At 45.0% G+C, this 72089-nt stretch overlaps 2 protein-coding genes across 2 annotated transcripts; both read right to left on the bottom strand.

The window, feature by feature from the left end:
- Window positions 1-25119: 25119 nt before the first annotated feature.
- Window positions 25120-37230, bottom strand: LOC121047090. Its single transcript, XM_040502028.1, has 6 exons — window positions 37133-37230; window positions 36282-36424; window positions 32717-32846; window positions 29583-29731; window positions 26584-26719; window positions 25120-25261 (listed from the first exon to the last, which is right to left on the bottom strand). Exons 1-6 carry the CDS (start codon window positions 37228-37230, stop codon window positions 25120-25122), a joined length of 798 nt encoding a protein of 265 aa, XP_040357962.1.
- Window positions 37231-42522: 5292 nt separating this feature from the next.
- On the bottom strand, window positions 42523-45967 carry LOC121833736. The gene is made up of 3 exons (XM_042287265.1): window positions 45802-45967; window positions 45007-45148; window positions 42523-42751 (listed from the first exon to the last, which is right to left on the bottom strand). The coding sequence occupies exons 1-3, from the start codon at window positions 45965-45967 to the stop codon at window positions 42532-42534; spliced, it is 528 nt and encodes a 175-aa protein (XP_042143199.1). The 3' UTR covers window positions 42523-42531.
- Window positions 45968-72089: the final 26122 nt, after the last annotated feature.

Raw genomic sequence — 72089 nt, 5'->3', positions numbered from 1 at the left:
TTAATCGGTAATAATAATTCTACGATATCAATTAGAAACATGATTAACATAAACGAAGACCATTCTATCAGTCATTTTTAGATCTACTTGGAGCTCGTGGGAAACTCCGAGGCGTACCAAAGTTCCCCCTCGTGCAGCAGGCGCAAAAGTGGCAGTGGCGGAACGAGGACGATAATCTAATCATCCGCGTTCCGCCACTGCTACCTCTGCGAGATTATTAGCGTGATCTCGCACATCGTGTAAAGAAAATATGTATATTGTGGACTATAGACAGGCACCGCTGTTTATAAACAAGCCCGCGTTTGCCCACACCAGGTGTGGGCAGTGCGCGTGACAGAAACCGAATTCGCGTGAAGTGAAGCGTCTGCGCATGCTCAGTGCCGTCGACAGCGCCACCGCAGCTGCATGACGTCAGGGCCGCGTGCTGGTCTTAGAGGACAACTCTTGTAACAAAATGCGCATATCTTATTTCTCAAAGTGACAATTATAGCTATAATAAAATTATAAACGGCTATTGAACTTTCACACAAAACTTCTAAAGCTAAATAATATATTGGTGTTAGAAACGAGATGTTAAGAATTATTTTTCGGGATATGCAAGAAAATCAATGGTACAAAAAAAAAAAAAAACGAATAATGCGCGTTGTTTTTTATTCATAGTAAAAAACAAATTTAACGATTTATTCTACAACAACCGTGACTGCAGTGTCAAAAGTCCACTCTCGCAGAACTATGGAAGTATCTACGGTAGGCTACGAAGAGCCTCAAGAGTCGACCCAGCAAGCTTAGTGAAGATGTATAAAAAATACACGAAGCGGTTGAAGAACTCTTGGAGACTTCCGCATAAATATAGAGGATTAATGAAAAAATATATCGATAAATTAGGAAGATAGCTACTACATTACAACCTAAAACTATGAACATGCGAGTTATCGATATTTTTTCGATAGTGTTGCGAGGGCGTTTTCATACTTCATTGTTGACCCACTTTTTTATGGCTTACTACATTCACAGTTTCCAGATCGTTTTCTGACCACTTTCGTCGCCGCCTCGGTGGCTCCGATCTTTGCCAAAACATTCCACGGGCCGCGGATAACCAGATAACAAGCAAGCAAGATAACATGCAAGGTCAGTAACACAGTCCCCGCCGGGCAATCTGGCAGTGTACTGGGATAGGTGCCCATGTAATCCAGAATTATCACTAACAACAATTATCTTTTAATCGAAATAACAAACACAGAAGGGAAGGTTCCCATCTGTGTCTGTTCCTTCGACTAAAAGATTTTTTTTATTTTCTGCACCACAGTTTCATGTGTTAAACGACATCATTAGCTACCACCAGCTCGCCTGCGCACTTGGTCTTTTCACTGAAAAGTCTCGGGAGATGCGCAGGTTAAACTGCCTTCAACGTTTACGATGCATTCGGTATCAGTAAACAAGACGGAAGCAAGTGCGTTAGCGCCCCGTCAATGCACCTCAAAGATACCGGGTTTTATTTTCTAAACGAATACCCAGAAATATGGTATTAATAGTGTGTGTTTGTATCAATAAACCTTCATTTGAAAGTGCACTTCGTCTTGTCTACTTCCTCGTCCCTGTTTGTTCGGCGCTTTTCGTCTAGCGCGTGGGACTATTTGTACCGAAGTGACGTACGAAAACACGCTCCCCTCTTACACAGACAGCTGAAATCCTCTCCACTTAATACACCCTTATTGGTTCCCAAACGCTATGGGATTTTCGTGCCGTGTGTTTTCCGGTTTAATACGAAACGCCCATGCGGACTCTATGGTGCGCACTCGCACCTTTACCGTTCTTTCAGTCCATCTGCTCCAAAATGACACCTTAGCGATCCCAACGTCACACCTCAGCTGTCGCTGTATTTCAACCTTACGGGTTGCGTAAGTGTCTTTTCCTTTATAGTTCGTCCACGACGCCCTCATCAACTTCAACTTACCGATGATTTTTGGTAATGTTGTTTGAAGTCAGCTGTGCTACGTCATTCGCGAGGCCAGTTTACTAAAGCGCGGTGATATCCGCCTGCACAGCCAGTTCAGTTTGAAACTCAGCCAGTTCAGTTTGTATACCACTCGGCCTATCTCAGATATCCGAGTGGTATTCGTCGCTGAAAGACAAGGATAATGGGTGTAACTACTTTGGAGTTTCAACTGCTCTTTGATTCTGCTGCGTTGTACCTATCGCGACACTTCAGGAACGTACGAGTCAAGGCGCCTCTTTTCTGCCACCGTTGTAGCTATATATGCTTCAGTAGTTGTTTGGTTTATACAACATTATATTTTATTATTAAAAAAGTACTGAGGCAGGTCATCATTATTAAATCTGAGATTATTTATTAAAACTTGTTAACCTCGTTATCAACTTATTAAAACGTTAGATCAAGATCGCCCACACAAGAAAGTTAACCGACACATCAAGGTCTCGAAGACTGAGTTGCGATTGTACCTTTTGCTGTGTTTGCGTCTAAGCTGTTCACTTCGCAATTTGATCACTATGAATATTATATATATAATATATATATAAGGTATGAATATACCTCCAGGGTTAAACTTTCATGCTGCAAGCATTTTTGCCATGGTGAGGCAATTTATCAACCGCTCTAATAATGATAAAAAAAAAAAAAGAAAAGAAAGGAAGTAAAGTAATGGTCCTAGATGGCATGCAGGTAACGATGGTGTGGCCAGATGTTTTCATTATTCTGGGCTGGAGAGAGGTTGCTGTCATTGAAAGTGGCGGCTTCGCCTGGCTAATTCTGGAGGACCGTAATGGGATTTAATTAAACAACAACAAAAAATAATAATCTGAACTAAGCGATATATATAAATGATATAAATACCTATACAATTGCTTTAACGAAAAAAAAATTCAATTTTTTCGAATAAGAGACACTATTAGAAAATTAACTATACATGTTTTGGTGACTTCTGTGGCCTTAAGAAATCTACTGCAAATGTTCGCACTTTGTACGAATACGAAATGAAATTCTACAAATTTGTACTTGTACATCATGCGAGCAGCATGCCCTGGACTCAAGTGTTACAGCTAGGGTACGCCTGTATTTTGACCACAATTCAAAACTACGTCATCACAACTTCTAATGTGGAAGAATTTTCGTAACAATAACGTCTGGTGTTTTTTTTTTTTTCCAAAAATGTAAAAAGGCACCGGAAATCGAGTGCAATATCTAACTTTGTCACGCGGTATGCGCACCTGAGACTGTTCGACGAGCTGCCGAAAGGAACGTATACGAAACCAACCTTTATTCATCCAACTAGACTCTGCGAAAAATCACAGCGACAGGAATGGAAGCCTTTGTCTCCGTTGGCTGCATTGAATTGTGGGATGTCTGATGATCTGTATTTTGTTGAGCTCTTATTTTCGACTAAATAAATACGAAGTTGGATGTGTAAAGAACTCGAAAAAACTAAACAACATAAATATAACAAATTTTAACATCTGCGTTGATACTTCTTATCTGTGAATGCGAGGGAAATCTCTTTTGTTTCGGCCGCTTACAAGTAAATTTCAGCTTCAGCTAAGAATTGACCACTAGTTTAAACGAAGTGGGTGTCATCCACGTGCAACCTAAATCTCAATCAGACGCCGCATAAACCGCAAGAAACCTCTGTCTGACGGGGGTCTGTGGACTGGTGGATCTGAGGTAAGCATCCACCAACTGGAGAGTGACTGGCAATTCGCGTCAAAATCACTAAAAATAAAGAACAATCAACAGATTATCCATATACTGTATTTAATACATATTTTCACCCCTCCCCCCTTTTTCTAAAAAAAAAAAAGAAACAAATACAACAAAAAACTATAGCTACATCAAATTGTGCGGGGTGAAACACGGTCGATATATAAATAAAAAGAATCGCCACAAAACAGCTAGACCGTTCCTGCAATAGAGAATTGGGCTTGTCGGAAACGAAAAACGCTAACCTCACGTTCAAAACAACATAAAACGCAGACACACACACGCACGCACGCACGCACGCACACACACAGAAAAAGACGCAGCGAGAAGGAGAACGCTCTCGCGTAGAGAACGACAACTGGCTAAATTAAAACACCGACAACGTCGCCGGCGGATGACAGCCAAATGTGTCCGTCCTGGCTTCGCACCCCGCCGCCCCACCGGGCCGCTCCCACTGGCGGCAGCCAGGCAAAGGGGTGTCCGGTTCCCAAGCCACCCTGGCCTCCCCCGCGGCGCGGAATAAGAGCGTCCCTTACGGCAGTTCCTTCCGTCACCGGGGAGCGACGCAGTGACGAATGATGGACAGGCCGCTCTCGCGCCGGCGTCGGGCGCAGGATGGGGAAGGGAGAACCACGGGCTGGGGGCTCAGACTGATGGCGGCCGCTACGCAGGCATCGATTAGCTTGCCGTCGCGGCCTGACTGATTTACGCATCCCGCCTTTCGGCTGCGGAATTAAGCCGCCCAACTCCTGCTGCTGCTGCCGCCGCCGTCGTCGCGGCCACCACCCCCTCCCGCTGCTTCTTTCTGCCGGTTGGGAGCCGTTGACGCCGCTGGAGACGTGGAAGGAAAGAGCACGCTGGCCGAGTCTGGCGGCTGGATGGTTTCTTGCTGTCCTCGGGTTTCGGACAGTCTTGATTTGTCTGGGTGTCGAGACTTCGCGCACTCCGGCGAAGCCTGCCTATTGATGTCGGATAGGGCGAAGCACTGTTGTCTCGCGTGAATGTGCGCTTGGCTACCGATGTGGCTGACAACGCCCTGGCAAAAACCGGCGCTCTCGCAGGAGGCGCGTAAAAGTCGGTGTGTTGTGAGATACGTATCAGTTGCTCTATGAGAGTATACGGTTGTATAATCGTATACCTGACGGTTGTTGGTAGTCCCACTGGCGTCCAAACTGTTTCGGATGTGGCGGGGAGGGGGGGGGGGGGGGGGGAGGGGAGAGAAATAATTGAAAAAAAAATATAATACCATTGAAAAAAAAAGGCTGCTTTGTTTTTAGTTTTGGCGTGACTGTTTGCTTGTTTGTTCATTTAACTCAGAACAGTAAGGTTGCTGTGTAACAGGTGCTACGCCAATACCGAAAGGGTTCACAGTTCACCTCAAAAGGTAAAAAGAGAAAAACTTGAGGGGGAGGGAAAAAAGGGGAAAAGTATGGTGATGTCATGAGATAGTGTACAGATGACAGAGAGGTGCTGACGAAGTTGAAATGGAGCTTGTGGGCGAGGGTGCGGGTTCATGTTGCGGGTGATGAACGCACAGGGCTTTTTAGTGGGGTTCTCGCTGTGCCGGTCTTCTGTCCAGCTAGTAGAAGTGTCTTGGCAAGGTCTCCAGGATGGTGTCCGGAGGCTTCGCCGTGCGTTGGGACTGGGAAAGCCCTGGCGGCTTGGTAGTGACGGACGACATGCATGATGAGGACGACCTGCTCCTCTGAACCGCCGCGCGAGTCTTGGAGGTTTGGTGGCGGTTCAGGCGAGTAGGACAACGAGCCAAGATGCTTTCGGCGGGCTGTTTGATGTATGTTCTTAATAGTAAAGCCCTGGCGGTTGATGGTGCGGTCGCTCGCTTCGGTGAAGGCAGCGGTTCCAGGGGGCGGCCCAGTCGAGGTAGACGGCTGCCACCCCCGATGCATTCATGTCCAGGGCAAGAACGTAGCTCCGCGGTCACCCAGTATAGCTTCCCGTCATTGTTGTTGTCGTCGTCCTTGTCACGATATCAACATCACTAAAGCGTTATTGCCGATGCCCCCCTCCCCCCCCCCCACCACTCCCCCAGGGATGATTAAAGATTTGATTTGAACTACTGTAGCTGTTTTTGCGACTTAAAGGGACACTGACAGGGTATTTATGTTCGCCAAGATTTTTATTCGTACATGGCATATGAGAGCCCAACCACTCAGCACACAATTTGCGTCAAGAAACTTGTTTCCGCCCGAAAACCGCCGATCGAGAACTGGCTGGTTTGAGTCGCCCTAACTCTCTTCTCCGTGGTCACGTGCCGTTTTCTATGGTTTATACTCAACCACCAAAGATAAAGTCGTGGGTCATCGAAGGCAGACATTCAATACCAGAAACAGACAGATAATATAATATCCATTTTTTGTGGTTTATAAAATTCTGCAAATACGTTGACTGAAAAAAAAAAAAAAAATGCTGCACAGCCACCGGACTTTAGGTAACTTTCTACTCTATATTTCTTCTTCCTCCCCAGTCCAGTTTCGATTTCGGTTTAGAGCACTTGCGTTTTTTCTTTTCTTTTACTTTATTAAAATATAAGAAACGCTGTAGCAAAATATTGATTGGGTAGTGTTATGACACCATAATAGATCGCCTGGCAAAACATAAACAACATTTTATGGGAGGTTTCAGTGTCCCTTTAATACCATATAGAGAACAGATCCTTCGTAAGCAATGTCGATATGACGATACGACCATAATTGTGAAACCAAATCGATTGAATCGGTTGTATGAATGTCTAGACAGCGCGAATTTCTGTCCCTGTTTTTCAGGGCAAATAAAATGCTTTCAGACGGAAGACCTCTGTAACTGACGAATCGGCGCATGCTAAGCCACAGAGTTGGCACTCCGGGCTGATTCGCCATTTCTATAGAAATATTCGGTCTGAAGACCTTTGAGATACGCATGAAAGAGGGGTATACATCTACCTCTATGTATTACTTGTGTTTCCGCAGTATTAGAGTACTTTGGCCCGAACCGCACGACCGCGGACCAGGGTGCCTTCAATTTGCACCACGCAGGAGTGAATAGACGAAAGCTCGTCGATAATATCCCCATCCATTCCATAGCCGGCAAGAGTGTGAATCGAAATGATGATGCCATATCTATCCATTCCATATGATATTGCAAGATCGAGAATACATGGGGGTCTTCTTTTTCACTGGTCAGGGAAGCGCTCATCAGTTCTCCACCCACGCAAGAGCTCACTGAAGTCCCGCACTCGTACTCTCGCACATACACTGATTGCCACACGCAATCTTGATGAGGTGTGATTCATGGAAGGTTTACGCGTAGGCTTCTCAGAAACGAGTATTGACTTTAAGATGGTTTGACGGGGCGTGAGCTTCCTTGGCGACTAGAATCACCCACGCTAAGGACTCTCGACGGGCAGGCACGCTCATTCGACTGCGGAGGACGTTTCGGAGTTCAGGCATTCGCCCGAGCTTGTGAAAGCTAGCAAGAGTGGAGAAGACGACGCTTCCCTTTCCACGCCCTCGCTCATTGCCGCGGACTCACATTAGAATTGATTGCTGGCATGTTAAAGAGCTCGGGGTGGGGAAAGCCAACCATCTCGGGCTCGCGCAGGCTTTGCCCGATGCCCGGCGCGCCGAGAGAAAAAAGGCACCGTTTGATAATTAGAATGCATAATTAATCCCTTATTTACATGACGTCGTTCAGTCTCGGAATCATTGGGGAATGCGGCGATGCTTAAACAAAGAGCGCGACTGAGGCATTAAGAGGCAGAGGTGGGAAGCTAATAGACCCGAGTAAAAAGAAAAAAAAAATAGTAAGAAGGAAATGTCTCCGGCGGCATTGGCTGAAAGGAACGATGGCGTCTTTTGTCTTTATTTTTCGCTTCCCAAAATAAATTTGTGTGCCTCTGTTTATCTTTTTTTTTTTTTTTTCTTGTAGAGGATCTGCTTTTTCAGTTTCAATCAAGTTACAGCTGTCCCCATTTGGTGCTGATTTCGGGAACTTATTCAATGGGTGGCGTGAAATCAAATGGTCGTGTATTACAAGTTCTGCAATATCAAATCAAGTATCCAAATATTTTCGTGCCACTTACAGAGAACCTGATAACTTTCTCAATAAAGTCATTTCTCTCTAAGAACTTGCAGATCGTAAAATTTAATACGTATCTGGCTAATTTGCAATCATCTATTGCAGGATTCTTTGGGTCTTGTAACAGTTTTTTTCTCTCACAACGCATTTCCACGTCAACTATATAGTATAACCCTATCTAAAGGCATTTAATTTTTTTTTCTTCTTTCGAATCGTTTTGATTGTGTAGCCTGGAATAGCTAACCGCTGCAAGGTGTCCCTCTTCAGCCTCCCCACTCGGTAAGAAGAAGGAAGAACACGGCGGGGGATCGAAGGCATGCTTCCCTGCCCACTGTTCGAGAGATGAGACACTGGCAAATAAACGACAGTGCTCTCGCGCGATCCGGCGACGTCTTTTGGGGCGGCTCCAGACATACACCGATAAGCTCCGCGTCACTCAACAGCGTCGCCGCCAATTCGTCACAGCGCTCAAACAGAGATAAGAGCGACACCGCGAAGAGAGACCACTAAATCATGGCACGACTTTCCCACACAAAGCCGAGAGCCAACGCAATTTCTTCGCTCTCCTGCGAAAGGAAAAGGCGCACTGTGCCAGCAGGGCGTTCGGCGAGACTCCGCTCCGCGCGGCTACTTCGCGGGCCCCGGCCTGCCTTGCCTGTCTCTCCTCAGTGTCCGCTGAGTTATTGCGGTACACACGTTCCTCGCCGACGCGATATATAAAACATGTCTTTATCGCCACCCTGGCACTTGTTTCGAGGGGAGGGGAAGGATGACGCGGAGCGCCCAAGACGCAGGCAGTGCCGCGCAGAGTCAATGCCGCCGAGATAGCTTCAGCAGGCGACCACACGTGCCTCTTCAAAGACGAGTCGCCAAGTGCGAGCCTGAGTCCACAAAACCCGGCGCTTTATCTTGGGAGCCTCGTTGTTTGCGGGCCTCCGCCGACGCGCCGTTGTTCTTTTCGGGGCCCCGGGTTCCGAATGTTCGCCGATGGATCTCCGCGAGAGCTCCGAGCGTGGACTCAGGCGGCGCCGGCAGAGTTCGTCTGTCGAGCCGGCAACCTCGCTGCGGGACGCCCGAGCGTATAGGTCGGCATTTGTCAGCGCTGGTGCGTGTCCTCCGTTGCAAGCGAGGCGAGGTATTGGGGAACTTGAATCTCTTTCTTCGTTTACTTCGGCCGGGGAAATTGGCCATTGTCTTTCTGCCGGTCCGCGTTGCTGTCGCTGAGCCGACGACGAGCTGTGAGATCTCGCAGTTCGATTGCACTGGGTGAGAGGCGCGATGGGCCGGGCTGGTAACTTTCTCAGTGATGGGCTGTAATCGTCTCCTAAACGACAATGAACACGACTAAAGGCTGTATTTGACCGCCATCGGGCCACGTTTCATCATGCGAGTATACTATGTTCTGGGGATTCCTTCAATAGGTGACTTGGTGTCGGAAGGTGATATAAGTTTCATTTTGGGAACACATATACAGTCGCAGGCTAAGCACTCCCTTATTTTTGAATTTAGGTATTTATATTTATTTTATATGACCTACTTTTAGTACAAGCTGAGGACTTCAATAGGAGTCGTAATTACAAATACATTTTGAAAAGCAATATAAACAGCAATCGAAGCACACGCAGACACACCAGTACACAAAATAAAAACTATATAAGCAATAAGCGGCATCCAATACACAAACGAGCATGTATATTGGCCCATACAATTAGTAATGTTGTGTCTAAATAAGGATGAAAACTCAAAATCATAAAGTGAAACAACCTAATCCTGTAGTACATTCCATTCTCGCACTGTGCGTGGCAACAAGAACTTGAAACAACCTTTATAAAACGAGAATTCATGCAAGTAACGCGAGTGCTTGCTCCGAGTGATACGCGACTTACGAAATGTCACGTAAGTTGATGGGTTGAACGGTGATTTAGAAATAGTGACGAAAAGAAACTTCAAGCGCTTGTTTTTTCGTCTACACTGAAGGAAGGGAAGATGAGACAGCGTACATCTCTGTTGGTGACTCTAATCTACGATACTTCGAAAAAAGAAAACGTAAGGCTAATCGTTGCACGCGTTCGAGAGATCAAGGATAAGGTTTTTTGTGTGCGGGTTCCATACGTCAGACGCATACTTTAAAAGAGGGTACGGCGTGTGAGCATTTTATAAGCGAGCAGTTTTGTTTCAGTGGTTGCCAATTTTAAAAACCGCCGCAAAAAGGTCAGTCTTGTATTAGCCTTTTTAACGATATTTGTTACATGCATGTTCCATCGAATACCATCGGTAATACTAATGCCAAGGTATTTGTAACTGTCAACTCTTTTCAAAAGAACACCATCAAGACAATAAGAGTATATTTATGGTTTTAGCTCGTGACAATTTTTCCTATATCGAGACACTTGCCCTTTCCTGCACTATACCTAAATTGTATGTAGAGACGCGCTTAGATTTATTTGGTTAGGCGCAGTTATGACATTGGTGTACAAAATTCAATCATCTGCGAAGAGCCTAGCTTGCACCGGTATGTCCTTTATCAGATCATTTAGAAAAATCAGAAAGAGTAGCGTCCCCAGAACCGAGCCTCGTGGTACCTCAGAATGAATGGCAGAAAGGTAAGAGCGCCGACGTTAAATACTCAGAACTCATAAATTGCGCGCCATTGCGTGCAAATTGTTTGATACAAAGCAGGCCATATGGTTTGTGGAGCTTTATTGTATATATATTACGAAACCAAACATACCAGTGCGGCATTACGAGTTGGAAGTGGCTTCCAATTGTGGTCGTCTATGCAGTGGATATTACTGGGAAAATTATTATCACTGGTCCCTGATGCGTTAGGCAGAACGAGGTACAGCCTGGATAAAAAAAAAATCAGGATATGTTTTAAAGAAACCAAGAAAATCAGATTTATTTGATTTAAATCGGATTTATTGGATTTAAATCAAATTTATTTGGTTAAAATATGATTTATTTCATTTAAATAAAATTAATTTGATTTACATCACTGTAGCTAACAAACAATTATTCTTTAGCACTACATGTACTTTGTTTTAACATGGTAGGCTGATTTATCAATCCGTCCGATCATTTATAACAACGCGGAAGAAAGCATTACTGTAAACTTTAAGTGCAGCTAAATTGACCACATTTTATTGACGTAACCCTCCGCCATACTATAGATAAAACAGCTTGATTTTTAGTTAACTTAAAAGCTCTGTTTCCTTTTACTTTCGCGTTCCGTTTGGCTTGCAACAGGACGTTACGTAACTTAGGAATGCGGTGGAAGCTAGTAAGAAAGCTCAGCGTCCCAACGTTCCGATTTGCTCAGAAGAGCACTGCTCGTGTTCAACCTGATAGAAATCTTCCCCTTCTTGATGCTCCTTTGATATTAGTACAAGCTAAATTAACATAAAAACATCAAATAATAGACGAACTATAAATAAAGACTATTTTCAGGATTAGTTCTTGGGGGAGGGCTCAATATAAATCATAATAGCAAAACTGCTCTGATTTAAATCACGATTTAAATATTCTTGATTTTTATTCCTTATCTTGGGGCTGGGTGGTACAGCATTTGAGTGAGTGGGAAGAAATACCGTTTCGCCTAGCTCCAGGAGATCCCTTCATCGGCCGATTGCTTCATGTGGACCGCTTTGACAAAACGTTGCTTCTCCTTAAACATCATAAAACCGCCTGCAAATTTGATATTTTCCTCTACTAAAGTAAGCAAATCGCAACAAGGTATCTGGTTTTCCAAGATGTCGGTCTTCCTTTCGGTAACAAGGCGTCTATGACACACAAATCCGGCAGAACACTCCTTGAATTAGTACGAAGACGAGAATGAAACTCCTAAAGTCGCTATTGTCCAAGGATTCTTATTTCGCACTGCAAGTTGTAAACGCGACTCTTTTGACGCTATCAGTAGACACACATGCAAAACTGATGCTGTGACCAGAGTAAAGAGCGTGTGGTTGGCTCAGTTTACTTTACAGAAGTTGAGCAGTTTTGCTTATTTTACCCCGACCTCTTCGAAATCGACGAAACCGTGGTCCGCGAATGCGCTTCGCGGTGTGGAAGCTAAATGATTTAGACGAAACCTGGATATTTCCTCGTAGACGTTTTGATAGTTCTGGTTGAACTAAATCATAAACACACATCTAAGATAGTAATATGACAAATCCATTTGAATTGTGCGCCAAGACGAGCGGATCAGAAGTTTTCACAGTGTTAAAGATTCTACTTGTAAGATGTTTTAAATTTTTCCCCAAACAAGAAGCAGACGATTGGCTGCACCCTAAGCACACGTGTTTACAGATGTGGTGAGGTCAAATTCACTTCGACCACACACCATGTTGCGCATGTTTTACACTGACTGTGTAAAACTCGTGTCGTAAAGGGGTTGGGGGCTGCGGTAAAGAGAATTTGAAAGAAGTTCGAAGCTGAGAGGGGAAGATTCGGCAAGCGGAGCGTCTCGAACTATACTACTGCGCTCATTTCACTATCTCAGAGACAAGAGGTCACAGAAAACATCCTACGCTGCATTTTTTTGCATGGAATGAACTCTAAGAGCTGTTACCGCTATATCCCTACACGTCCTATACTCTGACACCCACTATAATTGCATGTTAGTCTGTTCTTTTTTACAAGTGGAAGACATTGTGTTAAGTCATGTACTACCATTTTATGTGCCACCACACTATGACCTAGTGGTCGTTCTGGGGCATGATTCAAATAAAGCATTATTATTATTATTATTATTATAAAATGATCATTATGCGCGCGAGAAAAAAAAAAGAAAGAAAAGAAAGAAAACACGAGTAAAAGCTCAGACGAAATGTTTTATCCTTTTAACGGGCAATACAGTTTTCAGTGCTGCGTGACACCTGTATTTACTAATTCTGGTATCAGTACCAGTGAGTATGCAGTACTAAAGACCCATGATGTAAGTTACGCCGCGTAACGGCAAGTTTGCAACAGCCCAAATAGTAGAAACAGATGTCGAGAGATGGCCCTATAGCTGGCATACAACCTACGACCGTGTCGTTTGGTTCATTTATAATACTGGTGCCGCCGTTGGTTAATCGGTTAATTACAACCAAAAAAAAAGAAAAAAAAAAGACATGGCTAAAAATTATGTTGTTTACTGATCTCTATTGTAGTAGGCTGGATCGCGGGTCGAGACTTGTCTTGCTGGGGTCGAGCGGCACTATCGGCAGTCATCGCTCGACAACAGCTAATACATGGGACCATATTAGAGAAACGGGGAAAACTGCAATTTCTTACCTTAGTCGGTTGTTCTAGACGATGAAACTTTTATCGTGTTTTCTGGGAATGAAAGTTAATATTCTGGGCGTAAATGTCAAAAGCGTTAGATTACCAGTTTTTTTTTACATAAATGTGTTGGGATTCAGGGTCGAGGGTACGACTTTGTTGGGCGTAAATTGTGATGTGGTTTAGTGAGGTAAGGATCGCAAGAGTCAATGTGGAGTGGTTTGTGATCTAGAAGAAATCAGAGCTTAGCAGACGATAAGTTCAAGGCTTTTATTGAGAACATTCGCATCTTTTCAAGCGCCAGTACAGAGTACTTCTGGTGTAAGTTTTTGCTTTGAACTGCGGTGGGGGGGGGGGGGGGGGGGGGTGGCTTCTGTGACGAATTAAAGCTTGGGGCGTTTCATTCATTTGTTGAACGTGTCATTTATTTAGCAACTGAAGCAAGCGACGCCGGCACTGTCGGTGGTGCTCCGGCACGTTTGTGTGTTCTCAAACAGCGTTCGAACGCTTGACAAATACCGATTCGATCTCCGAACGCCAGATATAATGATCGCAGTACATTATAAAAAAATCGCCTTCAAACACCGCGTAGAAGCTTCAATATACCAACTTTTGTGGGTTTCTCACATAGACTTGCGTGTATTGCCTGGTGTCAAGCAATGGCTGCCGGTGGTCCCACCGATGGGCGATCCAGCCTACTACAATAGAGATCAGTGGTGCTGACATGCAATTTATATAGACTAACGCAACCCATTGACGCAACGCCACTGCGGTGGCACTGCTGTCGGCACTGCGCATGCCCAGAAGCGTCATCTCACAGGAATTGGGGTTCCGTGCACACGCAGTCGCCTGTTGTGACAAATGCGGGCTTGTTTGTAAACAGTGTGTGGGTATACATACACCGTATCCCCCCCCCCCCCCCTTCCCCTCACTCCCCCGATTGACAATGCAGTGGACGCCCATTAGAGGAGAGCCACTAGTAATTCGAATCGAAAGGTGCTGTGTAATCCATAGCCTTCACAGTGCATGGGTAAGCCACGGCGTGCCAGCCCTGTTGTATTGTTGAAGCTAGGGATGACACTGCACTATTCGATTCGAGGCAACGTTACACACCCCTAGTGCCAACAGATTTACCTACACCCGCAAACCACCACAGTTACAGTTTGCTACATTTAGTAAACTACAATTGTGTTCTGGAATAGTAAGAAACACCCGCGTGCCATAGACGCACCTCTTCCAGCGTTGCATCAAAGCGCCAATGCGTAGAATAGCTTGTCGGCCTTTGACGGCTCATATTTTCGACACGTGACAGATAAACGAGAGCGATGAAAACACCGGCTGCTTTCATCATCGCTGGCGGTCTGGTGTTGCCATCTACCGGTAAGCAGACGAAAGAGTGTGCTCTCATTTTTTTTAGCCGTTCCCTCTTGATAGACAGCGAATTCAACTTCCACAAATGTGCGAATGTCTAATATATATATATATATGTGTGTGTGCGTGTGTGTGTGTGTGTGTGTGTGTGTGTGCGTCTGTGACGCAAATAGGGTATGCGTAAAAGATAATAATATTTTGAGTTATGTTTTATGAGTCTAACTCACCTACATGAAACGAAGAAAAACGCGAACGTTTGTTTTCCACGTAACATTTGATTCTTGTTAAAAAAAAAACGGTGACACGTTATTTATGTCACCATCACAAGACGGGAGATTATTAGAAATAACTTGCATACTTAATTTGTACTTTAACTATCATATCCAAATATGGATCTGACTCACTTGAGACACACACACACGCACAGCACACACACGCACACTCACGCACACGCACACGCACACAACAGCGCGTATATAGGATGTTAGCTTAAAATAAAATTATTTCAGTCAAATATGTTTTCCGTTATTTTGGTTGAAACATATATGATCACGTTTATGCATGCCAGCTAATATTCTAACTAGCTAAATATACCATCTACATCATATATAAGTATTAAATATAGGTAGTTCATGACCGCGAAAGTGAATTGTCTTAAAACGTGCTTGGCTGAAATGTAGATGGCTACGTCCACATTTCTTGAAACAAAACAAGTGGCACTGCCCAGTGTGCATCTATTAGTTTTTATTCGCTGTAGCTCAAAAATAAAACACGCGTCGAAACATTTTACCGCGGCATCCCTTTCTTCTGTCTGAATCCCTTACCACCAGCTGGCGCCACAATATTGTCAGTCTGTCGTTCGAAAAGTTCCGATAGTCATCAGGGTAGCGACAACTCGAACGGCTTCGCCATTTTATGCTTGCGGACAGGGGGGATCGGTGGCCGAGTGGGCTAAAGCGCACACCGAGCTCGACGCGCGTGGAGCGAAAGCTCGCGCTGCAGAACCCGGGGATCCTGGGTTCGAGCCCCACCCCTGTCCGCCTCGATCTGGATGAGCGTCGTACCGGCGTGCGGTCGTGTATCACTACTGCGTGGTGCACGTTAAAGACCCCCAGGCTAGTGGTTGTACTGCACTTGCTAAATTGCTTATCTACAGCGTGTGACTCGTCGCAACTTTAATGGCTGACCAACTACAGGCTGTATAAATGTCCCGATAACCCAAAATTTTAAGGCATAGTGCCCCCAACCCCCAAACGTTTTTTTGTATTTATTTATTGCCAGGCGATTTATTATGGTGTCAAAAGGCTACCCAATCAATTTTTGCTACGGAGTCACTTATATGTTTTAAAAAGTAAAAAAAAAAAAAAAAAAAAAAAAAAAAAAAAAACTTAACAGTTCGGAACCGAAATCAAAACATGAGCACGAGTTAATGGCCGTGACATCTCGAGTGGGGAGGAGGGAGAGATGTAGAGGAGGAGAGTTGTCGGAAATCACGTGCTACACCCGACCCAGTGTTCCTATTCTTCTTTTCCCCTTTTCTTTTTTTTTTTTTGTGCGAAGCAGGCGAAAGCGTTGCGGGCACCGTTTTACGTGCGATTGCTTTGCACTTATATTCGTTCCGCTCGCTGTTCTGCGCTTCAAGATCGGTTGTTTTGCACTTCTAAGAGTTGAAAATGAGTAGAAAATGCCCGTGATCGACTAAATTCCTATCATGGAGCTCGAAGTACAAGCCAGTCGACTGTAGATCAGAAAGTGTGATACCGATTTTCCTGAAGCAAAGCCAATCCCCAGGCTCGAAGTTGGGTAGCACCACGCATTGGCCACTTTAGCACGTAGAAAAAAAAAAATCGTACGCATGCGTACTCAACACCAAGCACGCACTTTGTGCCTGACGTTTGCGCGTTTTTCAAGCTCTTACCGATTCGTGTTGGTAAGACGAGCGATGTCTTCAGCCAGCAGAAAGGGCGACGACTCGGCGCCTTCTTGGTGCGAATCAAGTGTGCGGTCGGGCGTGTCGTACGGAATAAATCCTAATTGTTTTCATTGGTGTAAAAAAAAAAAAGAAAAAGAAAAAAAAAACAGTCTTCCGACGTTAGAGAGATTCGCCGGTACCACGAACGGCAGTCTTGAAGTAAGGGTCCCCCGCACTGCTTTGTTTAGCCGTCTAGCATGCGACTCCCGCTCGATACTACGCCATGTTGAAAAATTCTCAGTGCATGTGCTTGCGGTACGTGTGCAACTTTTTTTTTTTTAATCAACGCATTTGCAGTTTTTCAGAAGCCACAAAAAAGGGGTTTCATATTTTTTAAATCTTTAATATCGAGTTTGTGCCTTCGATGACCCACGACTTTGATTATATCTGGTTTGTGTGTCTTAACGCCACGTGACCAAGAAGAGTGTGAGCGCTTTAAGTTGGTTTAGTGCCCTTAGAAGTTTTCTTCGCTCATTTGTGTCTTATTCTCTCTCCCATTCTGCTCTTCATTAAAACCTGGCCAATGTCTTCCCGTGTCTCGAAGAGCAAATCGTCTAAGCGGTAAGACATACAGAGTGTCGTATATGAATGTACATCGCTTCGATGTCGGTATGTAACGCAACAATTTCGAACACATATCTTAAAGCAGCGGTTCTCAACCACTGATCTTTTGGGGAGCCCTTTTGGATTGGTAGAAAAGGAGGAATAAAGACCGCATCCAGCAAAAAAAAAAAAAAAAAATAAGGGGGGGGGGGGGCGGGGAATATGATTATTGTAGAAAAAATAGATAAAAAGCAACAAAAGAGCTCATTGAGTGGGAACGAAATTTGAAGCTCTGAAACGAAAAATAATCAACACTAGGCACTCGGTGCACATGGTTTGGTCTGTGTAGCTTAACGAAACAGCCCTCATATTTTACCGTTTACCCTGTACTATGGTCAATAAAGCGCTTACAACAACAACCCTCATCATTAAAAAAAAAGTTTTATTGCTTAGCTTGACTGATGGTCGAAGGCTTCGGAGACCCCAAGAAGACTTTGGGGGACCCTAAAGGGTAGGCGAACCCCCATTTGAGAACCAGTGTCTTAGAGCAGGGGTCTCCAGACCCAGGCCCGCGGGCCAGATCCGGCCCGCGGAGGCTTTCTGACCGGCCCCCGGCTGGCCATGGTGCTTATAATGTGGTCCGGCCCGCGGCCCGCTACCAGCAGGCCCGCTGCTACCAGTGCGGGCAGAAGCGCGCGTAAAGACGCGGCGGCGCGACGAGCACCGAACATACCGGAAAAAGAGAACACCGTAGAACTGAGGAGCGAATATTTCTCGCCCGACGCCGAAGCGAAAAAGGCATTTTCTATGCTCGGTTCACCCGGAAGCTGACAGTGCGGTGGAAGCTGCGTGTTCGCCGGCCCAATCAACCGCATGTCTCTTGTCGCCAGATCTCGCTCTCCAAGCGGGAATATGAAGAGAGGTTGTGATCACGTAAAAAAGACCGGGAGTTGACTGGTTCAGCGGGCATGCAGCTTTCAGTGCGCAGTCAGCTTAGGCCTGGACGGAGTATAGAAGAATCTCGAACCTTCAGAAGCGATTCTTCGAACGGTTTTCTGACCTCGATGGGAGAGTTGAGGAGATGCAGATGTTCCAGAATCCATTTAACTGCGATGTGGATGCGCTTCCGAGTCAGTTTCATATAGAAGTCATTGACTTACAGTCAAAGGACATTCTAAAGGAAAACTACAAGGTAGGAAATATGATACAGTTCTACAAATCCTTGGGCTCTGAGCAATTTCCAAACCTGAAACAATCTGCTCGCGGGTATGTATCGGTTTTTTGCACTATATACCTTTGTGAGCAGCCGTTTTCAAGGATGAAGTACGTAAAATCCAAATACAGAGCTAACTTGTCTGATGAACATTTAAGTCTCTCCTAATTATTGGCTCATCAGGCTTGCAACCGCAGTTCAGCGAAATAGTAAAGTCGAAGAATCAGCTCCACCGCTCACATTAGTCCTGCTCGTCCTGTCCGGGTAAATGTGTCAAAATTCTGATGCGTTCCGGCTCAAATACTGCTTAGTGTTTTGTGGCATATAGTCGTATGTTGTCATCATCAGGTTCACCGTGCATGTGTGATAACTATTGCATATTGTCATAACCGTTTTACCGTTCTCATTAGTTTTTTTCTTTTTTTTATCTGTGCGAAAATTCCAGAGTTCCTATGCGCTTTGATTTATGCGTGGTGAGTTTTCTGGGTCACACTTATCGTATGTCACAATTAGCTATATGCTGAATTTCGAAATAAAGTATGTATTAATCCACCTTTGATTACTTCTCGTTTTTACTCTAACTTGAGCTCCTCTATATAAAAGGTCATCTGGGTTTATTAATATCGTTTTTACTGATTTATAATATGTATTTGTTTTCCGGCCCTCGAGACTGGACAGGTCCCCAATCCGGCCCCTTGGCCAAACTTCTTGGAGACCCCTGTCTTAGAGTATTAACATTGTGCTAAAAAGTTCGGGAAAAAAGGCAGTAGAAATTGTTGTTCCGTGTAAACGTGCCCTTGTGCTGTTAACTGTTGCCGCAATTACCAGAAACCGCAAAAATGGTAGTTTAGATTGCCACGCAGGCAATCTTCGTCACAACCGAAAATGACCAACTATCGCTAGAACGGTCGTGCAAGATGCGAAATTTATTTTCTAGACGCGTTCAAAAGTCCGGGATTTAACTTGTCAGATAGTTTCCCGTTATCGACGAAAACGTAGACCAAAAAAAATTAAAACGTGATAATTCACGACGACTTTTTAAACTCCCGACTTCATCGAGAAAAGAATCATATGAGGAGAAAATCGAACCGATCCAAGGAATTACATCCGTTTAGTAGAACTGAGCGGCGAATATTTTTCTAATCCTCTAAGTCTCGAACGTATTTGTATTCACTAAGCGGTCCATAATCCTATTTAAAAAAGCAAAGCGCACATATTTTCTATTATAAAGCAAATATAGTAGTTCTTTCTTATTTTTTGTGCCTCTAAAGTTTAGGTTGCTCCGAGTACACCACGATAAAACAGAACGTATCTTGTCATGCAAAATGCCATTTATTGTTTCATCAATTCGAAAATGAATTCACCATCATTGATTCGTTTTACCCGTAATTTGGCCCTCCCTTGCAAATCAGCATTTAGAAAGCTATTGGGTCAAGTGAAAGCGACTTCCAGGACTCCAGTATTTCTTTGTGTGGAAGTTTTGTTAAGAAAATGATCCAGCATCCTTAGCCGTTGCTTTGCTCATTGAATCCTCCGCCCGAGACTCCGAGTGGTGCCTGGCTTTTCGCAACTGTGTTAAAGGCTTTTGCTGTATTCCTTCTTGCTGGACAGGCATTGAAGCAGATGCAATCTGGTACCTTCCTGCGTGTTGCACCGCAGAGGTCTCCACCTTTAAACTGGTTTCAGCCTCGTTCTTCACATCCATAGAAGCATGGTCGCTTTTTCCATCGGATCTGACCACTTCAATTCCACTCGTCTCTACTTTTAGAGATCGTTTATGAACAGGCTGCAGTGTAGGATTGGTTTCATAAACTATTTGCACACTTGCTGGGTCATCGCCCTGATTTTTAAACGTTGCTATTTCTTTGTGGAGCGTGGTGGCGTCAGCGCTACTTGCTTTCTTCTGAGCGTTTGTTTTCTGAAAAGCCGTATCAGTTAAATCTGCACCTTTAACAAATTGTATTTCATGCCTCACCTTTTCTCTGCTAGCCTTCTTTGTGTGCGTTGATTTACCTCCGGAAGGTTTGTTCCCGACCAAAAGCCGTAACATGGGGGACGATGTGGCCTGCTTTACAAATTTGTTCAGCGTCTCCGTTTCAATCCTGATCTTGTGTTGTTGCTTTCCTGTTTTGGACATCTGCTGCTGCACCTGTGTCAAGGTTGGACGACCTTTTACTTCCCCAAGAGCGACGACCTCGCCTGCTTTTTCAACGGTCTCCTGGGCCTCGTTGGGCTCATTAATTAAAACCGCGTTCGGCAACTTGAATTTCTTTATACCCCTGTGCACACTATACAATCGCTTTTTGCTGCCCGCATGCCACTTTCCGTTTCCGTCGTTCGTGACACCCGACTTCAGTTTGTGGGTGGGTGGTCTGGGAGTCGGCGATGTTTCGACTATATGCCCCAGCTGAAATGTTTGCATCGTCTCAGCTTCGTCAGAGTCCAAAGTCCCTTGGGCGAAATTTATCCCCATCGGGCTCCTATTTTTAGCACCCAAAGCGAGGAGACGGCCTGAGTGTTGCTCCGTAGAAACCCTCGGCAAGGTATTAACTAGCTGCTGTTGTTCTTTTATTATTTTTTCCGGGCGACTAATGCCGAAAAATATGGAGTATCCGATAAGGATTAGGTCAAGCCCTCGAAGTTTTTGCGGAGATCCGGGTTGAAGAAGGAGTTGCGGGTACACAACGAGTCTAGGATTGCCATAGTAGATCGATGAAACTGAAGGAGTCTGCGATGTCTGTGTCCCTATGTACATTTTTCTTAAGTCCTCCGAAAGCAAGAAATTATCGCTTTCTGCTGACGGGTCATCGTTGACACCTGTGAAGACAGTGTGCTAAAGTACCGAGGCAGGACTCCAGTCGTAAGTGTAGCTTACCAGGAAGGCAAAGAGCCGGAATATTCGATGCTTCCCGCCGTAGCTTGTTGAGTGCTCGAACCACCAGAGTTACGGGTTTCTTCTGAACACACTTGTTTTCTTTTAGCATGTCTTTGAGGCAACGCTTGTACCCGGTGGGGTCCCTGCCGGGTGAAGCATATGTTTTCCGTTAGGAAATGACAAACGATGGCCGGGGCCACATGCGAGGTGTTAAATGTCATTGATATTTAGCATTACAGTTAACTGAACGTTTGCGTGCCATTCCATAAAAAATTATATCGCAGGTAGAATTTCTGATAAAAAGAATATTGTGCTATTCGAGTGATTTTACTAAATTGTTTAAATATTATCACTATCTCACCCCAACGTGCATTATTAATGGAGATAATATTTCTATCAAGCTGTTTTGAAGATATCAACAACTTGAGATACTTTATTTTTTTACTAATAACGAAATTCCTATTCAAACCTGCCGCAACCTTGAGGTAAAATATTTATTCATCCTGAGACATCTGTCTTCGCTGCAATTTCTTGGGTTAGTTTAGCGACGTCATTAGCTACGGAGGGAATGATTCTTGCACAGAAGGGCTAGAGCAAGAACAATTCTGAATTTATGACCCTGACGCGGTTGACGCGAGCGTTTCCCTTATTGATGGATTTTTCAATGCGGAGAGTAGAAGGGGCTTCAAGATATTGACGCGCAAAGTCGTTTGAATACGTACACACAGCGACCGTTCCTGGTTCCTTCGCGAATGGTAAATCTGCAGCGGCTGCTCAGAGCGACGAGAGTTTTTTCTGCACAGTCGTTTTCCGTACAGGTTCCTAGAAATTAATTATGCAAAATCAGCATGAATTTCTCTGTACGAGCACTGTATTTGTTATTCTAACTTTTCTAGAAAATCTGGAAAAGTTTTACACAAAAAAAAAAAAAAAAATTTAGATTTTGTCATTTGGAAACAAAAATTATTTGAACACCAGTTCAGTCAGATACTTTCAATTTTGAGAACGTGGCCTGATTGTAAGGCAATAGATTAAGTAGCTCGCAAAGAAAACGGCCTACTCTACAATATGTTTCGGACAAATTGTGTTGAGAAATAGGGCGTCTATTAGCGTCGATACGTTTCGGTGGCGCCTTCATACGGTGTTCTTTTGAGACGTCGCGACCAGAATTTGCCTCGACGTGATTGGCAGGATTTGCCCCGCCATGAACCGGCGATTGGGCCGGCAGTATCATAGTATAGAAAGCTTTGATTTGACCAATCGCGAAATTCAACCACAGCAAATGCTCTTGGTCGCGCACGTCGCTAACAGACACAGATTTGACAACTTTTAAAATAATATGGCTGAAATATGGCTTAATGTTTGCGTAATTTCAAAGTTCTTTCAGCTTGGTGACAATGCAACGGAACTTCTCACCATCATTATTGCAAGGCGCCACCGAGTGGATTGCTTGGAGTACTGAAAAAAAAAGAGGACTAGAGCTGAAATACAATTTCGAGGTATTAACTAAAATGTCATTCTTCAGACGGAAGTGGTAGTATTCTGCTTGCAAGCATAATAGGCAGAGACCATCCGGGGTGCTTTTCTTCGAACCAGATATCGAGAACCTTTTAATGGTTTTGCTAACAGGATTTATGTCCTATTAGACTACAACTTAATATGTTTTGGTATGATTATTTTTATGAAACAAATTATTGTCTACCAACCCCACCCTTTTTTACTCATTAACTCACTGACTATAGTGTATTGCTACAAAACACCTCGATAGTATTTTATATTCCTCTAGTATACTGTCATTGTATGCTACCAAAGAATGATATCTGGAGCAGCCCAAGTGCGGAGCGATTGAGCATCTATCACGTTGAAATTAATCTTGTTTAGAAGGTCAGAGATGAAGTGTACAAAAGGCTACCTGGAGAGACGTGCTGCTCCTTTTGCTGCCGATGTTGTTGCTGCAATTTTTGTTGGGACTCTTGTTCTTTCCCAGTGACAGGATAAGTCACTTTCCGAAATAGGGATTTCTCTCCTAGACGGTCGTGTAAAAGAAAAGTGCACATTCGTTGAGAACTCAAAGTACCAAGAAAGTACAGTGTCGTCAATCTATTACCTTTGCTAATTTGAGTTTTATCAGTATTTAGGTTTTAATTACTTTTGGGGTTTCGTGTAGTTCGAATCACAGGGCGTAGTATTTTTTTTTTGGACGACTCAGGCGACTTGCGTTTTACATCGTGGTTTACACTGATATTGTGTGACATGAATGCATAACACTCACCATACACGGATGACGTGCCAGTCGCAGTGACGAGCACAAAAAGGAGCCACATCTTGCTCACACGCATCCTGAGCTGTTGGAGAAAACTTAGCTGAAAACGTTAGACGGCTACCCAGGGAAATACGATGCTAATAGTCTGGGCAGTCTGCGGTTAAGTGATCTGCTGTAATAATAATAAGACACGACAGCAAAAACTCACCATATTACTGCGAATTGCGGCCAACATGAGCCCCCCCCCCCCCCCCCCACACACACACACACATTATCCAAAAACTTCTCATTTGCCCTGGCGCTACATTCAAACATTTTCTCATTCCGTTGGTTTGTAGTATCGTTCGCCAACAATATATCGTTTATGCCTTTCTCCTGTTTTTGTGTCACAGTTTCCCCTTACCTGAAAAGTTGATTCGAAATGTCCCAGTAGCTTTTTCATGGAAGGACTTGACAAAATGCGCGACACTGGCGCACCTCGATGCAACCTTCTGAGTGCGTGCTCGTATACTGACATCTCTTAAAAGGCTCTAGCTAGCTCATTCTATTATCTCAAGGTCGCCAGCATCAATTTCGGCGGATCAATTGCCGTCTGAGGGACGCGTCGTGAACTTCGTGAGTCCCCAGTGTCTTGGCTGTCCAGCTCCGGCAGCTGGTTTACGGGAAAGGGCTTCACGGCACGTCTCACCGGCTTGAGGTGCTGCATTCGTGGCCGGCGAAGGAAGAAGTCACGACGGCGCGTTTTTCTTTTCACGCAAGTAACTGTCTGTTGGTATTGATGTCCGGACCCGTCTCCGTCTCTCAGCGCTCCTTTTACCAGTGCCGCACGATTTCGGTGGAATTTTTATTTTTCTATCAGCGTAGATATTCATTGGTTTTTGATAGCGTCAGGTGTACGTCCCCTCATGTTCTAACCGAAGGGCGCAGCTGAATCATGAACCGTCGCGGACGGCATGAACTGAAATAGCCCGTAATTATTGTTTGGATTACTATTCAGGTTTGAAATAAGCTTTGACTCAAACATACGTTCGGACGCAAAGCTTTGGTCTTAACCTTTGAACTCTTTTCGCCCTTTAAGAGATGACAGAGCTTCCGGGAACTTATCGGCTAATGCAGCAATCTCATTGACTGTAGAAAGATACGCCACGCTCCGGGTTTCTTAAGCAGCCAGGGACTACAATATGCATAGCTACACGTCTAGCAATACTCTGTGCGGATACGTAACTTTATGGACGATCGCGAAGATGTGTGATACGCGTATTTGATACCTTCCAGCCCATGACGCGATGCGAATATTGCGGCGAGCGAGTGATGGCATCCGGGGCACCCGAGGGTGACCAAAACAGCTGTGATTTCGGTCATCGTTGTGAGCGTGTCCCTCCACACTTGTGGCTTAACCTCTGGTGGGCGTCATGTCGCCCCCAGAAGCTTCCTAGCTCCACGGATGCTATCAGAGCCTGTGCGACCCTCTTTGTCCGTGAAATTTGCAAATGGACAGTAAAAGTGTGCAGTGTAACATTCAATGCAAATCTTGACTGCATTGCAAAGCGGATGATTACGCACCTTCTCCACTTTAAAACAATGCATGTTAGCTTTAAAAAAAGTATTTTGAGTCATCACTGCAGAATAGATATATTGTATTTCTATCAATATCAGGCACGGCTTCCGTTCTTTGTGAGTGTAGCGTTCTCAAGAAAATAAAAAAAAATAATAATAAAAGACCGACACGTTGTGCTGCAGTCTCTTTTATGTATATATCTATGTGTTCACTGCGTTTACTTTTTTTTTTTTTAAATACAACCGTGTGGTAGCAGGAGTCAGCAGACGACGGCTGTCAGTATTGGCGACACTTAACGTTATATCTGGCGTAGGATTCTGTCATGGTATCGTCGGCAACCTGCTTGGAAGCGCCGTCTCTTGAACAGCTGCTCTCCTTCAAAGCGTTCTCGATGCACTCTTTCATGAGGTCCAACTCCCTGCGAAAAAAAAAAAAAAAAAGGCAAAGAAGAAAAAAAAAGTTTTTGTACACGCGTTAGTTGAGAAAAGGGCAGAAGAGTCACGTATGTTAAGAACGGATCCGACAGACGGTCAGACGAATGATTAGATTCGCGTTCCCGTGCATCGCCTACTTTCGGTGCCTTTAAATGTGTGTGACAAAAATAATACCTACTAAAGCAAGACATTTCTTAAACCTATATAAAAAAAAACGTTTTTAGAAAAAGGACTAAAACGCTTTCTTCTACTAAATTCTCCATAGCACCATCTATTTTCTTCTTTCTTCTACTCTTCGTTGCCGACAGCCAACGATAAAACCGCGATTTAAATTCGAAGATACGTTGATGGAAGCCGGATACAGGTTTTTAGATTTAACGTGTTGGTATTACTGGTTTAATGAGCCAGTATGAAATAATTCCCAGTTAGTTATAAAATGTCTAGTATGACAGGAATATTCCGACGACAGAAAGTGCGAAGCGTAAGATGAAAGCTACGTGTGAAACAAGTAGGATATTTAGCTGATAAATACATTTACCAGGTTAAAGAATTACGAAAATGCCGTTTTCTGTTAAGAAATTTGCCAGCTTAACGAATTATCAACAAGCCTTTTTTGCTAATCTCAAATCTCTAGTTTATTGATATTAAGTTCCCAAACGTGGTTTGGTTACGAATATTAGATTCCTTCAAATAATTAAAGTCATTCCTATTGAAGGCTCGCTCAGTGCCCTAATTGGGAAACCGTTTATCACAACATGGTTTAAGAGCTGAAATTATTTCTGCGCTGATAGCCTGCTTACGTGCCGTAACCTATGATTTTCTGCGTATAACTAAAGCCCAAGTTTAAGTAACAACGCTTAAAAAATTGCAGATATATCTAGAAGCGAAGGTTACTGTTTGTTCATACGGCAGACAGCCCGGCCGATATTGGCAGAGAAATGACTGGACTACTGCACGATATATATATATATATATATATATATATATATATATATATATATATATAATGTACTAGCAGGAAGGCTTCATTCTGATGCAAACTAAGTGCGTAGAAAGTTTATCTGAATTCGAAAGTTTCGATGCTCCGACTACTTGACTTTCTCATGAACGTTTGAAAAACATAGTTCCTAGCAAAATGTTCGCTCCTTTTTGCGAATCCTCCGCTTCCCGTCTGAGGCTTTCCGCGTGGTTTCTTTGTTTGTTTTCGAGTTAAGTGCTAAGTGGCGTGCACAGTATAGAAGCGAGAGAATTGTCCGCACTTTAATAGGCGGTGCTTTGGAAAGCCTCGGCGGACTGATGGACTCACGCGCATATGTCGGTTTCGCTGTGAATGTCTCGAGCCCGAATCGTGCGGTAGGCGCTCTGCTGGCAGGTGAGGACTCTTTCTCGCAGTTCTTCCGGAAGACACGCCGTGTCTTCAACTTCTTCAGCTTCCATCATGTCTGCGATTGATTACATTTTCAGCACGTTGCGATAGTCACTCACGGCTTATGAAACGTTGGGTGGGACTTGCCATCTGTACGGTCGTTGCTTAGTCATTCGTACTTTGATCTTTTTTGTTCGAAGCGATAATAGAATGCACGAGACTCGCGGCACCGGGCATTTCTTAAATTGTTAATTGTAAAAAAAAAATATATATATATATATATATGTATACGGCGGAGTGGTGAGAAAAAAATTTAAACGTGATTTAAATCACGCGGTGTTTTCTATTTGAATTTAAATTAGATCTTTCACAAAAAAAAAAAGTTTAGAAAACAAATTTTTATTAGTATCTCGACTCTCCATTCTTGGATTTCTTTTTAATATGCCTATTATTGTTTTAAACCAAGTAATCATCACTAAGAAAGGTTTTTGCCACGATAGAGAGAAAAACAAAGTTACTGTGTTCTGGGGTGAAACAAAACGGAGCGTCGAGTTCCTCTTTTCAATAATGTAGAGTTCTACAAGTCAAATATCGCGAGTATTTACTGTGTACGCCCTCCGCATATTTAAAAAAAAACTTTGGAGTCCCACGAATTTCTAGATAGAATGCACCGGTAAGGGGGCCATATCGGTGGCAAAGGGAATTGGCCTTAGAGTTACGCTATCCGAGAGGTTTTCAGGATGTAATGTAATGTAATGTAATGCTTTATTCGGTTTCTAAAACCCGGGCGACAGTGAAAAGGCTATTGCCCATGCCATTCTGTAAGTGCCATTCTGTGTGGGTCCTTTGTACATCATCGTTTACCTTCAGACTTGGATACTATTGAAGCTGTTTGCACTACGCTTTAGTATTTGCCTCATGTGACTCAATATACAGGGTGTTCTTTTCTAAGAGTGACACTAATTGTTTAAGACAAAAAAAGCCGTGAAAGCTACACTTATGTGGTGTGTGCAGGTGAGTTATACGGCTAGGGGGACACAGTATAGGAGGTTAATCATAACGATCAGTTGGATGATTAATTAAAACTTGTTAATTAACTTTCTAATTAGTGAAAATGAACATATGATTCTAATTAGAAACTTGCTGAGCGTCATCGAAAACTACTAAATTCGTAATTTTCAAAAGGACTTCGAGCGCATGAGAAGCGCTGTAGTGCGCTAAATTTAATACACTCGTGCAGCAAGAGCTAGGCTATCGCTGCGATATGGCGCCCGCGCGACCTTTTTACAGCGGAGCTGTTAAGGGCTAGTTTCCCCAGGATCGTGTCCCCCGCCAAGAAATGAAGACACCGAACTCTGGGCACCTACCGCCATCTATGAGCGACGGTGGCAAGCCGCGTATCTGGTTTCCGCCGTCGCTCATAGATGGCGGCAGCCTTTCTACTCTGGCTTGCGGACTGCGGCCGGCCATTACTTTCTGTTGTACAGCTCCGCTGGTCTTCCTTCTTCACCAGAGTGGAAAGGCTGAAAGTTTTTTTTTTTTTTTTTTGTGTCTCTTATCAGACAGAGCCCCAGCCTTGTACCTGTTGCACGAGTGGTACATTTAGCGCACTAGTACGCTTCCCACGCGCTCAAACTATTTTTAAAAACTAATGATTTAGTGTTTTTCGGTGACGCTTAGCAAGTTTCTAATTGGAACCATATGTCTATTTTCACAAGTTAAAAAGTTAATTACATTTTTTTTACTTAATTCACCGACTGATCGTTACGATTAGCCTGATATACCATGTCCCCCTGGCCGTTTAGCTCACGTGTACAAACCGGATAATTGTAGCTTTCACGACTTTTTAGAGCGCAGCTCTTAGGCGCCCGTTTCCGGCCTGAGCGGCGTCGCCGTCGCCGTCGGCGTAACCGCACGGTGCATTATGGGTAACTTTCCCGGCTAAATTTGGCGGAAAAATGTCCCCGCTTAATTCAGCGAAAAAATTTCCCCGCTAAATATAGCGGAAAAAATTTCCCCGCTAAATTTAGCGGAAAAAATTTCCAGCTAAATTTAGCGTAAATGTTTTCCCGCTAAATTTAGCGGAAAAATTTCGCCGCCAAGTTTTGCGGAAAAAATTAGTGGAAAAACTTCTCCGTCACATTTGGCGGAAAAGTTTCCCCGCGAAATGTAGCAAAACATTTCCCCGCCAAATTTAGCGGAAAACATTTCCCCGCTAAGTTTAGCCGAAAATTTCCCCCAAATGGGAGGCGAGCAGAAGTGGAGGCGGGACATAGCCTCCTCTCCGTACCTTCCCGTCCTCGTCCTCAACAGCTGCGCTCTAAGTCGGCGTTACAGAGGATTGTATAAACGTATTTCATTTTTGCTCCTAAGAATTAGTGCCAATCTTAGAAAATACACCTTGGATATGCGCTGACCTAATAAGGAAATTGAACTTTGTAGTAACACAAATATAACGTTGCCCTCACTTTAAAGAAAAAGTAGATGGCACCATCAAGATTATTTAGATGAATTTTAGTTAGCGGCTTCTTAAATCGAGAATGAACTGTTTTCTGAATTATTTCCCCAGAAAAGTTTCCAAAGAGTCTGGTGCATTGACACAGCTTACAATAAACCTGTAATTTCTGAAAAAAAAAAGAAGAACATTATGAAATGAAATTTGGAATAGAAAAAAACAACCCACTTCAACCACCTCTAGTTTAATATAATATATATATATATTAACTAACAATATTTAAAATCTCACTTTTCCAGATTAAGACTATTGACGCTGCTTTATTTTTATTCGGTCCACATGCGAACACACGCAATAGAACCACATTACCATATCTACTCGCATGAAATGCGAAAGCCCGCAACTCTGAAGACGCTAGCACCTTCGAGCGAGCACTAAACACGTGCTCCTTTCTTGAGTATGTAACTGAGGTTAACCCACTTACGTTTCATGGCGATGACCTTGCACGACGTCTGGTACTCGCCAACCACTGCCCTCGAGAAGTGGAGGAGCCTGGATATGAGGTTCTTGTTCGTGGAGCAAGCGTCGTTCTTGATAAGCGGGGTGACGCAGTGCTTGTAGTCTGTCAGGGAACTGCGGATCGCAAGTGGGACACGAGTTTGCTGTAAGCACACAGCGCGACACTGTGAGCACGAAGGAGCGATTGCCGTCATTTTCTTTCCTCTTTATTTCTCTTAGACTTCGAAGAATGGCGTCATCGAAGCTACTATAGGCAGTGGGACGTATTCGTTTGGGGCACTAACCTCAGCGATACACTCCGATGCACGACGAACTCTTTAAAGTACAAAGCGAAAAAGCGTCGATGTTGTCTACCGCTAACAGTGTGACTCAGAGTACATAGCGTAGGTGTAGCCCGAAACAACCCATTCCGGTTTGAACCCGCGAAGTTACAACCCATTTCCAAAACGTATTTTGCATATGAACCGATCCCGTAACAACCAATTCCCAAAACGCCGTTTGCGTTTGAACCCATCTCGCTACAACCCATTGCCAAAACGCCCTCTGCATTTGAACCCATCCCGTTACCACCCATTCCCAAAACGCCCTGTACATCTCATCCAATTTTCTAACAGTTTTTGCACTTTACCACTCGTCTGAACACCTTTCTTGTTTAAAAAAGTTCGATATGTGTATTTTTGTTTAAATTATAATGCATACCAAAACAATAATTTCTTTCAAACACTTGTGCACATAGGATATTTCTATTTTAGCCACATTTTTAAACAATACCTTGTAAATCACCCCTAATATACGCTTTTGCGGAATCGACTTTGCGGAATAAGACAACGTTTTATGGGTGATAAATGAGACCGGGAAGACAGGGCTGCGATTGGGACTTTATTTTCTTTTACATCTGCAGCAATCATCGTGCGCATAGGATATTCAGACCTGAAAATGCCTTTGCCTTATTCAGGAAATTAAATGAAGAAATCACACTGTCAGAAATCGCAAACTATCTGAACCGGAGTGTCTCCAGTTCAGATAGTTTGCGATCTTTGGTGATCCACTTGTGCCCCTGGTCCGCACGGCAACACCATTTGCAAGTTGCAGCAAAGATATCCTTATGAAAGCCTCATTCCTCCCGATCAAGTGAATGAAGCTGCAAATATTCGGGTGGGCTCTCCCTGACATTGCGTTAATCTTTCAGTGCCACGACTTCATAAGGTTGTTGGTCCATGATTCTCGGTTTCCATGGTGGTTCCACTGTTAAATGGCAAAAGTTTCGGTCATTCAGATTCTATTGAAGTAATCAAGCACAGTGGTGAAGCCTGAAACACCGAGAGAGGTGCCTTCTGGGCACAAAACGATCCACGCACAATGTCCGTCGGGAGCTGGGATAAATGCCTGTGCTACCATGTTCCTAATGAGCGACCTATGCGTACGGTCATGCGCGTACGTTACGTCACCAGGGTGGTTGTAAAATATTTGAGCGGATTCAACTGATAGAATCCCGTTAAGGGCAAGATAACAATGGTCGAGGCGTGAAGGTTGTTTCGGGATAGGGCGAATTGATAAAAGTTGGAATGAAAAGGTACTTTGGGTCGGGTTGAATAGGGAAGGCTCAAGCGCGAAGATTGAAATGGGAATGCGTTAAAATGGGAACCACCCCGTAACTTAGCACGGCCGTCGCTTCGTCTCTTATAGACATAAAAAACGTTATCTCAGTAAAAAAAAATGCATGAATTAGTCCAATGCGCACAAAATAACGTAGGTATAGGATTGTGTATATACTTGTATACCCTTACTTACGACTTATATGGTTTATTTATTCGACAAATCACGTAATAAAAGTTTTGTATTTTTAATAGATACGTCCTATTCTACTAGATACATACGGCTAAACTTTCGCTTGCAATTGATGACTAAGTATAGTCAAGCTGTGTTACTGCTCTTTTCCCTTTTCATTTTCCAACTGTAAATTGTTGGCAAAATCAAGACATTTATTATTATTATTATTATTATTATTAATATTGTTATTATTATTATTCGTATTATAACTAGAATGACCCTGAGCACATTCAACTATATCAAAAGGGCATATGAGGACCTATCTCCGAATTTCCCATGAAAGTAACATGTGTCGGGCTTGTGGTCTTTATGCCCTTGATTAATATAAACGTGAACACGTGACTTGGCTTTGCACCCTACCGCTGTTACATGCTTTATAACCGCGAGAGATACTCCTAAGATACAGATTTAACAAAGCACACATTTGACTACTGGAAAGCAACACTGGATCTGGGGATCGATCGCGGCTGCGAAGTGCACAATCCTGATTCCTATTTATGTCTCGTGCTCCGATACAACATCTTTCCCATAAGAGATGGGCGAACTATTTGAAACATCTATCAAAATACAAATACAAAGTACTTCGATAAAAATATCACATTTCAGAAAGGTATTTAAATACAACGAGGGCTATTTGATGAACTTCAAATACTTTCGCAAATACATTTTGTTGCCATAGTTTCACATTTCAGACTTAAATTTAACCACATATAAAAAAAAGTGACCAACTAAAGAGTGGAGCCTAGCACATATGTATTTGATATGTGATAGGCAGGTGCAACATTAGCAAAAACAATACATTCATGAAAGTTTATTTTCGAAAATTAAATTGAAACCAAACAAGCTTGTCAAACATTATGTTGTCAATGCGACGTCTATTAAATTAAAGCACCCAACAAAAAGTTTATCATACTACCCATCCCGTTCATTCTTTGTTCTCTTCCATCATTCTCTTCAATATTTATGGCGCGCAAAGCGCAGCAAGTTTTCTATTTGTTTTTGCTAACACTCATCGCAACGAGGAGTACCCAAAATCGTACTTGATTGCGAAGGGCAGTGCACAACATTGTATCTGGGCAGGATTTCATATACTCGGTTTTTTGCATTTAAATACAATCGACAAATAAATTCCTTGATATGTAATCAAATATGCAATAAAATACTCAGAGTATCTTAAATGCATATTTTAAATACATATTTCCAATGCTTGCATTTGAAGTACTACCCATCCCTGCTTTCCATATACAGTTTCTTTAGCTTCAGCCTCACCTGCACAGCTGCTCTTTGTCTTGGTCAAGTTGAAAATCTAGTTGGACAATCGCACGATCGAAGGCAGTGCCGCAGGCGAGGTGTCTCTTCAGTAACGTTTGGCTGTCGCATACGATGTAGTCGTAGTTCTCTGCAAAGTCGCATCGTCTAAACGACCATCTCGAACTATGACGATATTATGTTTTGGCGGATCGCCTTTTGCAAACAAGTTACCGCTTCGAGCGCGCGCCTCTAAACATACCTGAATGTGGTGGCGCAAGTTATTTAATGCTGGTTCATGGTAGCCGCGCCAGGGATATCATAAATTTACTAATGCTTCGTATGAAAGACAGGAGTGCGAGCTCGTAGCAGCGGATGGTACGCTCGTTTCATTACTGTAGCGAAGAGTACGGTTCGCCTCTACTATATCTATGGTGCCTGGAACGCGTCTCCGACTGGTGTGTTTACAGCGCCCCAAAAAGTGGTCCCTCAATTTCCGCCTGATGACGTCATACAAATGTCATGCTGTCGCCGGTCGCGATCCTGGCGGCGTCCTAACAGTTGTGGTGTATATGGCAGGCGCCTGTTCTGCTGTACGTCGCTCTCCAGTGTGACAGTCCTCGGAAGATACAGCAGCCGGAAGCTGGGACGCCTCGGACGCCGTGACGACAGCGACACTCGCGTTCGCTCGCGCTTTTCGCCAGCATTTCTACGCCCAACCGCCTGGATTGCGACAGGCAACAGCATGACACTCCGGCTTCTGTGACGTCATTTGTTGCCACTTGTGGACCACTTTTGATGTATGGGCGGGATAGGACGCTAAACACACCAGTCAGAGACGCGCTCCAGGCACCATACTATATCTTTGCGGTTCCTCGACTGGAGTTATATGTATACAATATATATATATATATATATATATATATATATATATATATATATATATATATATATATATATATATATATATATATATATATATATATATATATAAACATAAATGTTTATCTATTGTCCCTTCGAAAATAAGATGTTTTTTCATTATTATTTTTTTTGTGTGTGCTGTGCGCGTATGTTGTTTTTTGTGCAGCATTTCTCTGCGGGCTTAAAGAAATATCTTTGTAGAGATCGCTGACTGGCTGCACTATGTTGTTGTGTGTGGCCCCTTTGTCTGCCGTGTATGTGCAGGCCTAAAACTTAATGTGCGTCGTTGTTGTTTGTCCAACGTGGGGGCAATCTGGGTTTAGTTCATTGTTGTTTTTTTGTATATAGTGTTTTGTACTGCTTATGAGATTTTATGTTGGATCTTTCATGATCAAGTAGTTTTCGTCCTCTGAGACTTTCATTTTGTATGGCCGTGGAGATGGGGGGGGGGGGGGGGCTGTCGCCTTGTCAGGCATGCCGATGCCTTTTGTGGCGGCCCCCCAGACAACTGTATTCCTCGACGGTTGTCTGAATAAACTTTGATTTGATTTGATACATAAATCTACATTGAATAAATGCTAGGAAAAAAAGAAGAAATTGGCTAGGTGGCGCAAGCCACCGCCTGATTCAAAGGGTTCAGCCTCATCCATCTATCCATCCACCCGTCCATCCCCTGACAGCTTAAGGAACGCCCGGTGTTGCTTAATAGCTTCAGGCATTTTGCTTCGTGATTCGTACTTCGGCATTCTTGCCGACTAATGCCGCAACTGCCTGTGGGGCGATAATGAGATGCTCGGAATTCAACATTCCTGTATCTCTCTGAAGCTGTCAGGGTCTAGCTTGCGAAATGGCCCGCTCGCGTTGCAGGATTAATTAAGACTTTGGTGCTCAAACTCGTTGTCTCGGTGTCTTGGAAGTCATAACGAGCCGTACACCACCGCAAGCAGGTGATACTTTCTTGGAATTTTCCCATCGAAACAAATTGAAGTCAACGCCCTACTGATTTCAAACTACCCCCATTGGCGAACCGAAGCATTTGCGTTTAATATAGCTAGAGTGAGAGAGTTGCAAGGAGCTAAATATAGAGGTGTGTACCAAGAAAACCGCGGTCATCTACAATTAAGCTGTATTGTTCTCGATGGAAACGAGGCTACTATAGGTTTCGCCAATAGGCGTACGATGTGGCTTCCACCAGGACAACAATAGTCCGACAATTCCTTGTGCAGTCACCCATTCGGTGTACGAAATAAAATACAGTACATTGAAAGAGATACAAATCTAGTTCACATTGCATGCAGGAGGATCCATCCGAGTTCCGAAACTGCAAATTAACCGGAGCTACTCAATTTCTCTAAGAGTACTTTTCAGAAACCTTTGCGACGAATAAAGTAAGTATTTATGAATAGAAACGCGAGTACAAAGCACTGATTGAATACGAGTCCCGTCGGCGCAGCACTCGTGATCTAGGCCCCGCTCTCGATCGAGGTAGGTATCATAAAATATGCAGCGCACAGTCCTTGCTTTGTGTCGTCATTGACAGGTTAAGAATGCGACAGAAGCTCCGCCTCCAGCACGCGTACGTTGCCTAGCGTCGTGAGTTAGTTGCGCCTTCCCCCGAGGCACCTTAGTGTCACCGAGACCGAGAAGCCCACGCTGTAGGTGGAGCTCGTATTCCATTGTTAACCTTTGAACCGAGATTTTTCGGTGACAACCTCTTATGGTTCCTATCCGGTATGTCATGACCAGAATTTTCCTAGCCATGACGACACGAGTTGTGATCCTAGCAACCTATCATGAGTCCCGAAATTCAAGTTCAATTGTGTGTGTAAAGAGCAAGATAGAAGCTTTAGTCATCGCATGCTCAAATGCAGCACCGTCGAACTGAGACAGCTCTTATTTCCGTCGTTCAAAGCAGATTAAATTTTACAAAAGACATCATGCTGTGCCTTTGACAGATCAGTGGGGGCCGACCCATGCTACGTTTTTGGTCGAGTACTTTGCCAATAGGTGGTGTTGGTAGGACCCAGTACAAGAGGGAGTGGTTAACATAAACAAAATAGGGGGAGGCCTTTGGAAAATTCTTTACTCTGGCGGACGAGATTTCATCAACGTGCCCATGCGACCGATAGACACGCTTATATATAGGCGATTGCAAGCATGGCGCCCCGACCGGTGCCCCATGTGCACAAGCACGTGCAGCTTGCGCGTTAACATGGCTTTGGCAAGCTTGCAATCGCACGAGCTTGTCCGCACGAGCAGAGACATGGCGGCGGCGTGTCGCCTTGCTTGCAATCGTTTAACTTGCCCTGCGGCCTCAGGGCAAGTTAAACTTGTTTTTCTTTTTTAGTCGTCGCTTTTCGTGTTTCAAATAAGAGACTAACCGATCATTCACACTGGAAGCGGATCCGCGTTCGCAAAGCGGTTGCGAACGCGGTTGTATAAAGATCCAGTACAATTGCAAGCGCACTCGATGTCATCGAGTGTGCGTGCAATTGTACTGGATATTGATACAACTGCGTTCGCAACCGCTTTGCGAACGCGGATCCGCTTCCAGTGTGAATGAGCGGTAAGAGCTTTGAAACCAGGTTTAAAACGCGGGCAATGTCCACTTCTGGAAGAGCATTTTGAGTGACTAAAATTAATTTTGGTTGAAGAGCCGTACGCATCTGTAGGTTGCAATCCCAGTTGTAAGTGTCGACCTGGCGCTTCCGACGCTCCACTTCGCGGCCGAACACGTAGCGATCCTGGCGGCACCTCGTCGATGTGAGGGCCATGTCGATGCAAGTGATGTACTTGCGAAGCTTCCTGTTTTGACGAAAGATAAAGAGCTACTAAGAGTGATGTGAATACAAGTTCCCTTTAATTTTGGTTGAAGAGCCGTACGCATCTGTAGGTTGCAATCTCAGTTGCAAGTGTCATGCCACTCCCCCTTCACCCTTCGTAGGGGAGAATACTCATATCTTTATACGTAATTTTAAGGATAGTAAGCATATAACGATATATATATATAGATATATATATATATAAATAAAACGTCCTCGAGAAGGAAACAAAGAAGTCAGCCCAGACTACCTGCCTCGGTGGGCTACTCTGAGTTGAGGGAGCGCAGGAGGCAGATGAATACAAGAGGACAAGCAAAGAAGGGGAGCCTCGACTACTTTCTAGTTCTCGCAGACATTCGGCCCAGAAATGTGTGCGTGCGATCACGAGATTGCTATAATCTATAAATGTGTCAAAACCTAGCACGCTGGAAGTATATCATTTGATGGGCGCAAATGTTTGCGCAAAGCGTGGCGATGAATGCTACGAACTCGATGGACCAGTCAATCGTCGGTCCTGCGTCACGCGCTGCGATATCTGCGGTCTGTAGAAGCTCGAGAGAATAATGCCTTTCTTTTTTGCGTCGTGACAATCTTAAGATATGTCAGGATGTTAAGGGGAGCATGAAACGGGATGTGCCTCGGTAGTCGGTGCCATTAAGCCCCGCCTCAATGGGTTAATTCCACGGCGTACCTGCATGCTTCGGACTGGTCCTTGCGTAGCTTGAGGCGAGTCACGTCGTCCAGGGTTGCCTCGCACTGCAGCCTGAGCCTGAGTAAACGGTTTTCCATGCATGCTGTGGTCCGAACTAAGTTGTAAGAAAAAATAAATAAATAAAAAAACTCGCTTCACACACTTTTTTCGTAATGTTAAGAAAAGAAAAAAAAGAAAAAGATCGAGACATTTTTAACTCATGTGGAGTTCAAACAAAACTCAAATGTAGTCAACGCGGATGGGAAGAACATGGAAAAGCGACCTCATGGCACCCTCAGAGTGGAACCTAGCGAAACGTTGGCTGACCCTCTCAAGTTTTCAGAAGGCTCTTTTTTTTAAACTCTTACGAAGTAGAACGAACTTAAAAATGTCCTTATTCGCGTGAGGAAATTTAAACTCTAGGTTTTACTGAGCCTCATCTGGCGTTTTAAGCTTCAGGTGTTTGTGTTCATGTGTTTGTGTCTACTCAAGCATAATTTTAAAAAAAAAACGCCCACGAAAAAAAAAAAAAAAAACAAAGCAAAGCCATTTAGGCATTTATGCTACGACTCTTTTCTTCTCAATTTGCAGAACTACTCTGTATCTTTGTTTCCTTTAGGAACAGTTTATTTTAGGCTGTGGACGCATTTTTGTATAATAAAGTAAAGTCATGTAATTTTATAAGCAAAGAATTTGATTGTGTTCGGTTGCGTACGCTTTTATTTAATAGTGCGTAATCAAAGGCACGTTAAGTGTAGTTGCATTACTACAGCAGAAACGATATGTTTGACATATGGTATAAAATATTATTTTCCCAATGACCAATGACAACTTGAAAAAAAAAAAAAACGACCATTGCAATTTAATTTAGTCCTTTTTGCAACTAATGAAGCTTTTCCACCAAATGTCCTTGGATAGAATTATAGAGCTGTCGATATACTCACAAACAACTGGAACTCTTCCGTCACCCTCTTTGTCTGCGTTTAGAGAGAAGGCGAACATCGCGAGGAAGACTGTCAGGGTCCTCCACATTACTGCCTACAAAATTAAGGAAATGTTCATTGGGATGTTACGAGCCGGCAACGCGTCTTACGTAATCAGCTTGGGTTGAAATTCTAAACGACTGAACATGATAACTGTAGGGGTTTCTGGCCTTATGCGACTGAATTCTCACCCGGTGCTTTTGTAGTGGAAGCGTTGGCTTCACTGCTGCTCGATTTCAATGCGGATAGCTGGAATTGTTTTGACGGGTTCGTGCTAATTATCATTGCCACATTCTCTGACGAATGGCTTGAAATCTGCGAGTCCGACACCTACTCAAAATTTCTGTAGCCTTGATAGAATTTTGCCATATTCAGCGCTGCTCGAACGATTCCGACAATAAATTTGACGATACACAAGCCGGCGTCGGTAATCAAAATTTAAAAAAGAGAAAAAAAAAAAAAAAAAGGGCACGAAAATTTCTACGATATTTACATCTTTCTAAAACCTGTCCCCGCTCTTCGAATGCTTTAAATAACTATTAAGGGGGATGACGTAAACCTCAATATAAACCTTTCAATAAACTGCGCGTGGTTACTTTGGGGTGGAAATTATGACATTTGTCAGCTTGTGAACGTCTGCCGCGAGGGGGTGGAAATTCGAAAATGATCTCTGGCGCACTATAGCCCCGATACTGCTGCGCCAAAAAACCTCATTCATTATCATCGAAAATGATCTATTTATTTTGTTGTTATATATTGGTAGGGGACACGTGCTTCCATTTCCCGTGCGCTTGTTCAATGGGGGCCTGGCCAAGAGCTTGCGCTTGACTGTGCCAAGCTCACGCTACTCACGCCCAGATCAAACCAAAAGCTCTCGACCTGCTGATATCTGAAGATTATAGGGAGTATTCACTAGACGCCATATTTGTGGGTCATGTTTAGAGCGCATGCTCAGAACGAGCTCACATCAATAGGCTGCTAAGACCGGCACTCTTGATGGTGCGGAATGCACGTTGCAAAAGAACTGTGGAAGCTCGCCATCAGCACGCGCTCAGCATTCGCGCACACAGCTATGGCCGCCAGTGAATACTCCCTATAGACGCTTTCAGGCAGCTGTGCAAGGGCGCCGCCATATCCGACCTTCAGTTTTTTGGTTCCTCTTATTTCGTTCGCTTCACTTCATCACTGCCACAGCAGGAGAGGTTATTGCCCATTTAGGTGCTACTGTGTCCTCCCTAGCATAGGCCTTTGTGGTGGCTCGTCAACGCCCGCTTCAATGGCTCGGCTTCTCGGTAAGACAAGAGAAGGTCGGCAATGGCAGCTTAATTTGGCGCGTGTTATAAGCGTCTTTAGAGATATAAATAAGGCGATCCAAAAAGTTTAGTCTTTAGAGCGTTACTACCTGTGGTAGCTTTCGTAACCTTTTCTTGGCGGCGTATTTCGCTATTGCAGTTGAAACGCAGCTTGGCGTTTTCGCGCATGATGCAATGGTGTGTCAAACTGGCGGCCTATGATTACGAGTTTGTGTATCGTTGTACACCTCCAGAATTTCAACGTTGTCAACCGACTAAACTTAGTTGTGAGGTCAAACCCTATCCTCCAGGAGCCATGCTGATAATTAAGGCACTTCCATTGTCACCGATCATGACTAATAAAATTGCAAATATGAAAATTCAAGGCCCATTATGTACCTCATCTTTGAAACTTTGCAACAGCAAAGACTTAATCATCTCAAGGGCAACTATCTTTCTCTATACAATAAAACATTTAAGGAGCACTATACTAAACGAGGACGGGTTATTTTGGACGCCAGGCTATCCATATCTGAAGTTATGAATTTACGCTGGAACACAATAGGCCTATTCTCGAATCGAAGTGATCCTAGAGGCGTGATGCCGCGCAAAGCGTCTTGGGTACTGGTTGCCCAGTAAGTTTCGATTTCGATTTGCTAACATCACTTCAGGACATCTTGTCACGACGAAATGAATAGCTTTTGTTTTTAATATGCGTCTTTCCTTAATTGTATAACACTGCAGGTGTCGTCGATCGATACGGATAGAATGCTAGGGCACGTTTCTTTCGGGCTCCCGGCGTACCGGAGTTTATGCGGAGGCAAACACGGAAACAGGACGACTACGGCACATGAATGAAGAAGTATACTGGGCCGGTTATCCCGTTTCAACGTCTTCTTTATATCCTAGGCTTCTTAAATATCCGTGAAAGGTGAAGCCGCACTCCGGAGTCGTCGCCAAGTCCCCAGAAAAGCATGGGACGAGGCAGGCTGTACCCCTACGCCTCGCTAAGCCTAGGCAGCGAGGTCCGTGTTTCAACGGGGGCTCTCACGAAGATGAATATAGGGGCAATGCAAGTGAGTGCTGACTTTATTTCCATGCAGCGCTGAGACGCACTGCTCCGTGAACGGGGCATTCGAAACCGAAACCATGCCGCTCCTGTCCATGGCCAACCAGGTCCCAAAATACAACACGCACATTGTGTCGTGCAGGAATTTCTGGAAGTTGTTTATTGAATAGTATAAACTGAAACGTAAAATAGGGGCCATTTATAACATTCTGTAATCTACAAGAAAACGTAGAGGGCAGTCGGAGACAGCGTAGTCTGCCAAGGATTCGGGCGTGTTTCGCTGAAAGCCGTAGTGCCTACTTGGGAGTAGGTATCTCAGCCATGGCGTGCCATTTACCTAGATCTCACAGGCTTAGTGAGAGGACACATTTTCTTGTTGTTTTTTATGCGCACACCATATGGTTTCAGGCGTGAGCCATGAGATCAGCGACCTGCACGTCTGTTATTCGGTAACTTAGCGCTATCTTCGGCCACGAAATTTCCAATGGAAGCGCCACTGTGAAAGGAAATAAACAGAATTAGGCTTGTGTCAAGCGCAGCCTTTACCACCCAGCTACCACTGGCAAGACGCAGCACAAAGTTTGCGAACTGTAAAAAAAAAAAAAAAAGTAGCGCGGCAGAGAGTCAAGATCAATAGGTCATGGGCGAGACCGGCAAGATTTATCTACAGGTAACATACCAAGTACAACTCGTAACACGCAAGAATTGTTAATCTCCTGTCGTCGAGCCGACGAACCGAGTGACACCAGAAGCAAAAACCAACGGTGGCAGTGAAACCAAACAACAAAAGAAACATTTGAAATCTTCATACCGTTTTGCGGAGCAACAACCAGTCTTTGCCTGCATTTTTGCGGAGAGACAGGGTGGGTATAGAAATAACGCTCAAGCAGGCTGGGTCTTCGATCCTAGCTTCTCCAAACAACTTTTGAAGGAATCCGCAGTCACGTTTGCCGCACACAAAAGATTTTCGTCTGGACGGCCGCCCCAATGGCACCCGGTCCCACTCAGCCTTTCACAAGGCTCATGCGAGCTGTTGCCACTAGTTGTCACCATCAGCACGGTTCACCTGCAGCCGAGCCGGTCGGTCTGACCGCTGTTGCCGATGAAGTGCCATCTAGCCTACACTTTTAGTACCCGGGAAGAGAGGCACGAGTGGCCCATGCCAAGTTTTTTGGCGCACCAGCCTTTCCCATTCGACTTCCATCGTCAAGATACGGGGACTGCCTTTGTGACGAGGAAGAAGTGGTCTAAACCGGTGAACTCGCGGGCAGAGGAACTGGACACCGAGTGTCAGTGAATGAAATGATGCATATGATAGGAACCTTTTAGTGCAGATTCAATAATTAAACGAAGATACATGTTTCTACAATTAAATTAGAAAATGCAAATAAAGATGTACATGTGAAGCTAATATCGCTGTCAACTAAAACACACATATGCAAAGGAAAAACACTTTTTCTTTTAATACAGCCTGGATGGAAAAAGGATGTCAGACACCGAAATACGAATAACGAAGCGTGAATGAAATAGACCACTCCGTCTGTTTCTGCAGCTGTCAGCGATTATAAAGGTCGGTATCAAGTATCCCAGTTATAAGCATAGTCAACATCTTTGGTGGCAAAAAACAAACAGGCGTACAAAAGACGACATTAACAATATTGTGTGCTAAAAACCCATTGCAAAAAAAAAAAAAATCCGTTTTTCGAAGTTTTAACATCGCGAAATAGGCATACTTAAAACACGTGCGCTGAATTTTTGTGCTTCGAAGATTCCGCGGAACATTACGTGAATGTCCGTGGAGGGATTTATTCTGAAATTCACAAGGAGGACGATACCGACTGCCGTGGCTTTGCCCCAATGAGAGATCAGAAACTATCCGGGTGTTTCTGCAGTCATGCCCGCTAGTTTTGGTGGTTTGCTGTTTTACCTCAATATTTATTCATTACGCCGATGCTGCCCCTGTATGCAGTATTAACTTCCGCTAGTGAGAGCTGCAGGGAATGGCTCAAACTTTATTTACTCGTAAAAAAATAAATAAACCTGAAGTATCGCACGTTAACCGCTACGGATTGTTGATTGCGAACTGAACACCAGGACATTTGCGAAGACCAAAACGTAATGGAGCCAGGTGGTTCGGGCCCTACAACCGCCGCAGTACTCCAGGCTGAGGCGGTCGAAGAGTTCGTTGCTCATCTCGGCCACCTGTGGGGCCAGCGCCGTGCAGTGGTGCCTGTCCGCTGATTCGTTCAGGCACGAGCGGTAGCCCTTCAAGTCCCTGCAAAGAGAGGATCGTGCGCTTGTTTCAAGACAGCCTCGCTAGTTCGCCATATTATGTATGTATTTATTTATTTTAGGTTACAGCGCAGCGCTAGACTCGTTATTGCCGAGGGATACATGGGATTTATGGTTCCAGAGCTTTTGGTATGAAAATATGCTCGTATTGCGCAAACTCACACGTGACAATGAGAGGCTCTCAAATGAGGGGTTCGTGCCGGCACTCGCGTTGTGAACGCGCGTTCACTACGAAAATCTTGCCAACCGGCGATGGTAGAAATTGGTGGGTTTTTACTAAGGCCTATTCTGGCCTCGCACCTGTCTGCCTGTCATTAAAATCTAGAGCGCATGAAAGCGCCCAAGCTCAGCGTTGCAGTTTGAACGAGTATTACAGATACCTGAAGCTTACCCTTCGCTTTTGTTTCTGTTAAGACACACAATTATCAGAAATGAAGGTTGAAACATTGTCTGAAAAATAGTTTTTTCCACTGGCGCCACAATCAAGTTCCATTTCGTCGGCATAGAGTGACTGACACGGCGCATAGGTGGTGTGGTCTGACTATAGGTATTTCCGCAGCAATAAGTAAATTTCCCAACATACGTTCTACCGACTATTGATTTAGGTCAAATAGGTTCGGCGTTTAGCTTCTGTAACCCCCCCTTTCTCTCTCCTTTCGACAACGCAGTGCCTCGTTGTTTGAGCCGCTAACTTTGCTGTAATATCTCCACAACGCCGTGACTTTACGTCGCAGCTGTGTTCACGTCCTCCTGAAGGGGAGTTCGAGGTGACCAAACGCCTATTCATTCAGGAGGGGAGTGTCATGTCTCAGAACATGCCCTTCGAATCTTTTAGGCACTATCTGTTAAGTTGTCCAGCTGTATAAAGTTTCACGGTGTTAGGACATGCACTTAACCTTGAAGAACATTGAACTCTTTTGCTTTCAAGTTATAATCGACTTTACCTCCGGCTTTTTCTTTTGCTCTGAAAGCAACGCCCAGAGCTGAATTACATGTTCAAGGTCGACTTTCATACTTTTCACTAATACATTTGCCAGCCTGACTCCCCCAGAGTTGGAGCCCTAAAGGCATCCTTTTCCTTTCCAAGCACCCTCTTTTTATCAAAATAAAAAACAGCCTGTGTGTTTACTTTTTCGCAGAACACGAAGGCATAGCCTACCCTGGTAGCACAAAACGTCAGGATGACGTTGAAATAAGGTCGTGAACGTCGGCGACGCAAGCTCCTTAACATACTTTTTATCGACGTTAGTTGTACGTCCACATGAAGGGTTCCGCAACTTCAAGCGCGCGATGTCGTGGCAAAGTCATGAGCTCTACCTCGACGTCTGTAGCATTAATTGACGTCCGTTCGACCTCTTGTCCAGGAAGTTCTTTAAACGTCGAGCACGAGACGTCCCAACAATGTCCTGAGCAACATATTGACGTCACCCACATTAATCGACGTCAGTTCTACGTTTTCTTCGGGAAGTTCCTTGAACGTCGAGTACAAGACGTCCCTACAATGTCCCAAGATACATTTTGAAGTCATCGATATCACTTGACTCCTGCTCAACGTTTTCTTCGAGAGGGTATTTCAACGTCAAGTATGAGACGTCCTGACAAAGTCCTGCGCTTTACCTTGACGTCTTCGACATTCGACGACATCTGCTCAACGTCCACCCAGGGCAGTTGTTTGGACGTTAAGTGCGAAATGTCTCAACCAAACTTCATTCAACGCCAGCGGGTTCAGAGGGCCTATATGCAATATACAGTATATCTGTTTTTAATTGGAACGGATTAAAAACGAAATACGAACGCCTTTGTACCCCTGAATACGCCTATTCAATATACGCCTGAGGTTTGCATTTTCGCTCGTAGTTTCACATTACTGCGAACAACGGAAGAATCCGAGCGAACTACGAGGATCCGCGAAAAGGAGAGTACTAATATGGCCTAAAGAATGTGTTGCGCGACAAGACAATTAAGTAAAACGTGACGCTCTCTGTAGCTACGGACATTGTATTTTTGAGTTCTAATTGAAATTTGAGCTGTATCATTCGCTCTGATCAGTCTGTTGTTCACATTGATTAACTAACTGCCTGCGTGTTCTGGAGAAACGTGATCTCACCAGATTTTTTTTCTTCGTACTGCGTACATGGGATGGAACAGGGGAGATAAGAAGGAACATGCTCAGAACACGATCCGAAAAATTCTAGAGAACAAAAGCGAGTCGCCTCTTGACATCTGAGAAGAGCTTACGCGCAGAGTCTCCGCCGGACCCGGTTGCTAATGCTCGGCATTTTCGTGAGTCCCGTGCGGTTTCGGTAGAAGTGTCCGATGTCACCCTCCATTGCCGAGTCGCACGTCTCCCATTCCTGGGTGAACTCTTTGAGCTCGCAAGCTGCAAAGAAACACAGTCTGACGACAGTGGCCGCCTCGGTGGCTCCGAGGCTAAGCGCCGGCCTTCAGATCGCCAGGAGGCGAGTTCGATTCCCGGCCGAGGTGCCCGCAACCTGACGGAGGCTCATTACAGAGACGGCGCCGTGTAACCGAGATTTCAGTTGCAGGTCAAAAGACCCCCCATATGGTCGAAATATAATCCCCACTCCTCCGCTGGGCGTGCCAGATGCCCGTCGTTGGTTTGACATGTAAAACCCACAAATTTGACTCAGACTTTGTCTGAAAACAGTGCGATCCGCTCCGTCTTCGGTGAAAATCTCACTGGAACTACATAGGGTTCACACAGCAGAGGGAAATCTAAAGCGCTGCTTTCCCTCGTACCGAACCGTACCTAAACGGGTAATCAATATAGAGGTTCAGCTAAAATATTGTTTTTCTTTCTATCGCACAATTTAACGCCATATTGCTTTAGTTTGAACTTCTGTTGATTATAATGACCAAGGCTAGTTACTCCGATAGTTTGTACAGTTATATCGAAGTTACATCAAGGTGTGTCGTCCTGCCCAAGTAATCGGGATTTTGGCTTTCAATATTATTGTAATTCGCAAGTCCGATATGTGCCTGGGGATTGAAGGAGCAAACACATTTACATGCCTTGCCTGTACTGCTTGAACTCCTTGTCCTCGCTGGGAGGCAGGGCGTTGCACACGTCCTCGAATTCCCGCAACAAGTGTTTTTTCAGCACCGAAATCTCCGTGTTCAGGAACAGCGCATCAGAGCAACCCGAGTCATGCGTTGCAGAGTACATGCAGAACTTCATTTCTTTCACCAACCTGAAATGACCAACGAACATTCGGACGCTTTCGTAGCAGTGTTAACCTTAGCAGAAGTGAACAGAAGCACCTCCATAAATAACCACGCAGGCTTTAGCCAGGACATCTCTAAAAAAAAAAAAGGGAGGAGAAATGGAGGAAAAAACGATGTTCCGCCCTGTCGCCAACGGAAGGGTGGAAGTTGCCCTCGTTCCTCCCTTTCACCAATCTACATGCAGCGCGACCTAGTGGCGCTTGAAAAAGGGACGAAAATTCCACCTCTATATTCGTGGCGGCAGCGGCGGTCGAACCGCCGCTGTCACCGCAAACATGTTTAATGGCGTTGGCGACAACTTGAGCGCTTGGTAGCTTGGTTGCCGTCACCTCCGCGAGAAACGCATACTCTTGAAATAAAGCGTACGTACCATACAGCGAAAGGTAATCCGTGAGGCGTTTATTTCAGTTCTGTATAAAACAGAACAGCATATATCCAGTCGATAGGAACGAGCACTGCGTTGCGGCGAGCGACTGCGTCCGACACACGCTGTAATCCGTCCAAATCGGGACCACGACCAGCTTGCGGGAACACGCATTTTTCAAAAACCATAGCCCCGCACAAGAAACGACACTGAAATGACGATTCGGGGAAGGGGCGAGGCAACGGATCCGGAAAGCAAGGTCAACTATGCATTCGGGAAGAGTCCACTTGGAAGAAAGGGTAGTACAGACATTCCATTCTGGTTGCGGGGCAAAGTGGGGGAGGAGGGCAGATCCGCGGGCTTGAAGGAACGAATGATTCCCCACAGCCGACGGTTCACCGCGGCTTCTTTTTAGTTTGCGCTGCGCCGCATCTCCTGCTACATGTCAAAACTCGCACTCAAAAAGAAAAAAAAAAAAAGAAGGAAAGCTCCGTTTCTTTTTTTTCGTTTTTTTATGCGGCCGACCTAGTATATTATCGCGTGATTCCTTTTGTGTCGCGAAACAAGCGCGGCTGTAGTACACGACCAAGCCAACCCGGCGTCAACAACCTGGATATCAAGCTCGTCGCAAACGTACTGGACGTATTTATAAAAGGAGCAAATATGAACATAAGCACTCGATAATAAATTAAAATACTATTTAGATAGAGATATGAATAGAAGATTACTAACAATTGCTTTACGAACCTTTATTTTAGCTTTAGTGTCCGAAAGAGTTCCGTTGCGTTAGCTCTCGCAACGCTATATTCTGCACCAGGCTGCAAACGTTCTACTAGAACATGAAAACGCCACTCCGCTACGGTACATATAGCGGAAGCCATAACGGATTGCGTATGGAGTTGCGGGGGTGACTAAACGATCTATTAAAACTCTCAACACGGGCTTTTTATTTTTCTGACTCGGGCAATGTGATGTTTTCAAGCGGTTGCATTATATCACTAAAGACAGTCTTATTTTACTTGTCTGCTGAGGATACCAAAGTCATGATTCGTGGGTCTTTATCACTCCCGGCACTTACTTTTTATAGAAGAAACGCTCCATATTCGTAAATTAAAACAATTCTAAATGTTTGTAACACCGGTGACAAAGCATGACCCAAGATATCTTCTCTGCTGTTGCAACGAGTTATGTTAAAATCAGTAATATTGTTTGTTTGAAAATTTGTTGAACTTGTGCAACAATTAAAATTATTAATCACCCCACGAAAACTGAAAATAATTACACTGGCACTGAACACTGCAATCAAGCAACAGCTTGATTGCAATGTTTACCACAGTGTACTGCATTCCAGCACTGCATTTTCAAGATGATTCATCGAACTTATTCCGAAGATAATTATTAAATTTGAGTTAATTAGCCTAATGATCTACATTTGCTTTGCTCAGGGTGTTGAATTAAGAGATGGGGGTATTTCACAAGACAATTCAAATAATGTATTAAGTAAGAGTAATATTTACTCCGCCTCTCCGTGTTTATGCGCCAAATGATGACAGTCACCGAAAAAGTCGGATTCAAAAATAAGTCTGCCATGTATAGAGCTAGTGCGAACTTAGAGTATGTAGAGAGGCCAGGGGGCCCGGTATCGCTGCGTTGTTGCTGTTGTGTACGTGGTTAATCTGCTTGTGTTCCGTGTATTCTGTGTGTTCAGTGATGCATGTGCATCTCTACCATGTAGCGTTCGAAAGTCGGCAGAACCTAAAGAAAGATAAAAAAACAACGCCGCCCCTACCTTTTGTTTTTCTTTTGCCGTTTTGAGCTCCATCTGTTGGAAGCTATATCAATTACAGAAGGGGAGAAAGTTTCCTCCATTGACAGAAAAAGGGTGGCAATTTTCCTCCCTTCTTAGGGGAGCGAATTTCCTCCCCGTTTTGTAGGAGGGAATTTCCTCCCTTTATAGAGCAATATAAGGGACACGCGAGTTCCTCCTTTAAGGGAGGAAGTACTACTCCCTTTTTTTTAGAGTGCCTTTCGTAATATACTCAACAACGAATCTGGATCTTTGGAGTTCTATTTCTGTGTTGATTCATCGGTAGAGTTCGCCGGATATTGAGTAGGTAGCCGATGACCGCCCCTTTGCATTCGTAGCGTCACCTTGCAAGGGGGGGACACGCTCCGAATACTATATCGGAAGATCAGACAGCATGATTGGAAAATCTGCGCTTAGAACTCGGTGCCAGGACGGTCAACAAAATGAACACGACGAAACGCCTCAGCCTTGCCTGGATTGTCCGAAAATATATTTAGCTTTGTACCTTCTTGGCAGAGACGTAACGCTTGCTGAGAAGAGCACTTCTCGCAGGATGGAGAGTTCGCTTATTCCATGCAAATGCATTTAACAGAGGAAACCATGGGTACGTGTGTGGTCTGCTATAGGCCCCGACAGCTGATAAAACATAGGGCGCGGTGAGTCTCAAGAATCTTCTTATCAATCGGCAACCAAGGGAATTGTGGTATTAACCGATGAGAACGCAGAAGAACCAATCACAAAGCAAGAAATGTGAACAGCCACGCCTTGAGTTTCTTAAGGTACCCCTTAAAGTGTTAAAGGGGCGGTGCAACGATTTTATGATTAAAAGAATTTGCGTCTCGTCACTTTTACGTTGTTTATCGTGTCCCGGAGGATAGAGAAAACACTTCCTTCATTAAAAATGTCGCGATTCCGCTGCATAATCGCAAAGCAAAAGTCGAGCTTTTTCCCCCACCTGCAGCCCCGAGTGACAGCCGAAGGAACTACGGCGGAAAGATTACGTGACCTCGCTCGGCTCTAAGCTGCAGCATAGCGCCCGCTAATGTACGCAGAGAGAGGGAGGGGAAGCGTCCTCCGAGATAGCACACGGGAAGCTACACGGCACTCCGAATGACGTCACTGGGAGTGCGACCAGGTGTGACCCTGAAGACTGGGAGTGAGTTGAGGGGTGCCCGAAATGCCAATCTTTATCTTTTTTTTACGCAACAACTAGGACGCGCAGGCGGAATCGGTTTTCTGTTCTTTACTTCAGAAGTGTCAGGGGGCAACTTCCAGAAATCTTTGACCGAAGTCCGAAAATCGTTGCACCGCCCCTTTAATGATAGCATATCTGTTGCGACCCTGAAACAGTGTGCATTAGCATGCAGGCTTCATAAAGCCCCCGATTCCAACTGAGACCTAACGCGTGTCGTAAGTATTGCGGCCAAGTTATTGCGCGATTGAATAAAAAAAACAGTGTCGACTTAATTATTTTTCTCAAAACAGTCCTTGAGGTTGTTCGCATTTGTTGGCTGAATTTATAGCGATACATTATCGTTCAAATGTATGGAGAGCTGGTCGTATATCAACTAAAACGTCCTCACTTCAGATATGTACCACCAAAACGTAAATCTTGCAGCCTTCAAAACGCTCACTCGACAAAAGCAAAGATTATGCTGCCGCAATACGGGACCCATGCCAGAATTACGTTAGGCATCAACTACAATCATTTCAAAATCGCGCAGTCAGATTAATCTTCCCTAGTTATTCATACGAAATAACTGTAACGGGTTTAAAGAACGTGCATTACTAGCTGATTAATGACTTCGACGAAGGTTGTTTTTTTTTCCACTATCATTTTTTTACAAATTCTGTTATCATTTCCAACCAGATTCACCGTATATCAAGCCATCTCCACGCATTCCCTATCGTGCAAGTCGTCCATTTGTTGTAGTGCGCTCAAAAACAACAACAGTGACCTCGTAAGCTTCATTTTTGTTTCCGCGCGCAGCTGAAGACTGGGATTACCTTCCCCACAGCATTGATTCTTTATCTAGTCCAATTCACTTCAAACCAATGTCACTGCTGCTTCATATAGTCAACAAGACGTGTTGCTAGAATGTCATATTCGTTTTTGGCCAATTTTATCTCCCAATGTATACTTTCTTATCATTAATTTTTACATTGTTTGTGCTTAATTGTTTTAAAAAAAGAAAGAGAGAGAGAGAGAAAAAGAACGAGAGAGAGTGCGTGAGAGATAGAGAAATAAAAAAAAATCGTGGTCGTGGCGAAGTTGGCAGCCTCGTACAAATATTATTATTTGACGCAATAATGCAGCAGGCGCTTGTAGTTGCTTACAGGTAAAGAGTTCGGGGGAAGCTTCTCCCATTCCTTCCCACTCTAGAAGAGCGAACGCTGGAGAGGAAGTCTCCTCCCCTGCAGCGTTCGCTCTGCTGATGTGGAAGGAGGTCGGAAGAGCTTTTCCTGGACTCTTAATTTGCCACCGACTATGGTTACTTTGGAACATGGAGGTAACATATTTTTTCTTCCAGCGTTTCTTACAGTTTTGAGCGTAATTGAGTTTTACCTAAAGAAAATCAGCTTTAAAAAATGACCGGCAAGGAGGAAATGAAGGCTCGCTTACGGGCATACACTCGTATGGTTGACCGCCGCAAACGTGCTGTTCTCGACTGTCGTGAGCATTCGGTAGTAGGCGACGCCGCACAGTACGAGTTTTTTTACCGCCTTGAACTGATCGCACGACGTTTGCCTCTCAAGACCCAGGTAGACTTTCTTCTGTCGATCTGGACGAAAGTACACAGCGCCCTTCAGTGAGCCAACCGAGCACCAGGTTGAACGATACGTGAAGTGCGTGGTCACGAGGGGACCTTTGGCATTCCGTTCTCTCAGACGGGTAACGGCGTTCGCCGTGATCGAGCTAAAGACGATATAGATCGAAAGGACTAGATGTTCCAGCCGCAATCATATTCGGCATTTTAATTGGCTAATAAACGCCCTGCAGTTCTTTGGTTGTCAGTGACTTTTGCGTGCGTACAATCGAGTGAACACGCTGCTATGTTCCCGTGTAAAAGGTCTTTGACATCCTATATATAAGAAGAGAGGCCTCCTCTTGAAACGTCAACAAACCTTTTCCTTGTTTTTTGTTCAATACATGGATCTTGTGTATTTCAATAATCACCGGCCCCCAAGCTTCAATCATATATATATATATATATATATATATATATATATATATATATATATATATATATATATATATATATATATATATATATATGGTATATATATAACTGAGAAGAAAAAAACCTGTGTAAAAACAGCAACACCAAACGATTTATTCTTCGACGTTTCGGCCGGGGTCTGGCCTTCGTTAGTTATATACCCACGCCTTCGGCCTCCCGCCACCATGCCAGTTATATATATATATATATATATATATATATATATATATATATATATATATGTCTTGTGTGGCGTTTTTGAATCACTCTCAATCTCAAAGTATTCAAAAGGAAGCGTCTATATTATTTTAGTGTGATATATATGCAAGTAAGTAAAACGACATTATAACTAATGTTTGTTATTTGTCGCTCCAATCTTTGTAACAATCCCCAAACATGGCTCCGCGAACAACTGTGACCCAAGTTGCGGATTTTGTTTTGAGTCGACTATGTTTAGTACCGCTTTTAAAATAATACCACGTGTACAACCTTTCATTGCCTTCCAAATTAAGCAAAGTTTGTGCCTTTAACATGTACCAGTACTGAGAAATAAATTAGGAAACAAAGAAGGTTTCCACTTTTCGTTAAATTTATACTGTATGAAACTCTGTATAAAAAACAATTTTTAATTTTAAGCCTCTAAATATGCCAAAAAAAAAAGTAAATGCCGATGGCGGGTTTATACGATTGTTGTGTGTAGCGTTTTTGAACCACTCTTATTCTCAAAGTATTCAAAAGACAGCTTCTATATTTTTTTTATTGTTATATATATATATATATATGCAAGTCGGTAAAACGGATTCCCAATACCATTTATTATTCGTCGAGCCAATCTTTGTACAAATCCACAAGCATGTCTCCGGGAAAAAGTGTGACAGGAACTGCGGATTTGTTTCTAGTCGACTATGTTTATATTTATTTTAAAAATAATACCACGTGTAGAAGCTTTTATTGCCTTCCACATTATGTAAAGTTTATGTCTTAATCACGTACGAGTACTGAGAAATAAATTATGAAACAGAGAAGGTTTTCACTTTTTGTTCAATTTCAGCCCGCTAATTAAAAAAAAAAAAAAAGAAACTTTTTTTTTTTTGCGTTGCGTTTTTTTACATTTTTCTTTTAGCCGACATACATTCTGCTAGAGGTATATGTACTAGTTTTGAGTTTTAAGCCTCTAAATATGCTAAAAAGGAGCAAATGCTGATGGTGGGTTTATGGGTTATCGCTGTATATTTTATTCCTTATTATAATAATCTAAGGGACGTTTAAAAGAATCATATAAAATGCATTGATGTCGTTAGGCGTATAATAACAAGTTTGCAATTCCAAACGTCTAAACACTATAAAATCGCAACTGCCGAAAGCGGGTTTTAAGACAATTTCTGCCGGTGCCATGATTGGAGAAGCCTCAAGCCGAAACCCTATGCGCCACTAAATCTTTACTACGTTAGAAATATCAAAGTATAATATTGTAAAGCAATAGAGTAAAATATACTTCCTAATAAAAACCTAGATTTTTAAATGAGAAATTTTATATTTTAATGCGAAATTCATGTTGATTACCGAACAGAATCCTTTTTTTAGTATATTTAATAATAATAACAACAATAATATATTTATTTCCATCAATCTTGATGGGGGAGCCCGAGGAAAAAAGCTGCGATATGCAGCTTGACTGGTCCTCGGTCCCCTTACAATGGTCAACGGCAAGCATCGAAAAACAAAAATGAAAATCACATTCAGTAGCAGCTGAAGGTATTGTTAACAGAAAAAGAAAAGAAAACAAACAACGTTTTATGAAAATAATGCATCATGTACAAAAATATCTACGCAAGTCTTTGAAAGTCAAGATTTCAAGGGAAACATTACTACTGCACAAAGTATTTAACAAATTTGGAAGAGTAAATTGGAGCATCTGAGAGTCATAGTTGGTTCGCTGAGTAACCATCTTCCACTTCTCCGCGTGACGAGTAGAATACACTGGTGAATTTTCCTCCAAGAATGCAAGATTTTGCGCCGCGCATGCTCGATGGGCGTGTGGGCAAGAAGCTCGCCGTCGCCCATAAACAAACCATTGAAATGCGATGTTGTCGGCGTCGGTGTGAGTCCCCGCGCTCTTTTTCGCGTTGGAATCGTTGATTCTACGTCCTCCTAACGATGTCTGACTACTTGAGCGGCATCAGCGAAATTTACGAGGCTCGTTACACCGCAAAACTTCGCGTGAATAATCTGACATGCGGCGATTCATTCCGCGTGGACGCCGCAGAATGTACGCTAAAGCCTGATTCACATGATGAGATTTCGCTCGCAATTTTCAGTAGCGACGTCGCTCGGACTGCAAAAGCGTGAACCGTAGCTGAGATGTCGACGTCGATACTAAAATCGCAAGCCGAATCTAACCAAGTGAATCAGGCATAACAAGTCGGTGATGGCCACTGGTAACAATGATCAACATCTCCTTGTGTCTACTGTCTACGTCGAGCCTGCTTACCAACCTTCAAACTTAAGTCTTTTGAGGCCTGCACTTACTTCTTATCGCAAGTACCGGGCCCACGTTTGGTCTACGGGCCGGTGTCTAAAAGAGCAGACGACAAGCCGAAACGTTTGAAAGAGCAGACGACAGTTCGAACGATCAGGCGACTGTTTGAACTTGACGACGCACTGAACGTAGTCCGCAGGTGGTCCGTACAACTTGACGGTTTTCCGGCGTTCATTTTGGAACAAAACGAATAAATTTGATGGCCAGAAGTATCCGTGAATTCAACCCAAAATCCTTCCCGCCCAAGCAATCGCGTGGTCCGACGGCGTCTGGTTTTCCCTTTTCACGGCACATATCCACGTTCTCGGACGAACCGAGCGCATGAAAATTGACCTTAAAACCTTTCTCGACCCTTTTGGTACAGCCCCAGTCGCAGCATTTTGACAAGAAGGCAAGTTTTTTGTTTAGTTCTTTCAAAACAACGCAGGAATACACGTCTCAGATGGGTACTTCCGCCCACAGCCCCGGACCGGAAGTGCGTCCGACGCGCCACCACCGCGCCGTGACGTAACAGAGCTGAGTTCGTGTATACACTCTCAACAAAAAGGTAGTCGTAGGGTACTACATTTGGGGTAGTCAGAAGCCGTCACAGATATCGCTACCCCCCCCCCCCCCCCTTAGTAATACTAACGACCCCATGGCTAGTCACACGGCACGCAATCAACAGGTAGTCACAGTGAGCACCCCCAAAAGCAACATGGCGGCTGGCAAGCAATAGTGGAGCAATACGAGTAAGGCCTAGCGAGCTGGACTGCTTTTTGCTAAAATACGATTCTCAAGTGCGTTCGCCCGTTCGCTGCCTCCCGTGCGCACTAAAGCACTCCAAAACGCGCCTCGAAGCACCGGCACCGCACCTATTACGAGTAGGGGCGGCGATGTCCTGGGGGGGTGGCGGTGGCGGCATTCGAGGGGGTTTGTCCGCGACTGCTTTCGCGCGGCCGGCTGCATTTACTTCGTGGCCAGAAAACATTCAAAGAAGGAATCGTATAGCGACAAATGATGCCTTTATTGAACAGAGAATCTGCTTGCTGTGCTTGCCGCAAGTGATCCGGCGTTTTCGGTTGACAGCGGCGAGGCATCACCGATTCAAGCGGCGTCGGTTCCGATCGTCCAACGCTCCTGCTCACCTGTTAGCATTCGTTATTCACTTTCAAGTCCCTGGTAATCCCCACCCCGTCTGTGCACGCACTATTCACCGCACGGAACACCCATTACACTGGCTATGGGACTGATCCCACTGGGGCGAGAGGCCGAGAACCGAACCCTTCGTGGCTACTCCGTGGAGCGCCTCCATGTTTTTCACTCAAATAAGTAGACACATAAACGCGCGACTCCTTGAATTTGGCGGCGACACGCGCCACCTAACGGACAGCGCTCAAACTAAGAACAAAGAAACTAACAGTCTTTGCTCTGGGCGCCTCGCCAGACATGTACGTACTACGTATTCCACACCACACTTCACACATACGCGACATACAGACACCATACAATATTACACATGAACGCGTTCACAAGCAGCACAAGGTACAACATGAGGTATTGACACTCTACATTCCTATACACACGACTAGTCGACACCACCAGCTTCTATACTGCTGTATTTTCTGTTACCGATTAGGATGGTGACCACTGTCATATTTTGCATAAATACGAAAAGGCTGTGCAACATTTATCCATATATATTATTTTCCTCTGCTGCCCTTCGGAAAGCGCTCGTATCTCTATTGTAATCCATTGCAAAAGTGAACAACTACAGGTTATAAATCAAACTGTAATAGTCGCTACACGTCACGTTTTGATCACTTTCGTTTTCTCGTTTGCCTACACTTCAAGTATACAGAAGCCTGTTTAATTAATTGTATTAATTATCGAAACCAATTTCTGCAATCATAACTTTCGGAACACGGTGATGCATTTTCTGTTTTCTTTTTACATATCCGAATGACTTCAGCGGCGGTTGAGTAAATGTTGAGTACACTGAGCGCGCGCAGGTGATTCTTGTGAAGGCCGTCCGCCGGTCCTCCCCGAAGTCCCCGAAGCGTTGTTTCAGTTTTCTTCTTTTCGCTACAATTGTTTCTGCTCAAGCGTGTGTCTTTCAAATTTGCGTTCTATGCGCTCGCGCTCGCGCCAAGAGGACAGCGCAGAATTGCCGTTTTCGGGCCCGTGCCTTCACCTACAGCGAACGCGAGATACGTGTGCTAAATTATCTGAAGCCTGGTGGCCTGGTTCAGACAGTTGCGTTTGACTGCGTTGCGGCAGCAGGGCATCCCTGCTGCTTATATCGCGTGCCAATACGATTCCTTGAATTGGATTCCATGCTTCATACGAAGCACAGATGTGCCGGTGAGTAGCTTTCGGTTCTCGACGCAACGCTCTCAAACGCATTCAAACGCAAGTGTCTGAACTGGCCTCAAGCATGAAAGAACGCCGAGAACATAGTTCTCTGCGCTGCACCTGCTGGCTTCTCCAGCAGTACTTTTTCTATAAAAAAAAATCTAAATTAAATAGCACGTGTATGTTTGCCAACGCCTTATTTTTGGAAATTTACTTGGAATCCTTTATATAGGTAAAAGGAACGCGTGCCGAAAGGCCTGAAATCCTAGTCCCCTTCAAAGTACTCCACCTTGGATTACACACACTTGTTTGAAGCATTTTTTATCGAGTATGCTCGATGAAATGTGCCAAATGAGCCAGTGAAGGCAAATCATATATCCCAAGACAGAGAAATACCGAAATACACGGGCATGATCCCAGATATCTGTGTACGTTCGTCCTGTCCGGCCTCAGTCGTTGTGTTCAATGCGTCATACTCCACTGCACTTGAAAGCAAACAAATTGGGTATGGCAGGCGTGCAAGTTCGGCGAAGCCGAGGAGGCCATTTGCAACTGATCTGCACGCAGAACTGACCGATCACACCTCTAATGAAAGCACGCTCTATACTGAACCGCGCAATAAAAGACGACAAGAGTATCTCGTCCGGCGAACATTCCAGTCAACTCACGCCTGTGCGTAGCTTCCTGTGCTTTTCTAGACATTTATTAATTTCCTCGAGCACGACGCCAGCTGCCAGCTGTTTACTAGCAGTGCATGGTAAAACCCGCGACCGAACCACAAAGGACAACCGCGATACTTTTTATCTGCCTCGGGTTAGTAGGTGCCTACCAAGGTTGCCTGTACTCTTTGGCAATGTTTGTTTTCTGCCAGTTTTGGCGAACTGAGCCACACGCCTGTTTCGACCGGTTCAAATTTGAATAAATGGTAACCAACGCACAAAGAAAACAAGTTTCAAGTACTTTTTGAGATTTTTGAAGTGACTTTTACTATTGAACGACTGCATACACTTGAATGTTCAATTCAAGAGTTTATAAAACGTGACTACCCCATGCTTCTCACTTGCCAACAGGGTGGTAACGCTCAATGGCTCGAGACCAGTGGGTAGTTAAGTAAGCCTGTGGAGTAGTTACAGCCGTCAAAACGCATGAAGACTAGGGGGGGGTGCTCACTTTTTCTAAGAGTGTACCTTCCCGTCGCACCCCGGACTCCGACGCCATTCCACGGGGAGGTCCACGAGGACGTTGAAGATTGGCTGCAACATTACGAACGAGTTGCTCGTCATAACGCATGAACTCCGGAGCAGTGCCTTCAGAACGTCTACTTCGCTCTGGAAGGCACGGCACGCACCTGGTTCTAGAACTACGAAGCGTCGATTTCGTCCTGGCAAGACTTCCAGGCGGAGTTCCGACGCACTTTTGCAAGCCAGCAGCGACATCAGCGGGCCGAAGAACTTCTTCAAGCAAGAAGCCAAGGGCCAAACAAGAGCGTCAGAAGTTTCGTCGAGGACGTTCTCCGCCTCATGAACCGAGACGACCCAAACGCTCCTGAAGAGAAGAAGCTGCGGTTCCTGATGCGAGGAGTGAAAGAAACCATCTTCGGAGGCCTTGTGCGGAACCCGCCTATCACCGTCCGAGACTTCATCACCGAGGCAACTAACATTGAACGTGCCCTTCAAGCACGCGCCTCCCACTATCAGAGACTTCCTGGCTTCGCTGCCCCCTCGCCGTACAGCAGCAACACCCCGGACATACGCGAGATCATCCGGGACGTCGTCCGGGAGGAAATCAAGAAGCTCCTGTCTGCTACCACCAGCCTGCTTCGGTGTCAATAGCCGAAGTTGTCCGCGAGGAGGTCCAGCGGGCATTCCAACCTGAGGCTCCTGCCAGCGTACCAGCACCCGAGGAGCCCTCTTTGACCTACGCCGCGGTAGCTCGGAGACAGGCGCCAGCTGCCCAGCAGTATTCGACGCCACTTCGACGTGTACTGCAAGAGCCACAAACCTTCCGACGTGTGGAAGGGCAACCCCAGTTCTTCCGCACTGAACAACCGGCGCCAAGGAAGAGGGATGTGTGGCGCACGGCCGATCGACGACCGCTGTGTTATCACTGCGGCGAGGCCGATCATGTGTACCGCCGATGCCCATACCTGACGACTCGGGCTGCGCGGATTCCACCCAAACGACCCGGGCAACCGTTAGGGTGAACGCCCTCGGAAGATCGACGAGCACCTGCGACGACCTCAGTCCCCCGAGCCTGCGTCCCGCCGAGAGTTCCGATCGCCTTCGCCACGACGTCCAGCTTCGCCGATGCACCGACCCCGACGTGAAAGCCTGTCGCCCCTCGCTCCTCGCCGGGGAAACTAGGCGCGGCAACCCCCTAGAGGTGGAGTTGCCGAAGACGACCGACGTAAAGAGCCTCCAAGAACGACAGAGCGCTCCCACTCTCCCGACGCTACGCATCACAACGACGCTCCTGCTTCGGTGTCCAACAACCTAAACGTTGTTATGGACGGCCTCGACTCATCGGCACTCGTGGACACCGGAGCAGACTACTCAGTCTTGAGTGGGAGGCTCTCCCGCCGCCTTCGAAAAGTCATGACGCCGTGGGATGGACCACAAATAAGAACCGCCGGAGGACACCTGATTACACCAGTCGGGAGATGCATCGCTCGCGTCGAGATTGACGGCGAAACATGCCCTGCGAAGTTCGTCGTTCTGCAAGACTGCTCGAGGGACGTCATTCTCGCTATAGACTTCCTGTGTGAATACGGCGCCATCATCGACCTTGCGGAGAACAAGCTGACGGAATATCCCAAACCGACGTTAGCTGCACTGCGAGTTTTCGCCAGCCACGTAAGCCTGCCGCCGCTGTCGAGTGTCTTTGTGCCCGTAGGGACCGAAGGAGCCACCTGCGGTGAAGCACTGCTGGAAGGAAGCGTCCAACTTCTCCTCGGACGAGGGATTCGCATTGCAAGAGGCGCAACCAAGCTCCAGGACGGGCGTACCGTAGCCCTTGTCACCAACTTCCGGCAAGAGTCGCAGCACCTTACAAAGGGTACAGCTGTGGGCTACGTCGAGGAAATTCAAGACTCAGCCGCGATCGCCGTGATCTCAGAAGACGCCGTCCCTCCCAGCCCCACAACGACGACAACTTCGTGACCTTCTCGCCGAGTTCAGTGAGCGCTTCTCCCCGTCGTCGAAAATGCGCCAAACGACGGTTGCGAAACATCGGATAATTACTGATGACGACGCACTCCCTGTGCATCGGCCGCCGTACATGGTCTCCGTGAAAGAAAGGGAAGCCATCCAGCAGCAAGTACAAGAAATGCTCGACGACGACATTGTCCAGCCCTCAAGCTGTCCGTGGGCTTCACCGGTAGTCCTGGTGAAAAAGAAAGACGGGACTCTTCGCTTCTGCGTGGACTATCGCCGACTGAACGCCGTAACAAAAAAAGGATGTCTACCCGCTGCCACGCATCGACGACACCCTGGACCGGCTGCGCCACGCCCGATACTTTTCGTCGATGGACTTGAAGAGCGGGTACTGGCAGATTGAGGTCGACGAACGGAGATCGTGAGAAGACAGCCTTCGTCACGCCGGATGGACTGTATGAGCTTAAGGTAATGCCGTTCGGGCTGTGCACAGCGCCGGCAAGCTTCCAGCGCGTTATGGACACCGTCTTTGCCGGCTTGAAATGGCAAAGCTGTCTCGTCTACCTCGACGTGGTTGTGGTGTTCGCAAGCGAATTCGACGAGCACCTGAGACAACTGCGAGCCGTGCTACAGGCCTTCAAGGCTGCTAGGCTGACCCTCAAGCCTTCCAAGTGTCGGTTCGCCTATGGTGAGCTGAAATTCTTGGGCCACGTCGTGAGTGCTCAGGGTGTAAGCCCTGATCCCGCAAAGACGTCCGCTGTCGCCGAGTTCCCGAAGCCATCAGACAAGAAGACCGTTCGCAGATTCCTTGGGCTGTGCGCCTATTACAGACGTTTCGTTCGTGACTTTGCGCAAATTTCTGCACCGCTGACGCATCTGACGAAAGACGACGTGCAGTTCCAGTGGGGAGAGGAGCAAGAGCAAGCATTCGGCGAACTCAAGCGAAGGCTCCAGTCGCCCCCTGTCCTACACTTTGACCACTCGGCGGATACTGAAATCCACACGGACGCCAGCAATACCGGTCTCGGTGCGGTACTCGTTCAGCGACAAGAAGGGGCAGAGAGACTAATCGCTTACGCAAGCAGGGCACTGTCCAAGGCAGAGAAAAATTACTCAACGACCAACAAGGAATGCCTCGCTGTCATCTGGGCGTTAACCAAGTTCTGTCCGTACCTGTACGGAATCCCGTTCCGCGTTGTCACGGACCACCACGCCCTCTGTTGGCTCGCCAACCTCAAGGACCCGTCAAGACGCCTCGCTCGCTGGAGCCTTCGACTGCAAGAATACGACGTAACCATTGTGCATAAGTCTGGCCGCAAGCACAACGACGCCGACTGTTTGTTTAGGGCCCCAGTCGAATCTCCTACCGAAAGCACTGACGACGACGATGACACCCGTTTTCTCGGCGCAGTTACAGATACCGACATGGGAGCACTTCAACGAGACGACCCGGAACTTCGCTCTGTGATCGACCACCTCGAAGGTCAAGGAAGTTCAGTTCCGCGAGTCTTGACCCGAGACTTGTCAAGCTTCATTCTGCGGCGAGGCGTGCTCTTCAAGAAGAACTTTAGAACGAGCAACCCTGCCTGGCTGCTAGTTGTTCCGGCCAGCCTGCGAGAAGACATCTTTCAAGCATGCCACGACGACCCGACGGCTGGACACCTTGACTACAGCAGGACGCTCGCCCAGATTCATGACAAGCACTACTGGCCGAGACTCCCGAAAACAGTCCATCTGTACACACGATCGTGCCATGAGTGCCAACGACGTAAGAGGCCTCCGACGAAGCCAGCAGGACTCCTGCAGCCGATACCCGCCCCGACTACGCCCTTCCAGCAGGTCGGAATGGACTTACTTGGGCCCTTCCCAACATCGACGCAAGGAAATCGGTGGATTATCGTCGCTACCGATTATCTTACACGATACGCCGAGACGAAAGCCCGGCCATCGGGAACAGCGCTGGAAGTCGCGAAGTTTTTCGTCGAGTCCATCCTCCTTCGACACGGCGCACCCGAAGTGTTGATCACAGATCGAGGATCATCTTTCATGGCACACCTGACTCAAGAGGTTCTTCGGCTTAGTCACACCGACCATCGACGAACCACCGCTTATCATCCGCAGACCAACGGACTAACAGAGCGGCTCAACAAGACAATCGCTGACATGATCTCCACGTACGTCGACGTGGAGCACAAGACGTGAGACGAGGTGTTGCCGTACGTTACGTTTGCGTACAACACAGCGGTTCAAGAAACCACGGGAGTGACGCCTTTCCAACTGGTACACGGCCGGGCGGTTACCACAATGCTCGACGCCATGCTGCCTCACGTGCCAACCGATGATCAATGACGACGCCCAACTGATCTCCCAGCGCGCGGAGGAAGCTCGTCAGCTGGCAAGAATCAAGATTCAAGACCAACAGCGAGTCGACGCACGCCGGTATAACCTTCGTCGCCAGGACGTCCACTTTCAACCCGGAGACCGGGTATGGGTTTGGACACCAATACGGCGCCGCGGTCTCAGCGCCCTTAAAAAAATGATCAGTGAGTTTCAATTGAGTTTCTATTCAATTGAATGACTTTCAATTGAAATTCGTTTCATATTTTTGTAAGGGCGAGAAGCTTCTGAAACGCTATTTCGGACCCTACAAGATCATCCGACGCCTCGGCGATCTGAACTACAAAGTGCTTCCCGACGGAACGCGCCCATCTGCAAGACGTCAGCCGCGACCCGAGGTGGTGCACGTCGTCCGGCTGAAGCCGTATTACGAGCGATAGAACTTTCCACTCTCGTCGACGGGTGAACGGTGAACTGTGAACTGCGGCTCGCGATACTGCTATCCTTTTGTTTTGGATTTTTTTTTTTGTTTTGTCCTGCATCGGGACGATGCACTTTTTAAAGGGGGGAATGATGCCGCGAGCGCAGCTGACCAAATAGGCAGTGCGCCCGTGGACTCATGGTTATCGCGCTTGCCTTCTACGCGGAAGGCCAGGGTTCGATTCCTGGTCGCGACATCTCTTTTATTTTCTGTTCTCGGAAAAATCGAGAACTCTGTTGGGGGGAATGTTCGAGGTCAGAATGTTCGATGCGCGAACCTTCCACGGTCGATTGTTCGAGAAGTCCACCCGTGTACAAAAAGGGCTCCGCGTGTCAAGCCGCAGGTCAGTCTCGCCCCAGCGGTCGACTCTGGTGTTACTTCGACGCCCGCGACGCTCTTTCATTATCTTTTGTACCCTTTTATTTTTGGCACAAGTTCGCCACATTAAACGTTTATTCCTTCCTGTTTATTTATTGTCTTTGGTCACCACCCGTGACAGGTGGTGACCAAAAACAATAAAGGGGCTCATCGTAACGATCAGTCGGCTAATTAAATAAAATTCGTTAATTAACTGTTTAATTAATGAAAATAAACATATAGTTCCAATTAGAAACTTGCTCAGCGTCATCGAAAGCCACTAAATAAGTAATTTTCAGAAATACTTTGAGCGCGTGAGAAGCGTAGTAGTACACTAAAGATACCACTTGTGGAGCAGGTACAAAGCTAGCGGTTGCGGTAAGGCGCCCGGACGATTTTTCCCTCTCTTATCTAGCCCCAGCCTTGTACCTGCTACACGAATGGTAACTTAAATAAAATACTATATATATATATATATACATAATCGTATTTTTAAATCGATTTAAATTTATAATCGTATTTTTAAAGTTTTCTAGAAAGTATCTTTTCATTTGTTCAATTGAAGGCCATAGTTTTAATTACAAACTTAACCCCTATATCAACCCTGTGTAGGCAAGTATAAAGCATGCCGAGCATTTTACCATGATTTGAAAAACCCTTCAATTCTGACGCGTACTCTGGTTTCGGATTCTTATCCAAGCGCATCTCGGCGACAGCTGTCCTGCCCTCCGACGGCTGAAGCGCGGAACCAAGGTCAGCACAAAAGTCAAAGCTCAATCTTGCAATGTTTCCAGCAGCGAGGCGTTCTTCATCGCCTGGTCACGCGCGCGCGCTAAACTTCTTAGTTTTTTACGAGAGAGGGATGGGAGGCTTGGGGGGGGGGCAGGCAAGTCTATACTTCGTTTAGTCTCGTCTTAGCACAGACAATATTATGAGCCGAAGAGCCAATCAAACAGCGCAAAAAGCGCAGCGTCATGGCGTGCTTTTTGCACTTGATACGACGAGCCGGCAGAGGAGCACGCACAGAGAGACGGCGAATACCGGCTAGTCCTGTCAACTCCAGAGAGCACACCATAGGAACCGTGCGCATCTAATTCAAGCCCCGACCAGGGCGCCCCTAGCGGCAAACGGGTCCATCGCATCGGGGAGCTTCTGCCAGTCGCTGCGTTGGTTGTGCGTTGTAGTGGGTTAGCGTTGTAATTTCTGAGATGGCTATTCCGCACCAAGAAAGCCGCAACAATTGCTGCGTGGTTGGCTGCAACAGTACGTCGAAGATCGCACACGGCACGAAGTACTACATCGTCCCTTCGAAGCCGTACGGCCGTACGAGGCGGAGTACTGCGCGACCTGCAGGTGCGACTGGTGCGTCCATACAGGTTAGCGGCGTTTCTTACCTTTCTGTTCGCGCTTTGTTTAAGCTGCTGACGAATAATACAATTAACTTTTTTCTATTCTAGCGACGATGGAACAGCATCGACACCGACGGCAAACTCTAAAGTATGCGGCAAATACTTCACCGGAATCGAGAAGCGGAGTGCGGTCGCCCCCCTAAGCCTACACTTGGATGTTTCCATCAGCCTACACGAAGATAGTAGTGGGAATCGCGGAACGGCGCGAAAAAAATCGCCCAGTTATTGTCAAGCTAATTCAGAAATAAACGTACATAATTACCACGGTCCACTCAACGCCAACTACATTTTTTTGCGGGCACGCTTAATTTTGTTAGCGGAGTACGGCGCTCCGTGACATCCACTTGTCCGTCGAAACGGACCTCCTTCACGTCGTGCACGCGGCCAGATTCACGAAGGAGTTTTCCCTTCTTCATATTGATACTACGGAAGAAGCTTTCTAGATTCGTAACCGCCTTAAACCCCGTCGTGATCACCCCGGGAACACTATCCGCTGTGCTAGCTGTGCTGCTCATCGCCATTGCTTCCCCCGATGATTCTGCACCGGCTACCGAAGAAGTTTTCCGGATTCGTAATCGCCCTCTGTCCTCTGTGGTGTTCGTTGCTATTACTTCCCGATGATTCTGCGCCGACGGCACCGGCTACCGAAGGAACTTTCCGAACTCGTAACTGCCTTAAATTCCTTCGTAATCACGACGGGGACACTGTCTGCCGTGCTGTTCGTCGCCATTGCTCCCCGATGCTCCTGCGGCGGCTACCGGTAGGTCGCGGCGAACAATAGGCGACCGCCGCGACACGGCCGGCATGCTCGCTTCCTATGACGTGGTGCCTCTTTTGCTGTTTGATTGGCCCTTCGGCTCATAACATCGGCCGCGGTCGAACCTAAGCTTAAACGAAGTATAGCGAATTGCCTGGCCTTCGTTCCACGGTTCGGCCGTCGGAGGGCAGGACAGCTGCCGCCAAGATGCGCTTGGATAAGAATCCGAAACCAGAGTACGCGCCAGAATTGTAATTTTTCAAAATATGATAAAATGATCGGCATGCTTTTTACTTGTCTAAATACCATTAATATAGGGGTTATTAATGATGCCCAGTAAGTTTCTAATTGAAACTATGGCCTTAAAATGAGCAAATAAAAAGTTACTTTAAAAAAAAAAAAGAAAAACTATTTTTTTCAAACGTTCTTATTTTTCCAAACAGGCTCTTGGGTAGACACCAACACAGCATGAACATTTTTTTTCTGTGCGATGCTTACTTTTCGGAGGAGCAATTTGGCCTGAGTTCTCTGAAACACCCTGTATATACAGGGCGTCACAAAAGAAAATTTACACGGTCTATTTTACCGCGAAAATAAACTAGTCATCGCCGAACGCTCATTCTCCGCCCAAAGGTAGAACAAGAGGTCACAACCAGATGCCAAAGTTTCAGCCCGATCCGATAACTTAATCAAAAGTTATATGTGATTTTCTGAAAATTTCAATGGGAAAATGGCGGCCGACGGAGTTTTCAAACACATGGGGCTCTGTGGCACCAGAAACCGAAGACGGGCGAAAATGGGCTCCATTTTCCCATTGAAATTTTAAGAAAATCACTTATAACTTTTGATTAAGTTATCGGATCGGGCTGAAACTTTGGCATCTGGCTGTGACCTCTAGCTCTACCTCTGGGCAGAGAATGAGCGTTCGGCGATGCCTAGCTTATTTTTGCGGTAAAAAAGACTGTGTAAATTTTCTTTTGTGACAACCTGTATATATATTGTTAGGAAGGTGAAAACGACGACGGGGCAGTGGCGCGCACGACCATCTCGCACCAGGCCCCACGGGCCGGCTCGGCCTCTATAAATCTTTTGTTCTATCATCGTGTACTGTACTGTCCTTTCTGCTGCCGAGAGCATCACCCTAACAATATATATATATATATATATATATATATATATATATATATATATATATATATATATATATATTATTAGAGTAAAGTAGTAGTTTGGGGATGTCAAGATTCCATCCTCTTATTTTTTACTTTTAAGTTGTGCATTTTTTGAGAAAAATGAAACCAAACGAAAACCTGGCAACCAGAGTGAAGGGATGTGACGTCAGAGACTCCGGATGTCACGTGAGTTGATTCACTGCCCGCGAGCATACGTGCGCAACTGAACTTCAAATTACAAACTTTGTATATTTGTTTTTGCGGCGGTGATTAAAATATATTTTATGCATAAGGACATATTTAGGAATAAAGTCTTCCCTTAAATTATTTATTATTTTCATGGTTGTATTATAAATGCCTCGTTGGAACCACTATAGAGCTATTAGCTAATGGGGAAAGGATAAATGCATAAAACCGCATAAAGTAGTTTATATCAAGAACTTAATTTGCTGCCACATTTTCGAAAAATTATTCGGGATTTTTTTTTGTTTCTTTTTTGACATTGCACTTGCTTGCAGAAGTTTCAAGATATTCATGAATTGTCTAAAACGGGCTGAAGTTCGTTGAAAATTTCCAGTCAGAACTGGAAAATCAAAAAGAAAACAGAAATTTGTTTCCCCTGTCTGCTGTCCTTCTGGCTTCAATTTCACGTTGTAATTATCAGCAATGTACGTTTAATGAAATCTTGAAAAGGTACAAATATTCCAGTTGTAGCAATTTATTCTAGAGTGAAAATAAAATATGAGAACTGCTTACCTTTCGGGATGGGGCAACTATGCCCTTGTTCGTTCAGGTATTGTCCAAGGTAAAAACGAACTTTCTTGATGTGATAGAACAGGTCTCCGAGCTGTTTGCAATCGTTGTTCAGAACTTTCACCTGCGTGCAGTTCTGAAAATCTTCCAAAAGTCTGCAAAAGTTTCAGAGCATTAGTGAGGTTTATGAATTTCTCTGCAAATTCTCATGATCCAGCTCAGGGAAGAAACATGACGTGAATGTAATGGGAAATGATAGCGTTGAACGACTACGCGGCGGAAGGGAGTGAATTTTAAACGCAAAATGAAACATACTTGCATACATGAAGTTCGTTGCTAAGGTAGGACGACGAAAATTCTTCATACGCGGAGTAATATATCATACCACACGTCAGGAAATTTTTTAGGAGAACCAACGGGTCACACGATGCTGGCAGATGGAGAAATAAAGAAGAAAATGTTGTTTTAATTAATAGCCCTCTGCGGCTGTCCCTGCAAAGTAGGCTCTCTGCTGGAGTCACTCACTTGTCCCGTTAGCGTAGCCTGCACACATTTCTGGAAAGCCCTCGGTAAGTGTCTTCGAAAACACATTGAACGACGAGGAAATGTCACTCGGAGTTTTGCAGATGATTAACAGGTCCTGGCAACGTAGGAAATCGTTGTAATATCTATAAGAGATAATGGAATATTTGAAAAGTGGTTTCCTAAGATGGTTTATCTTTTGGTGGTTATCACCTTGCGTGCAATATCGCATTTTCCCGTCAGCTTCCGGTACCACGTGAATACAAGTGAAGGGCTATTTCTGTAAGTTTTCCGATTGAGTGTATTCTTTTTTTTTTTTTTTTTTTTTTTTTTTTAGACAAAAGGTCTGAGGGGCTAGGGATAAAGAAGACACCATTGTCTTCAGACGGGGCCCGAGCACGTGTTATAGTATCGCAACTGATTTCTGTTCAGCGCAGTTTCGCTGATTCTACTACACCGCGCCGCGTCTCACAGGCAAAGCCTGCACTGAGTCGCAGTTAAATATTATATATATATATATATATTTCTACCATTTAAATACAAAAAATTTGTTAGCATAACTCCATCTGTTTACACGATCACGGTTGATCATGAAAGAAATATGACGACCGAGGTTGTTGCGGTTGTGGCCAAGCTTCTGGCAAGGGTTGAAAGAGTCTGGATCTGATGAGTTATGGGACAAAGGCATGCCGACCTACCTGCATTTTTCATCTGTCGACGGATTTGAGTGAAATGTGTTTGTTAGAAACATGGTTCCACAGTGGAAATACGTGCCGGCATATTCCCTGACATGACACGTCGCTTGTGACGACCGGAACTTCAGTTTGTCTGGTAATAAATAAATAAGCATGCAGAGTTAAAAAAAAAAAAAAACATACTGGGAATAACGTGTTATAATTCGTGTTGTGAGAAAGATATATCTATGAATTTACATTTAGGGAAATTAATTCAACAATACGTTTTGATATAAAAGCCCCTACTATAATTCAAATTAACTGGGGAGTGGGCAAACTTTTTATGGTGTGGACAAAGCCAAGGGAAGTGGTTATATTTTTCCCCATCATGTCCCATACAGTTATAATGTATCGAGACGGTTGCAAACGCATTAATCCGTTAGAAACGCAAGGTCAATCACCTGAATACAGTCCTGTTATCCGCCTCACTCTGAATACTTTTTCTCGCTAAGTATCAAGGTTTTTCTTAAGAGCGTGCGTGCATAATTTGAGTGTGGTGAACAGAGGTAAAACGACTGCTAAAAAAAGGCCTACAAATATCCTACAGAATGATGTATTATTGTTCATTTACATTTAATCCATTTATTCGATCTTTGAGCTACACGACTTCGGTTTCTGCAACATGACGGTGTGCTAACCGGTTTGTTCCTCCAACCTACTCCTTGTTATGCTAGTTAGAAACTGGTTGACAGAATCGCTCTCTCGTGGATGACACTTACGACGAAGAAAATGCCGGCTGCGGCGCAAATGAAGTACGAAGGAGGTTTGAAAACACACCTGTCAGATTTTTATCTTAAAATAACAAATGAACGAACATGCTGGGGCTTCCACAAGCCACCGATCACAGCGTCGTTTTTTCTGTACGCGAGACCCCTTGAAACGCAGCCCCCTGGGGAAAGTATTAGATACTATAGATTCGGACTCCATGCCCGGTGACACAAGCCTACAAACGAAAGAAATAATATTTCAGTAGTGCAACTGTATATTTACCTATTGCTCTTTTAGGGATCTGGGTGAGCGGTGAAGTCTAGCTTATATCTCATTTTATGCCACAGCCTCGTTTGTGCTTTTGCTATCAACGTTTTTTACGCCTAACCATGGGTTAGGTATCTCACGTGTTTTCTCAATTAATCGTGCTATGCGTGCCCGAAGAAAAAGTTATGTACTGGGTATTTTGCTATGCACCGTGCAAAACAAACAAACAAAACAAAATAGAAAGGTCAGTACTTGTGCGTTTGGTGGTTACGCAGTTTTTCCCAGATGCGTTCCTAAGGGCTGAGTTAATGTACTCAAGATGGGGGTGAATACTATTGTCTTTATCACAGTCGAACGCCTCCTTGATTGTAGTCACGCACGTAGAGAAGGATTGAACGATCCTGAAAAGTGTTGGAGCATTCGTGTAAACAACAGTGCTAGTTTAGAAACACATTCAAACAGCGGACATCGTGGAATATATTACTGCAATCTACTTAAAGGGGCACTGACACATCAAAATCATATTTTTTTTATTATCCGAAACGGTCGAAAACGATGCCGGGACATTACCCTCAAAATTTGAAATTTGGGAATTCAGTATTCGTGAAGTAAAAAAACAATTTCCAAATGCCGAATTCGAAGTTCCCGCGCGATCGGCGCCGGTGCCTTGACGTCAAAAATTGCGGAGACCTGAGAGTCCCCTTTCCTGTCACCACTCCCTGCTGTTGCCATGGCGACCCAAAGCGAGGAGGAAAGGAGCGAGCGCCGGCTAGCGCCGGCGTTGCGGCGGACCGGTTTTGAGCGGTGTCGCCTGTTTTCCGTTGGAGGATACAAATCCAGGAGACGGCACCACAACGAACTCCCGATTTTTGGTATTTCAAAAAGAAGGGCCGTAGTGCGTTCGCAATTGCGTTAAAAAACATGTTTTAGGATTGCCGTCATTAAATGTTATAAAGATGCCGCCTACAAAGCTTCTAAATTTCCTGATTTTTGACGTCACCGATCAAAAGAAGCGAGGAGGCGAGAGGCGGGAAAATCAAACGCCAAAAATAAAAAGGCGCGCGTGCGCGCGGGAAAATTTTTTTTCGCGATGCAGTTTTTTTTGCGTGTCTATGGCTGCAACTTGCATCGTTTTAGACAATAAAAATAAATACGACCTTTGGGGTGTCAGTGCCCCTTTAAGGACACTGAACCTAGAGCACCTACTCTAAGGTTAACCAACATCGTAGCCAAGACGTATTGTCGATTGTAGTCAATAGGCTAATCAGTACTCCTGAGGAGCAGTCTAGCATTTATTGCTCACTGCAGAAATAAAAAAAAAATATTATGAAGCTGCCATCGCACACTGACCCGTAAGAGAAAGTATGCAGGTTTGGTTTCAGCTATTGGCAACTTTTTAGGTCTAAAGTTCTCACTCCAAATTTATATTCTTTGGAATTATTAATCTACACGCTTAGGCCATAAGCTTTTGAAAGTATTATATGCATAGCAGTACAATTGTACACAAAACATGCACAACTTTGTACCCTACGTGCCCATCTTTTCGTTTAGAATTCAATTAAAAAATGAAAGACGTTTACAATCCCCTGTAACGCCAAATTAGAGCGCAGGTCTTGAGGAGGAGGAGTGGAAGGTATTGAGAGGAGGGTATGCGCTTCCTCCTCATCCGTACCCTCCCCTCCTCCTCTCCTGCTCGCCTCCCATTTAATAATAATAATAATAATAATTTATTTTCCTTTTTTTTACAAAGGAGGGGAGATAGGGCAAAAAGCTGCGTGGCTTGCAGCTTGACGAAGCCCTACTCCGTGTAGCAAAGCAGCAGAGACATTTCAAAACAGGACACGCAAAAAACAAAGTACTACGCCTTATTGCATCGATTATCTACAAAAAAAAGTCTTTAACACTGTTTTCCAATAGCATTTCGCGTAGCATACCCTTTGATTTTTTTGTAATGTCAATATTTTCACCTTCGAGCTCATTTAAAAGTGACGGTAGTGTATGTTTTAAAGAAGTTAGTCCATAGTTCGTGCGGGAAGTAGTAACACACCAGCCCTCACTGTGTCTAGTTTCATACGTCTGGGTTGTTCTCTCCAGGCCCGACAGCACAGAAAGAAAAAAGTTGTTATTTTGTTTTACTGCCGTACTGTAGACTCCCATCAAACGATAGTTGTACAAATGCTTAATTGTCACAGCTTTATGTTTACGAAAAAGCTCCTTAGAAGAATGCAAAAAAGAAACATTTTCAATTATGCGAAATACTTTCTTCTGTGTTAGTAGCAGTGTTGTTAAGCTTTGTTTCGTTGTGGTTCCCCAAACCAGGTGACAGTACACGTAATGTGTGTAGGTCAGAGAGTAATACAAGGGCAACTTCACTCGCGCGGGAAACATAAAACGAGTTTTTGATATTATTCCTATGGCTTTGCAAACCTTCCGGTGGATATACTCAACGTGTTCAGTCCAAGAGAGTGATTCGGTAAATTTAAGGGAAATTTCCCGCTAAATTTAGCGGGGAACGTTTTTTGCTAAATTTAGCGGGGAAATTTTTTTGCTAAATTTAGCGGGGAACTTTTTCCGCTAAACTTAGCGGGGAAAATTTTTTCGCTAAATTTAGCGGGGAATTTCTTCCGCTAAATTTAGCGGGGAAATTCACCCATAATGCACCACGCGGTGACCCTCGTGACGTCACACGTGACGTCACGTGGGACGTCATCTATGACTTTCACGTGGGACGTCATCTATGACGTCACTATTGACTCTCGTGACGTCACGTGTGCCGTCATCATGGAAAATGTCCCATAATGCACTGCGCGGTTACGCCGATGGCGACACCGCTGAAGCCGGAAACGGGCGCCTAAGAACTGCGCTCTAAAAAAGTTTTCCTGTTGGTTTTGGGAAGGCTTAAAATGATTTCTACTCAATTATTCTGGTCATGATTAGCGCAAGTCAAGAAGTGATATTCGCCGCTTCAGAACAGTGGTGTCCCGTTCCGTGTAGCTTCGGCGACTCTGAGTAACTTCGGGTACGTTTCAAGGAACACACAGTTGACCTCGTAGTCATGGAATGTGCTTTGCGCATAAGCACATTCCGTGAGAACGAGCACCCCAATGCATGTGCCAAACGTACGAACACTGCACTTCAAAAGCAGTGACACGAAACCCTTT

The sequence above is a fragment of the Ixodes scapularis genome, unplaced genomic scaffold, assembly GCF_016920785.2.
Source record: "Ixodes scapularis isolate PalLabHiFi unplaced genomic scaffold, ASM1692078v2 PGA_scaffold9__187_contigs__length_104089568, whole genome shotgun sequence".
NCBI classification, from domain to species: domain Eukaryota; kingdom Metazoa; phylum Arthropoda; class Arachnida; order Ixodida; family Ixodidae; genus Ixodes; species Ixodes scapularis.
This window is presented reverse-complemented; position numbering and strand designations above follow the sequence as displayed.

Excerpts from the sequence above, each read along its gene's own strand:
- LOC121047090 (XM_040502028.1), bottom strand. The coding sequence starts at position 37,230 with ATGGAAAACCGTTTACTCAGGCTCAGGCTGCAGTGCGAGGCAACCCTG. Across the intron at positions 32,847-36,281 it reads GGATTGCAACCTACAGATGC|AGAACTACGACTACATCGTA; the intron begins GTACGGCTCTTC and ends GCGACTTTGCAG. Across the intron at positions 29,732-32,716 it reads GACAAAGAGCAGCTGTGCAG|TTCCCTGACAGACTACAAGC; the intron begins GTGAGGCTGAAG and ends TGCGATCCGCAG.
- LOC121833736 (XM_042287265.1), bottom strand. The coding sequence starts at position 45,967 with ATGAAGTTCTGCATGTACTCTGCAACGCATGACTCGGGTTGCTCTGAT. Across the intron at positions 45,149-45,801 it reads GTTCAAGCAGTACAGGCAAG|CTTGCGAGCTCAAAGAGTTC; the intron begins GCATGTAAATGT and ends GTTTCTTTGCAG. Across the intron at positions 42,752-45,006 it reads GTCCGGCGGAGACTCTGCGC|GGACTTGAAGGGCTACCGCT; the intron begins GTAAGCTCTTCT and ends CTCTCTTTGCAG.